The following is a 72,089-nucleotide window of genomic DNA, read 5'->3' as shown; positions in this document are numbered from 1 at the left end:
ATTCTGAAACCAGTCCCGTCTAGAAGTCATGTGTCTAGTACAACCTGAATCTACATAAATTATGTCCTTTCTTGGGTTTCCAGAAGTATTAAGACTTGTAAATATCGTATCATTGGTATTTACCGCATTGCCTTTCTCCTTCTTATTTCTCAGTGGACAGTCTGGTCTCTTATGTCCAGGTGTCTTGCACTCATAACAAACTATATTCTTCTTCATTGACTTAGGCTTCTTCTTCGCATGAAAAACAGAGTCTAAAATATCTTTGGACATTTCATTAAGCAGTTTTGTTTTCACCAACTCTGTAGTCACGTCTACATTGCAATTTTCTAAAGCCATAATGAGAGGTTCATACCTTGGAGTTAGACCTCCCAAAAGTATTGCAGCAATAGACTTGTCCTCTATGACTACATCAATATCCGCAAGATCCTGTGCGGTTGACATAACTGCGTTAATATATAATTCAATATTTTTGAACTCTGATAGACTCAACCTGTACAGTCTACGCTCCAAAATAATCTTCGTCCTATTCCCTTATCTTCAAAGGCTTTTGCAAACAAGTCCATGCCTCAGATGCAGTTTTCGCACATCTTATATGGGTTATCGCTGCACCTTCTACTGATAAGCATATCTTTGCTAATGCCTTTGCGTCTTTGCGTACCTTTGTAGAGGCAGGGGTTGTGTCTCCATCTCGGTATCCACTAATTGTTTCCCATAAATCCTCATGGATAAGGTAATTTCGCATCTTGAACTTCCAAGTTGGATATCCATCTTTTATCCTCAAACAAGGGAAATGGAAAAGATGTGATCGACGCAGGGGAATTTTCATACTCGAAACATCTCCAGATTCATGTGACATTTTCAGACTATTACTATTTCCTAGTCACACAAAAATATATTCAACTTTATTTTTACTAAATAACGTGAAAAAAAAAGAACTAAGCGTTCGTGCTGATAACGTGTTGTAAATATGGTATATGTTCTTAGTAATTAAATAAAGTTAGTAAAAGATGTTATTGACATGAGTGTTTATTTCGGACTAAAGAGAAGTAACTATGGCAAACAAAATACAATTAGTTCTAAAAATAGAACATATAAAAAATAATAAGTCACGACGAAGGTTACAATCTCCAACAATTGAGTTTGATCGTCGGGTCGAAAAATCATCGAAAATTCATTGTTTCGGCTGATTCGACATATATCCATATTCTCGATAGATACTTTTGAGAAAAGAACCTGTTGTTTTCGTACGGCGGTGATCACTCGCCATCTAATTGGTCTTTTACCCCACTTCTTACCCTCTTAACTTTTAAACAATATTTCCTCGTCTCAGTTTATTTCCAAATTTTCAAGCAAATTTTCTTTGACAGTTATCGACAGCTGGGCCCTTATTCTCTATCTCACATGTTATTTTGACAGTGCGTAACAAGCACGCAACACAACGCGTCATGTTTAGGACTATAGAGATTTGGCTTACAGAATACCATTCCACGCACATTTCTCGAAGATAACATGACACGGCCGCGTTACGCGTTTACACTATCATACAGAATAAGGGCCCTGATGTAGATAGTACTGATTTTATTACCATTTGGAAGCATAGATTAGTGCGCCTTTTGTATTTGGTCGGTTTATATATTTATGTAATTAGTACCATATATTCAGTAGTTGTGAAATAGGCCGTTAAAATTAAATAGCTAAGGCACGGTCAAATACTCTAAGCTGTTGCATCGCAAGTGACTGAAAATGGAAATAATGGAAAAAATATTGACAGCTCGTTGCAATTTTATGACCTGTATCTCAAATAGACGCGTCTACAGAGTTCTGTGAAAATTTTGTACGGTGTGTGAAATATTCACATACCTACTTAATTCCATTTGACGACAAACCAGTCAAAAGTTTAAGATATCAAACACAAAGAACACTTCGACATTGACAGGAACTGGAAACATCTGGAAAGTGTGTCATAAGGCTGCACTCATTCTTCATTCCACTCGAAGTTTGTGGAGAGTCATTGATCAATAATCTTATGAATAAGATAATACGTCATTTGCTTTTCTTACTAATGAAATAAATGTAATGTTTGGATGTTTGTTAGAAGTAAATCCAAAAACTGCTAAACAGGTTTGGATGGAATTTGGCACACGCATAAACAATGACCTGGATTAACATTTAGGCAAATTTTTATGTCACTAATTTTCTTCAGTAGGAAATATTTTTTTTTTTAATCTGTTTCTTTTTTATAGATAGCGCTGGCATCGTACAGATGGATCTTGGCATAGCTATAGCGCTTTAAGGAGAAAGACTTCACGCAGGTGAAGCTGCAAAAAACTCCTGGATTCTATATGGCATGACCCAGTCAAAACAAACGATTCTTAATTCGATTGTAATATATAACTAAGTTTCTAACCATTTTGTTATTGTTGAATCGGGTCATTGACATGTTACACCTCAATTCATTCATGGCTGATCTCAACTGATGTAGTGAGTGAATAAATGAACGAGACGTATTGTCGTATGGTAATATATTTTTTATATTAACATAGCTAGAGTTGTTAATTAACTAGACCATAAATTGAACGTAGTATTTTTTGTTAGAGATTCGGTGGCCAAGCAAAGAAAATATTTTAAAGTAACACATATCACGCCTTATATCCAATTGTGTATGCACACGTACAGCCAGAGCATTCAATTTTGCCATGTATGTTCCGGCCCATGATGCGAGCCTATCGCCGTAGCAAGCATAAATTCCAGACTGGGCGAACACTGAGTGAGCTGAGCAAAACCCAGTATTGATTTGTCCGACGCGGGACCTCACACTGGTGTCGTACTGCATACGCAATTATACATATTGTTTTATTTTATTTTTTATTTTTTGTCCTCCGTCACGTCATTTCCAACAAACGGCCCAAGGGGAGATCAGCGCTGGCTTCACAGTCAGCATATTGCTGAATTGGTACCTTTTTGTGACAAACATAGTTTTAAGCTTTTTTTGTCTGTTTCGCTTGTTTGTTTGTTATGTTTATGTAACTTGTGTTTGTTGCAAAATAAATTTCTTTTCTTTCTTTTCTTTCTTTTCCTTCTTTTCCTTCTTTTCCTTCTTTTCCTTCTTTTCTTTCTTTTCTTTCTTTTCTTTCTTTTCTTTCTTTTCTTTCTTTTCTTTTCTTTCTTTTCTTTCTTTTCTTTCTTTTCTTTCTTTTCTTTCTTTTCTTTCTTTTCTTTCTTTTCTTTCTTTTCTTTCTTTTCTTTCTTTTCTTCCTTTTCTTTCTTTTCTTTCTTTTCTTTCTTTCAATACAAACACGCCACCACACCATAGGCATTTTTAATTAACATTAATAAGAATGATTATTTTAACAAGTTGCGTAATTCGTATGATTTAACTGAATTTGTTTCACCACTGTTTGTAATACCCGGATGTCTTTCCTCCTTTTAAGGGGTTGTATAGTTTAACAAGATTAATTACAACCGCAACTGAAGCTAAACAAAAAGCGTAAAACCAAGAAATCGAACTAACGACCGAAAAGCGTACACAAAACGGTCTTTAATCTCTTGATTTTATTTACTGTCGTGTACTAACGAGACCTCACTAATGGGAAGGGCTGGCAACACTCGTAAATAACTAAATAACACTCAGTGCTGGAATTTAGCGCGTAGGCCATCTTTGCGGCCTATGTGCAATTAAGCGAGCTATTAAGTCGACGGTCCACAAGTTTACTTTTACTGCTGTCCCCCACATAAAATGTTGATGGATTGCTATAGATTTATTTGAGGCTTGAGCGCTTTTATAGTGAGTTACTTTGATATGTTTATATTGAGTTTAAAAGTGTAGTGGAGATGGGTTTGCGTGAATTCTTCCTAATATAATAAATGTGAAAACTTTTAACGGAATGGTTGTTTCTTGAAACGCTTCCCCCGAAAGCTGGATTAGTGTAATCTGTAAAGACATAAAATTTATTTCCTGACTAGATTTACAAATAGCACTTGAAAAAAAAATTGACCTACATTCCAACCACCATTTAAGAAATTAATGCTCAATATTACAAAACCGGAGGTCAAACGCACTAGCCTTTTCGATGACCCCTCTGCTTGAAATAACTCCATCAGTTTTAGGACTCCAAGAGCAAACCGTCATAAATATGACCCTTCTTCGAGTAAGACATTCCACATAGACATATCACCGTTATGTCCAAATATACAAAATATATGGGTTGTGCATTCCGGCATAAATATTTACGATTGTGGGCAGAAGCTGTCCTGCCTCAGACCGCTTTTCATGTAAACTTACTTTCATTTGAAGTCTCGACAACAGCGACACCTATCGGGACGAACATTGACCTATGATTAAAACTGGAACTAATTAAACTCCAAATATTTTCATTTAAATCGCGATGGAGACGACCGTATAGATTTCTATCGCAGGTATTGTAATGCTTTGACGGATCTCGGGCGGGCAGAGGACTGTCCGCTATTAGTCCACGTTGCAAGTTTTTTGTGTACGTTTTTGTGACCCTGGGATACTAGACGCCGATATCCCCGGGCGCCTCTAATATGCCGAAGATGGCCACTATGGAATTAAAGTTAGTATTGTATAAGGTATATATAGTGTTAGAGATATGGCCCGGCAGTCGGCCGATATTTTCTTCTCTTCGAACAGTTCACCGCCGAATCGTAAGGCTGACAAACCCAACAGAACTCCAGTCATCTCTCAAGGCTGGGCGGAGGACTAGACGAACTCCTAGGCGAAATAAAAGGTTTTTTAATAATATATTATTCAATACAATTTAAAACAACGGCCGTCATATATTTAATAATAATAAAAAAGTTCGAATATATAAGCCGCCAGGACAGCTAAAATAAGCCCTGGATGGCACGTTACATGCGCATTTTATATGATTTCCCCAATGGCACGTCAATACTTGTTCACAACCCTAACCTATAAACAATAGCAGCATCACCTACTTTATTAAGTATAGTTAACAACCTACAGAAACTGATCGGAATAACCACAAACTCACAAGAAGAGCTCTAAAGTTTAAAACCTATTAAAAACAAGGTGTACGTGATTTCTCGAAACGTATTTAAGCAACAAAATTGAATTCTCGACAGACGGTACTAAAACTAGAAAGACTCTAAGTGGATTACTATGTGTTAAGATGAGCTAAGCGTCGTTAAAAAGACATAAACTAAGAGTTCAAATAAATTAAGAGTGTTAAGTAAAAATTTCTTGACGCAAAGGAACTGAGAGATGAAAAATGGCGATTTTAAAATTCTGCTTTACTTAGACGCTACGTAGGATATTGGTCAAGAAATATGTTTACTGACGAAGAAAAATATGTAAATATAAGTATTTACACAACTGGGAGGCATGAGAAATAGTAACGGAGGGTAAAACAATTTTGCAACTTTTATCAATTTGTCAAAAGGACTTTTACACGAGTGGAACCACGGACTTCTGAATCTTACCATGAACAAGGATTTGATTTTGATTGTATAAGCAAAATTAATTTGCGTGTTATATGCCAAAGCAAGTAAAATATTAAATATGATCTCCAATTACCTAATTCTAGACTTTTAGATCTTGCTGAATTTTCTTATAATTTCTAAACGCCTTATTACTTCATGTAACAAAACATTACTTATTATCGAACTAATATAACTGACGATGTATCAGACAGATACAATTAATCGTATTGAATTATCGATACAGCGTCCGAGCTTAGCGGATATTGGCTGTATTTTTCATGCGGACTCGCCTACCCGCAATAAATAGGACATTACAATGCAGATGTGATTCGTTGCAGATTCAAATCCAAACACCGGTGCATATTGTCCTTCTGCTGGATGTAATAACATTCATTCTCGTTCAACTTTTTATAGAAAAATAATATAATTTTACTATCAGTTAAGGTCACGGGGCCCTATTCCGTATATAGGGGCGAATCCGTCTTTTTTCCAATTCCGGGCGTTCTATTTGAAGGACAGTTTCGATAGCTATACAGGCAAGCAAATCAAAAATCCCACATATGTATATGGCTATCAAAGTTGCCCTTCGATTTGAACGGTCGTAATAGCAAAATGAAATATATGTCCCCGTAAACGGAATAGGGCCCCTGACCTAATTTTTATTGTGACTTGACTCGGCTGGCGGCTTCTACTATGTCAAATACCTTTACTGGAATACTACCCACTACCTAATAATCTATATATTAATCCAGGACATAGTTTATCCGTGAGCCAAATTTCAACCAAATCTGTTTAGCAGTTTCCGCGTTTACTTCTAACAAATATATTGCCAAACTTACATAAATAATATGTAAGGTAAGATTGAAATGAAACATGTAAAGCATTCTTGAGACTAAATATTTTACCTGAGTCAATGGTTCTTCAGTTTCCAAGAAAGATACAACGGTTGAAGAATTTTTGTATTGATACTTTGTTCATCCGGGCAAAACCCGGTAGAATGGAAAAGGGTTTACTTATAAATGATTCAATTTTTCTAGTCATCCGTTTACTGAGCATTGTATAAGAAGAGAATATCGAAATGTATCAAGCTACATAAAATTCGATAATGGGTGAAAGGCCTTGCTATACGGATGAGATGATGTAAATAACTTCAATGAGAACAATTCTCTTCACCAATATCCATGACAATACATTTGAATATAGAATAAGTTGCAGGCAACGGCTTTCTGGTTTTTTTGACGACATGACGACATTACGAAAAAATAATATGAGAAAAACAAAGTCGAAGATCTATTTAATTATATGTCATAAGAAAAATGGTCAATCCTTTTCGTTTTCTTCTATTTTAGTATTGTCTAATTTTAGTTCAAACAGTTTTTTACTGACGTCTCTAGCCTCTCCATCTCCACTCTCAGAAGTCTTCGTCCGCTTGTCATACAAATTAAATATACTGTGAAGATACTGATCCAACTACCGTTTCCTCATTAAACACATCTTCATTTATTTCGTTTAGTGGTAACGTTGTCAGGCAGTAAAGCAAAAAAATCTATATTAGATTTACAGATCCATCAAAATTTGTGAGAGTCGTTTGGTTTATAAATATACATATTAAGATATCTGAAATCAAAATTCGTATGATTAATGACATAGACCCCCTCAATAACAATAATATATTGAATTAGAAAATGCTTAGGATTGGCAGAAATTAGACATGAAATATTTTTATTATCGCCCCCATATTATAAAAATATACCAACTATTTAGTTATAAGACGAATCAAAGAGTCCATAAGCACGACTATTGTTCTTCAAATGTCTAGACAAAAATACTTCGTTCTCAAGCTATAATAATATGTAACAAGATTTACAAAATTAAAAGCCGATTCTAACTATTGATTGCCAACCAAACAAACATAGAGATATCGGAGATAGTGCGCGAACCGTCAATGCAAGCACATCTATTTGCATACGCTCCGTAATTTTATTGTTGAAATAGTGGATAAAGTTAATAAGAGTACTATATTTTTATTACATTACAACTTATAAACATTGCAGAAGTGAAATATAAAAACAGAGGTGAAAAATAGTGTTTTAAAAAGTGATAATACGAGAATATAACAATTCAAAATAATTAATTTACTGACCTACGACAACTCGTGCTATCTAAGCGTCGGGTGCGTTGCCAAATTCCACGCTCAATCCATGCCGCGTTGCCGCTCTGTACACTACATTTCTTTCGCCTAAGTTCTGCATTAAGCTAACCCCGTGCCACGTTGCCAGATTGAACAGAGCATTTTTTAATACAATTGATTGTGATTTATAGAAAGCGTTTACTTAATATGAGTCCTAAACAAGGTAACTGCTGCGCGACATGTACAAATATAATCACCGACAGAAAATTCGTCTGTTGCACAAAGTTAAATTGTAACAAAAGATATCATCTTCTCTGTGTCAACATCCCAAATGTGAGCAGTGACATAAGGAAAACATGGAAGTGTCCTGATTGTGTATGTCAGTCGAAAAGAAATATTTCTGATATTGAAAACCCCATCAGTAAGTCCGATACTACATCGCACAAAGACATCGATTCGCCTCTATATAAACTGACGGATGAAATACGTTTGTTGCGTCTTGAAATAGCATCCTTGAAAACAGAATTTGATGTAGCCATTACTGCCTTGAGACGCTGTGAAAGCAGGATTGAGGAATTATCATCTACGCTCTCCTCTCAGGAATGCAGACTGACAGCAGCTGAAGAAAAATCTAACAAGATTGTAGACCTAATGAATGAAAATTGTATACTACAGAACCAAATTAACTCTATCACCCAATCAATGATGTCTAATGAAATTGAAATACTCGGTATCACAGAAGCAGCACATGAGAACCCCCAACACTTAATGAAAATTATAGCCGCCAAAGTGGGTTCGCATCTATCGGATTCCGACATTGATTATGTAAACCGCGTAGGTCCACGTCAAAATGCGACAATGAAAACTCCACGACCGCTGGTAGTCCGATTTTCTCGCCGACATGCAAGAGACTTATTCTACAAGTCAGCTAAGTCACGACGGCTAACTACGGATGACCTTAACATAGAAGGCATAACCACCAACATTTATTTCAATGAAAGATTAACTCGAGCCAACAGGATTTTATTTCGCGAATGTAGAACTCGTTGTAAAGAAGCTGGATTCAAATACTGCTGGACAAAGGGCGGATCCATTTTCGTCAAGAAACACGATGGCAAAGGCTCGGATGTTTATCACATCAAATCAAAGGAAGACATCGATAGAGTTCTCCAAAGCCAGCCAAAAACTTCTAAATTATATCCGCATGCCCAGGAGTAAACTGTCAGTATGTTATATACCACAACCTTGTTTTAGATTGTTCTTTTTATATTTTTGTTTTATTTTTGCCTATTTTATAACAAGTTTAATTTTATTTTATATTTTCATAGTTTTACACTATACACTTACACACTGAATACACAAAACATACATACCAATACACACCAAATAAAAACATACACAATGAATAAAAAAGCTACTGAGGTTAACGAAATCCATGAAATCGATCCTTATAATAAAGAGACCGATCAATTTAAAATTTTGCGTTGTGCCTTCTCGGTTTACTTTTGGCAAGCATACTTACTTTTTTCGGAATATATGTACTTTTATACAAATAAAATAATAAATAATGGCTAATTACGATATACTAGGAGAACTCGATTCGTCTGTAATGCCGTGCCATATAGTAAGTAAACCTGAATCTTGTAGCGCAATGTTTTCGCATAAATATAATACTAAGATTTTGACTTTAAATATCAGAAGTTTACAACATAATTTTAATGCGTTTCTAACCACACTTGTGAGACTCCGCATGTCATTTGATATTATTATTTTGACGGAGTGTTGGATAAATGATAGTTCCATTATTCCACAGCTAAAAGGATACAATAACTACAGGACAACAAAATACATAAATAGAGCTGGTGGGGTTGTCGCATATGTTAACAACCAGTGGTCGGCACAGGTCACTGAACCTTTGATCGAAGAAGCAAATTGCCTTCAAATTTCTATACGAAACGATATAACCGTACTAGGAATATATCGCTCCCCATCCTTCGTTGACACCTCGCCCTTTCTAAATTCCCTGTCTTGCACTGTCCAAATGATTAAAGACGCTAAATGTGTAATTGTGGCTGGTGATACGAATATAAACACCTATTTAGAAAATGACTCGGATATAAATACAAGTGCAAACTATCTATGTCTACTGGCTGAACTGAACCTTAAACCAATAGTTAATATGCCCACACGTGGTAACGCATGTCTAGATCATATTCATGTTACGTCAAAGTTCGAAACACAATCAGTTGTGTGTAATACAGATATAACAGATCATGACATTGTTATAGCAGGGGTAGTTACTAAAATAAATAAATATTCCAGTAAACGAAGATTGATATCCAAAATTGATTACGATTCGGTTAATGCTGAATTAAACCAGGTTAACTGGAACGTGGTCATCAATAAAAGTACAATCGACGAAGCTGTTGCTGAGTTTGAATTTATTATTGCTGATATACTGAGTAAAAACACAGTAAAAAAACTAGTAAGTCGCTCAAAATTTACCATCGAACCTTGGATGACTCCTGGTCTAATTAGGTGTTCCAAACACAAAGACCTCTTACATTCTAGGGTTCGCAAGAACCCAAAGGATGAGACCATTAAGCTTATTTACACCCGCTACAGAAATTTCTACGGTAACATTATTCGTAAATTAAAACAAAATTATGATACTAATAAACTAGAAGAGAGTAAACATTGTCCAAAACAGCTCTGGGATACCATTAAAAATATTACACATACAAAGATCACTAAACAAGTACCATTAGAGCTTACACAAACAAAAGATTCTGTAATAAAATCTTTAGATTACTGTAACAATTATTTTTCCAGTGTTGGAAAACAATTAGCAAATAATATACTGTCAACTTCTAACGAAACCCAGGACTCACTTGCCCGCAAAGTAGCAATAGACAATACACCCTTACAATCTTTATTTCTTGATCCCACTGACGAAGAAGAGATTAAATCCTTGATAGTTAGTTTGAAACCATCCAGTGCCCCAGGCCTGGATGGTATGTCAAACCGTTTGTTATACTCCATTCAAAACCACATAATTATGCCCTTAACATTTATTTGTAACCTTAGTTTATCACAGGGTATTTTTCCATCCGCCTGGAAAATGGCAGCAGTTACTCCTATCCATAAATCAGGGGACAAATCTGAACCTAGTAATTATCGTCCAATATCACTTTTAGGGCCTTTTCTAAAAATTTTAGAGAAATTAATGCATAAACGCCTGATAAAATTTCTTGACGAACACAATATACTATCAGAAAGGCAATTTGGTTTTCGTGTAAACAAATCAACGGAAAACGCAGTTGACTTAACGACTAAAATTATTGTAGAACAATTAGACAAAAAACAAGCTTGTATAGGCGTTTTCCTTGACTTAAGCAAAGCTTTTGATACGGTTTGTATTCCTATTTTGTTACGAAAATTGGAACTCCTAGGTATTAGAGGTATTTGCCTGAATTGGTTTCGTAGCTATTTAATTAATCGGAAACAATGTATTAAAATTAATCAAGTAAAAAGCAATCCATGTAGCTTAGAATTCGGCGTTCCACAGGGAAGCATATTAGGTCCTATATTGTTTATTTTATACATAAATGACATTAAAACGAATATAAGTAATTCTGATATCATATGTTACGCAGACGATACGGCAGTTATTTTTCATGCAAATACTTGGTCGGAAGTTTTTGATGTAGCCGAAAGAGGAATGAAAAACATTGCCATTTGGCTACAAAACAATTTATTGACACTCAATTTATCAAAAACAACCTATATATGTTTTCACAAAACTAAAGTTTCGGCCCCACCGTCCAACATGAATATTCGAATTCATACCTGTCCTAATTATTTACACTGCACCTGCAAAACTATCAGCAAATCTCACAGTATTAAGTACCTTGGTGTACTTATTGACGAAAAACTAAATTTTAAAGAGCACCTGATCACGTCAGCAAATAGAGTTCGAAAACTCATATACATTTTTAAAAACTTACGCACTTCAGCTTCCACTGAACTACTTAAAACTGTTTATTATGCAATCTGTCAATCTGTAATATCGTATTGTATTATAGTTTGGGGTGGTACAGCGGCGTCATATATGATGTTACTAGAGAGAGCACAAAGATCGGTGCTCAAAGTGACCTTTGAAAAGCCTATATTGTATCCAACTACTAGTCTTTATAAAGAAACTCAAGTTCTTTCAGTCCGTAGTCTATTTATCCTGAGAGTTATGCTAAATACGCATCGTACCATCTTAGATTCGCCTAAACATAAAAACATGTTACTCGATCGTATATATAAACTACCCACATCAAAAGTAAACACATCTTTTGCAAGAAGATTCAGTGCCTTTCTTCATCCCCATATTTATAATAAAGTAAACGGTAACGCAAATTGTATAATTAAACATTGTTCAGTCAGAGAAATGAAATTTAAGGTCCAGAAGTGGTTATGTTCCCTCGAATATAACGACATTGAAGCACTACTTAAAGTAGCCCAGTAGCTCACTATAACTCATACGCACAACACACATACAATTATACTCATACTAAACAATCATAATACACACGCACACACACGCACACACACACACACACACACACACACACACACACATGACACACAGACACTTCAATACGTGTACCCTCATTCAACTACACGTATTATACACCCACAAACTCAGACCCAAATTTATAAAACCTTGCATTGATGTTTCGCACTTTACTTTATTTTATTATAATGTGTAACGCGGTATGTAAATCGGTCGCCTACGATACAGGCTGTGCCTAGTGTAGGGACCGAGGTATTGTTTTTGTCCTATGATCTCAATTTAATATTATTAGTATGTTACCACCTAAGAGTTATTTGTCTTAGTTCATAAGGAAAATTGTATTTTTGGTAAATTTGATAAATAAAATAAATAAAAATAAATAAATAAATATGTTTCATTGTAACCAATATTTTTAGTTAGGCTGGTATAACTCGAACTGGATGTTTATCTCTTGAAGGTCGACATGTTTTTGGGCTTCTCTTCACTTACCATCAGGTGCGGAGACCACATTACCATATCGTTTTAAAAGAAGTTAACGCAGGAAATAATAAGCTAAGTGTAAACAGGCGTCCGTCAGTTTCTACATGACTACGTCCACTCGTGTAATTAACTTTGATTTTTGTAAAAACTGGCATTTCCCGCAACTTCACCTGTTAGAGTTCAACAACCTTAACATCTTGACTAACAAGGCGTGCAATGGAATTATTTGTAAATATTGTAACAGATGTTTAATTATACAGACATTGCTAAATTCCGTTAACGTGAAAACCATTGTCAAAGTTGTGTTCTGTTCCGAAATAAGTATAACAAATACATATATATATATTGGCTCAGAACATGGTTTATCTGTGGAAAAAAATCACCCAAATCTAATCTAACATGAGGGAAGGTATTCACACAAACTAATAATTCATACAAAAAATGTCAAAATATCCCTGTATAAGCTATAACAAATGTTTTTTGACTTCCTAAATATTTAATGATTTCTTATATTTACGCGAATGTTAGACATTAAATTCATGAAATCTCAGGGGACCCCCCCTTCCCCCCGAAGGCTACAAAGTCATCGAAACGTCGGGAAAAAAATGTAATATAAAAACCGGGATAAAATCCGAAAAATACTTTTATTTTAATTCCTAAATATTTCCGCCGTCCCATTACGTGGGTTCACCAGATCGTTTTGCCTCGAACTTTAAATACACATACAGACAGAGCGTCCTTTTAACCGACTTAGACTTAATAGCCTTTCTAGTCCCATCCGCTACACGCGACGCATTTTTCACGGACTCTCAATAGAATCACCATTCCGTACTAATGAAGGCAATTAATAACAATCAAAGCTTGAATCCTTTACCAACACCTCTAGACGCCTGGTTATTAATATTAATGAAGGAGGCCCTTCGTCTGTTCTCTTCTTATATTTTTATTAATAAAAAATAATCATCGGCCCATCGACAGCTAAAATTAAAAGGTTGTATAATTATAAAATGTAGGTAAATATTGTCTTTGACTTTGCGGATGACCAACACCTCAGTCTTACCCGTGACCACGAAGGCTACAAAGTCTTCGAAACGTCGGGAGAAAACTAAAATATTAAAACCGCGATAAAATCCGAAAAATAGTATAATTTAAAAAAATAATCATTATAAGTAACAAATTTTGTCTTGAGTCTTTTATAATTGCTAACTATAATGTAGTAATTATTGCATGGTTATCGATTTTTAATATACTAATATATAAAGCTAAAGACTTGCTTTGTTTGAACACGCTGATCTCAGGAACTACTGGTTCAATTTGAAAATTCTTTATGTTTTGGATAGCCTGTTTATCGAGGAAGGTCATAGGCTATATAATCATTAATAAATTAAATAGTGAATAGCTGTTACATAATATACCATATCTACGGAAGAAATATTAATTAAGGTAAACATATACCTCATACATATTTTTAAAATTTAATTTTACACTTTTTTTGGATTTTAATGTTTTTGGATCTGCAGATTTTTTTTCTTAACTGTTTAATTTTTCACTTCTTTAACGTATATTAGTTTTTTTGGATCTGTAGCTTTTTTATAGTAATTTGACTTCTATCACCAACTTTCGACTCAGAATCGGACTACTTTCAAAACATAAATTTAATTCCATTGATTCGGTGCAGTGAAGATTTAGCTGTTCCGCTGGCTAGCTACCAAAATTCTATTGTTGCTGGCTGCCAAATGTCGATGTCCAACATCGACGTTTAGCTGCAATACTCCTAAAGAAACAACAAATACATTGCGGAAGTAATGTCATGGCTGAGTGATATATCTATTATTTGTCGAAGCCTCTTTGAAAGCTTTAGTTATGTTGAAAAACGCAAAAAAAAACATTTTCGCGAACTTTGACCTTTAAAAAAACAAACAGTTTGGGAAAAAGGGGATTGTTGGGGACTTTCGATGCTTTATTTATAATAGTGTTCCGAATGTCTGTACAAATTTTCAGTTTTATGCGAATTTTTGCAACCTTGAATGTCTTCTACTACTACCAGACTGCCTCAGTGACGTACGTCCTGGGTTCGAATCCCGGTTCGAGGAAAATGATATTTGGGTTTTTCCCCTCAGTATCGGCCCGGAGTTTGGAATTTTTGCCCTATATGGCGATAGGCTCACCCCCTATTTCATCATGGGACGGAAACCACTTTGCGAAAAGTGGGTGCCCTGGTTGCGCCTCTGCATACCCCTTCGGCGATAAATGCGTGACGAGTGTTTTTTGTTTGTTTTGACTGACTACTTTGACCGGACTAAAAAAATCAAATCTGTGTAATCGAAAATCTTACAAAACATTTCTTATCGTGATATAAATCTTGCGGAAGTATTTCAAACTAACCATATGTCCCCAAGATGTTGAAGCTGTCATATAAATAACACCCTTTACTCTCTAAACCAGAATACCTTTCAACATTCTACGAACACATAATGTACACATGACATTAACGTATGAGTAACAATATATACGAACTATAATTACAAGCAAATATTTGAACCAGGAAGCTTCCAGTTCGTGTAAGATTTTGTTGCGCGTCTTCGTGTTCTAAATGTAGTTACTATCCGCGCAACAATATGTAAACAAAGAGTATCTTTTATAAAAATGATATATCTTATTCAGATCTGATTACATGGAATGCAATAGAAATCATTTTGATGAAGTTTTCGTACCTTGAATTAAAGTTAAATGTCGATTGCCATCCCGACGCAGGATAAATTAAAGATTACTATGATTGTAATAGACTATCGCAATAAAGAATATCCAAGGTTTACAGAACTGTTATCAAGTCCCTTTGTCTAAACAGAGTTGTGAGGATTGGATTCCTTAAAGGAATGACGAGAATTGTCATTCAAATTATCAACTTATTCACAAACAATAAATATGATGCCCAGTGCGCCCAAATGCATCGTATTGGCATTACTCGGCTTTGTTTATCTGACGGACAACTGAAGCAAGGTTGTACCTCATTATTACCGAAGCATAGCGCCCCTTCGCCTACGCACTGCGAAGAAAGTATTGCCGAACACACAAAGATAGACTTATTGTCATAGTATTTCGCCGTACGTAACTAAATATCATTTGTGAATTCGAGCCTGAGCCAAAATCATCAACAAGACATGTGTACTACAAACGCATAGTAGATCCTATGTTGTAAAGATTTAGGACAATAGAATAATGAAAATCACACATAGCTAAGATACATATAAACATAACATCGAAAACAGCAATAATTGAAATGCAAAACCAAGCACAGAGCCCACAAATCCCGAACGCAGAGGATAAAACAGATTTATCTAAAAGTCGAAACTCAAGTTCACTCAATCAACAATCCAGGAAAGCCGCGGAGCATGTCAACGACGCTTAACTTATGTTTATGGAGGCATTAAACGAGCCAACTATATTCACTCGCTCGCTTCGAAGTGGAACTCTTGAAATGTTTGCGTAATTCAGACTATGGTATTAATGTTTAAGTTTATAATCCACGTTCGCCAGTACAATTGACTGATGTAGTCAGCAGGTGATATAATTAGCATTTTCATGAGATAAATACGTCTGGTGGTAAGTAATGAAGACATCTATAATTGTTTTTGTGTTGAAATATTAACTTAAAATGTGGATTTACAGTAATGTTAGTAATATTAGCTTCACTAACACAATTGGCATTACAGACTTTTCAGAAATTTCGTAGCAATGCAGTGTTTTTCTTGTCTTAGTGACAACAGGATAGCAATATCTGCATATAACCTTGTTCTTCGTAACATAACTGATATAATAGCGCCTATTATACATATCTTATATACGGGTCATAACGTGAAGTGATATAGCCTTTCTTGATAAAGGAGTTATCTAACATTAAAATAAATTGTCCCTTGGAACCAGTAGTTCCTTAGATGAGCGCGTTCAAACAAACAAACTCCTTAGCTTTATATAATAGTATAGATTACCTAATCATATTTTTCATGCTATTGACGCCCAATGGTGCATTTGCAAAAATAGTCAATCGAATCCGTCTGCAGTTTATAAACTGTCGAATCAATCGGATTTCCTTGAATTCCTAAAGCCAGCATGCGATATAAGAGAGAGAGAATATCTCGATGAAGCAGATGCGACTCGCGTGTGTAGAATTGCGTTCGCATGCGAATTGCCTTTACATGCTGAACTATAAATCTTTGAAGACAAATATTGAAGTACTGCTGATATGCTACTGGTGTATACGGCTTTACAAAAGTTTGTGAGTCATGGACATAAATTTGGATGACTTCACTTAGTGTGATACAGTGGGGAAATGTCCATATACCTTCCATATTCCTGCCAGCTTCCCTTTCGTAATTTATGTAGAATCTAATTATTATTTGCAGCCTTTATTTATGCAAGCACATATATGTTGTGTCGGATTACCTTTCAGACAACTTAACATTTCGCTACTGGTGTGATTAATCAGGCGGACATTTAATTTTTTTAAATTATTAAACGTAAGAGGCTAAAGTGGTTACATTGTGGTAAAACTAGGCTGAAGAAATATTTGTCTATAACACGAATCCACTGGCTTGTCTGGGGTATCATTGTCTTACTACAAACCAAACTGACAACTTGCAGTTGCGTTTCGTATTATTAGTGAATGAAATTTTCGATGACCCAAAACCATTCATAGCTTTCCTAATCTCTATATTTCCTTTAAGATTAATCGCGCATCTTCTGGTATCTCTTGATATTGGGGACGGTAAAGAATAAGTATCACAGTGATCCATTTATTCAGTGAAGAATCTACACGACAAAAAGGCGGTGTAGGATGATAAACGCGTTAGAGAAAGTCAAAATATGTTACTACATTTAATAAATATACCAAGTATTAAGCTAATGAAATACTACAAAATTGTTCTTTCCACTAAAAGGCCTGTTACAAAACTCGTGTGTAAAGGAAAAAAACGTGAATACCCCACCACAATTTATGTGCTGAAAGTAATTACTTAGAATGTTATTTATCATAATATGCCGCCCCGTGTGTAATACAAAGCGAGGCAACTTTTTTCTCTTTTTTATGCTTCTTTTATATTTTTTTTATCCACTTTTGCGTAATCGGACTTATAGCTCAGTTACACAGAATATATGTAAAAATAAAGGTTTAATGACCGGTCGAATGAGAAGGTCCAAATATGAGAATTTCAGATACATTTCAAAGGTACAACACTACCTTTAAAGGTACTACAAAATTACCGTAATTTCTATTTTACGCCTGTTTGAAACTGGATATAGGCTGATCCCGAAACGCGACACACTTACAAGGGTCACTGTGATAGGTTTTGCAGCTTGTGTACAGTCACAATTCGGGCTTTGTTTTAATCAATAAGTGTTGTATTTATCAAGTTAATTATTATTTTTACCTTCTCTGAACTGTAATGAGTCAGTTTAAAGAACAAACTATAATAATTTACGTAATTACAAAAATCGTTTTAGCAAGTGCGCAAAAAGTACCTTGCGTAGTAGGAGTATGTCTCAAATTATTTCATCGTGAGGACGTAACTGACCGGTCCACATAGCACGAGCACTAACCTGGCCTGATACATCATTCCCGCCATTGTCCACGGCGCGGCGTCACATGCCGATGCTCCGTTCTCCAACGCTCCGATATAAATTTTGAGGTTTGTCAAGGATTATGGAGTTTGAGAATTAGAATATAGAGTGTAAAATTGGTATATTACATACCTACATACAAAGTACACCAAAAAGTCAGCTACAGTAAATCACAAAATAAGATCCATTTAAGTAATTTTCATTCAATTTCATTATTAAAAATGCTTTAGATGTAAAACAGGCTGTTCCGGTTCGGAATAAAATTAAATTATCATAATCCAAGCAATTAACTACGGATGCCCAAGGAAGCGATCTGTACGAAAAGAATTTTTGAGGTCTTTTTAAAATCTCGTGAGTAATTGCTTTAAGGAACGTGAGATTTCGTGCCTGCGATTAATTTATAAGGTGTTCCATTTGTAATAAAAAAATTAAAAAGAAAACCAAAATTACGTGATTCACAACTTTGTATAAAACGAGTATCGTGTTAAATGGGCTTGCAAACTTTTTTTTTGCTATTGTACGTATAGATACTATAATGCAAAACTGAATAGTTTTTACTTGTTTGAACGCGCTAATTTCAGAGAGTACTAAATCGTTTTTGATATTTTTTACTAATAAGAGGCTATGTTGCTCCTCAGTGCTATAGGCTACTATTTATCCAGGAAAATTTTAAGCACAATTAAAAGCTAGTTTTAGCATATACATGGATTATTATCCTTTGCAAAAAAAAACATAATATGAGCGCTGTATTATATATTACCCTACTGCTGGTAACGGGCCTCTTCTATTACTAAGAGGAATTAGGCCTTAGTACACCACGCTGGTCTAGTCCGGGTTAGCAGACTTTACATACCTTTGACATTCATAAGGAGAACTTCCTAAGTATACAGGTTTCTTCGTTATGTTTCCTTCAAGCAAGCAGTAATTTGCAAAGAATACATACATCACTTTAGAGAGTCAGAGGTGCCATTAGGTTTTGAACCTGTGGAAATCCGTCTCAGCTGTCCGTTCCATTTCCAACTAGGCTATCGCCGCTTACAATGCATATTTCAGTTATATGGTCGCTTGCTGCAGAATATGACGTAGTGGAAAGCCATTAATATCACGGTCAATTTACTTCGCAATGTGTTCCTTACTACTATAAAATAAAAAAACTGCAGAACTTTGCCTTCTTTAACAATAAATAAACATAGTTTCAAAAAAAACTTTTAGTAATATCATACAAAACATATTTCTGTACAAATACGAACCATGTGAAAGTCGCGGGGGTCAGAAATAATGAGTAGCGCAAGTTTTTTATTACTGTTTCTAACATTTCTGAAATATTAGAGCGACGCGTATAATTCTGTCACTAATGGCACCATTTGCTTACATATTTAAAATATGTTATATTAAAAATATGTTTGGAATGAACTCGCCAGATTAATTTGGTAATCCTCAGCGTAGTAAATATTTGAATCGTGATTTTGACGACAGATTCCTGTAATAAGTTATAAACACGATTTGTATAAGACCTAAAACAAAATATGTGATTTCATAGTTCTTATAGATCAGGTTAGGCCAACTAAGTATTTAACAAATATTCCTAAAAAAATATTATAACTTTAAAAAAATAACTGGCTATCCAGTCTATTGATAGAAGTTATACATATTACATCACAAGACGTAAACAAAATGAAAACTTTATCAAGCGCTTTACAATTTTAATTGCGTTTAATTCCACAGAAACTACCCCTATTTGTTTCTTAACTGATATTAATGAATTTTATAATAAAGAAATATACTTAAAAAAATAACTGATTTGCTATCCACCCTCTTGGTAGAAGTTATACCTATTACATCACAAGACGTAACAAAATGAAAACTTCACCAAGCGCTTTACAGGCCGTTTAATTCCATTGAAACTTACCCGCTTTGTTTCTAAACTGATATTAATTGATGGAAGAAGTCGGAACATCATCGGGAGGTGATTTTACAGAATCAGTCAAGGGCGAAATGTTACGTTGTATTTCTAGCCGATCGGCTATGGTGAGTGCGTTACGTACAGTCAGCCACGAAAGTAGCTAAACAAATTAAAAACTTTAAAACTCGTCTACACATTAACATTAATCGAAATATTCTTTTTTGATTATCTAAACTAAAGGCAACCCTTTAAAGTTTATATTTGTGAAGAAAAAACTATTGTTGATAAGGTCACGAAAGTTTCAAGGCGATTTAATTTTTTTTATTGACTTCACACACTTTCGAAATTTTAATGGAGAACTTTACAGGTATGCAAGTTTCCTCACGATTTCTTCCTTCACTGTTTAAGCAAGCGATCATTCACAAAGAATACACACATTTTTGCAACACGTCCGTGCGCACTCAACGCGTCGGGCCCATGGAAGACCAGCGCCGTGGCGCGTCCGCGGCTTGTGCTGAATGGGACCCGTTTCGCACGCACACCATGACGTTCGGGATGATGCACTAGTTTTTTTTTGCGATTTTATTGCTTGTTATATTTTCATCTATTTATTTGTGTGTTTGTGTGTTTTTTTTTCTGCTTTTTTTTATTTATTTCTTTTTTGTATAACATTTTTTTTTCATCTCGTTTTGTTTTGTAAATTGAATGTGTCATGGTGTTGTGCGAATAAATGTTTTTGTATTTGATTTTGTACATAACTTTAGAAAAGTCAGAGATGCGTGCCCTCGCGTTTTGAACCTCCGTGCATTTGTGTTAGCAGTCCGCTTCACTCCCAAGTAGGCTATCGTAGCAATCATATTACCACGCCACCAAAGGAAAAATAAACCATTTTAATTCAAATTCTACAACCATTCAATTCGCAATACGTTATATAGAGTATATCACTCACTAGCACTGCGTCCGATTCACTAATAGATGCGAGAACTAAATTATAGTTTCCAGTCGGTTGCTAAATTATATTGGTAACTTTCACAACAGCGAGAGAATTTGGAAGGAGTTGTGATTTGCTTTTAGCAAAGTTATGTTTTATCAACTTCAAGTGTGGAATGGATATATGAAAAGACTTTCTTTTTATGAAAACGGTTTAGTCACAAAACTAGGGATATAGGAACAGAACTGAAAACAAAAAAGAATATTTTACTAACGTATTCAAGTTCATGGGGACATCCGACCATAGCCATATGTTCCTAAGGTACAAATTAACCATCGCGGAGAATCGTTAGTACTCATTATAACAGATCTGTTATTCTTGTACAAATTGTCACATCGAAAACTTTCACCTAGTATTTTATACATCTTATTCACAAACTTTATTATTTAGTAAAACGAATAGCCAAATCAGAAAACTTAGTTCAAACATAACTCATAAGAAATCATATAACATTTCCAGGACGTAAATATCATTTCGTAAAAACATTGCTTCGTAATGGTGAGTTCTTATTTGTGTACTGCTATCCAGTAGGTTCTTTGCCTAAAGCCAGCTATATACGAAGTCACGAAAGGACAATTTAAACTTAAAACTTTAAACGTAAATATGAAATTCTATTTCAGACTTAAAAACACAAATTATAAGTACCCAGGACACCAAATTCTGAGAAACATTCTTAGGTCTTTATTTAATTCTAGATCTTAACAAACCATAACACTAATTTATTATACAAAAATGTCCGACTACAATAAAGAACAGGATCTCGCGAAGTTTGTTCCTAAAGGACGGGCATTACAAAACGGAAAAACTTGAGTCAACAATGAAACTCTAGAAAAAACTTTAACAAGAAAGATTAGCGGCGTCTTGAGTTAAACACGAAAAATAAAATATTCAACAATCTTTAACTATCTGAAAAAAAATGTTCTGAGATTATAATATAGAGCGGACATTCAAAAGATTGTCATACAAAATTTTGCACATATGTGATTACTCAATTTATCATAAAAAAGCAAAACATCAATGTAAAACACTCCATATTTTTTCCATATCATGATTTGCACGTTTTTAATGGGAATATTAGCATGTTTTCTGTAAATACACTATTTTTGTATTTATTATCTAAGGACACTGACATCTTGTCATACGGACGTTTGAAATAAGACAGCGGCTTATTACCAATTAGTAATAAATTTTGGAGCAAAAATTTGGGCGGTTTATAACTAATTATATAGTTGAATGTCCTTAATACCAGAATATTCTTCTTCCCTTGTGTTTATCTCAAGTGGACTTGATATAAATGATCAACTCTCTCACACACACACACACCATCACGCATTTATCCCCGAAGGGGTATGCAGAGGTGCAACCAGGGCACCCACTTTTCGGCAAGTGTGTTCCGTCCCAGGATGTGATAGGGGGCGAACCTATCGCCATATCGGACACAAATTCCAGCCTCCGGGCTGATATTGAGCAGACAAACCCAAATATCACTTTGCCCGACCCGGGATTCGAACCCAGGACCTCAGAGCGCTGCCGTACCGCGCATGCAGTACAACTACGCCACCGAGGCAGTCAACTCTATAAACCCTCATATTATCTTCAAATGTGATTTCTTAAATCTAAAAAAGATGTACTCTGGTAATCTAATTTTAGACTCCGAAATTGATAACCTTTCATTTCAGAAACTAATGATGCCATTAACGTAATAGCATATTACGTAATTTGCCTATGAGCTGAAAGATTTTATTCCCAAGGCTGTCTGGGTCAAAAAAAGTCTAAGACATTATTATGCTTTATTACATATTTTTTTACGCTTAAATGCCTGTAGTGGATAATTTAATGTTCATATTAATATTATTATTGTTTTTTGAGTCCATTTTACTTTTTTAATAAATATAATTATTGCTTTTAACTATTGATACCATAATTATTAGATATCTTGAAAGCAATTAAATTTATTTTATAATATAATTAATAAACACGAGCCAATACATGGAAGTTTCTTTATTGCCGATAAGAGTCAAAGTTTTTTGTTAAAATTATGACGTTTGTGTTGTGGCATATCTTATGGTTTTTACTTAAGAGGAGTTTATGATGTGATATATCTTATGGCTTTTAATTTAGCGAAGTTTGTGTTGTGGCATATCGTATAGCTTTTTCTTTAGCTGTTACACTTACAGTTCACAAAAGAAAAATTTTCTTTTTAATTATATTTATTATAGTAGCTTAAAACGGCCGCAGCATTAGGTTCTAAGCCTGTATTACAATGACCAATAATAATTAACAGAATATTCATTATTACCCTGTAAACATGTTTCTCTAAAAAATTAATGAGGGAGTTTTACTGTAGTTCAGGTACAGTCAGCCACAGAAGTAAATTAACAGATATAAAACTTCACATTGCCCAAACATTCTGTTTAATTGTTTTTTTTCCTTGTTCACAAAAATCCCTTTTTTATTCTTGTGAAGAGAAAAAATTATCGATATGAACACGAAAGTGAAGGCGACTGGAAGTTTTGAATTTGTTCAGTTAGTAATAAGACCGTACTGTACTACCATTATTAAAGAAAACCATCTTTGGGTAGTCTCGCAGCGCTTCGTATGGGGAATGAAATTTCCAAGCGTAGTCTTAAATACAGGTTTCATACTTAAACCATTCAGGCGGAATTCAATTAACGGTATAATACCTAAAACTATACACGTAAATATACAGTTTTAGGTACACGGCCATAGCGGCTTCGTATTCAGAATAAATAAAATTATTGAATATTAGGTAAAACCGCGGTACACGAATTTTGTCTATGAATAAGTTGTTTCGACAGAGGTTATACCATGAAACTTTAAATGGGGTCTCACATATTGTATTTCTTCCGTAACCTCTTAGCTCTTTTACCGAGTTGGATATATGATAAAAAAAATCTAGATATGATAAAATAACTCTTATAAAAAACAACGTACTGTACGAAAGGCTGTAGGAAGCCTATGGCCTGTCAGTATATTTTTTCTATAGGTACAAGTATAGCAGTGACTCCATACTCCATTGCCCCTACTGGTACGTGAAGTGGTGCAAATAAAGTGACAACTGACGAGAGATGACTTCCACGCCGGTCGACATAACTATGTCAGCCGGTTTTAATCTTTATATACATAGGGTGATCTCGAAACGCTAACATGTTCAGGCAGGCATGGCAGGTTTTACATCTTATGTACGGTGGTCGCTATCCGTACGTGTACAAATATCCTACCACCAACATATCAGTCGGGTATAAGAGTAGCTTAACAAATGCAAAATTTTAAGACGCTTTTATATTTTCATTTTCTAATTAATAATCGTTTTTTCTTTAATTAAATAAATGTCAAAGGGTCGATTTTATTTTAGATGAAGAAAAAGGCTATTGTAATGGAAGTTAATATGAAGAAGCATTTTAAAGTTTTGAAATTGTTCAGCAACTTTTGTGGCTGACTATACACCAAGAATTTATTCATGATCATAGACGATTAAAGTCACCAGCCAATAAACAAAATACAGTACAACGTTACGGTAATACGGTTTAGTTTTGCGAAACGCCTAATCGATGTCAAAAAAATTCAAAAACTCCGTCTAGTAATTTATTCAAAATTAAACTAAACGTATTCTGTTGGTTTAACGTTTCGTCGTTTATATTTGAATATTAATAAATGTTAATATACCAATCGATGTTCGAATCTCTGAATTCAGTGGGAATTATCGATGTTGTTTTAAATAATGTTGTATTCATATGCCTTATGGTATATTTTGCAATATATTTATAATTTCATAATAACCATTATAAGAAGAAATACTTACACCTTTCTTTCCGATAATTCCATATTTATATTATAAAGTATCTTTTGCTCGTGACTCCTCTCCGGAAGTTCTTCCGGGATAAGTCCCGCTTTATCTGATTCTGGGATAAAAAGTATGTCTATAGTACGCAGGATTAATGTGGCTTCCTATTAGGGAAAGAATTTTTAAAATTGATTTAGTATTTTCAGTGATTAGCGTGGTCAAACAAACAAATTCTTCAGCTCTATAGTTAGGCATTAAACCTTCCTCAAGAATTGCACTATCTGTTAGTAAAAACCGTACAAAAATCCATTCAGTAGATTTTGAGTAAATCGATCACATACATACAGCTTTTAGGGACTTTGTTTTATAATATGTATAGATAGATGTACAGGATCATCTTAATATCGTGTTACTAAATGAAACCACATAATTATCTACTTGGAAACACTTTACAATAAGTTACTTGAGCCGTAGAGGTAAAATAAAAAAGTATAAGTTTCGAACAAAATAAATATTTTTAAAATTAATTTTAATTTTACACGCCTTTAAGCCACCACTAATACTCTAAGAGAATTAGTTACAGCGGCAACATTATACTTTCAGTCAGAAATACACTCACGCACACGCCATACTCGCATTAGACTACAAAATGATCGAAAAATCAGAAAAGTAAAACCAGGATTTTTCATTAAAATATTAGTTATTAATGGAAGATTTTTGGCACAATGTCAGCAAAGATGAAGACTAGTATGTGGTTTCATTTAGTAACGCAATATCAAAATGACCCTGTATAACGTAAGAAAACAATTCAAATTGTTGTAAGTTATTAGTATATAAGTATGTTCTGAGTTATTTATAAAAATAAGTAAAAAAGATGTATTGTTGACACTCGTGTGTTATTTCAGAGTAAGTAACTAAGCAAACAACAAAACAACAACATTCAAATATTTTTAAAAATAGAACACATAAAAAATAATACCACAACAAAGGTTACATTCTACAACACAAATGTATCAATTAAATAGAATTTACTTAAAAGTTCGCCACACCCAACCCACCACATAAACGATACAAAATATTTGTTGATAACCCAGGCCGTGTCCACATATATCCAGTTTATGAAGACGTAAAGTATCGTACGAACGCGCCTTTACCGCTACTCTTGAAAAATGTAGCCGTCATACATCACTAGTAATAAAGAGCTAGTATACGCGATTTATCGGCACGTTTATTGAATGTCGGATATATTTACTGTTTATGCGAATACTCACATTTTATTTCGGTTTCCTGCTTTTTTAATATCGGTGCTTCTGTTAGTGATTTTAATCAACCTTTAAAATGTCAACGTCGGCTTCGTTTTTGTGTACATTCATTTTTTATTTTATGTTTTAATTCAATTTCAACATTTTAGGTAGCGATTCAAACAAAATGATCATTAAAAATAATAATTTTAAATGTCACCAAACATGCAATATAAACAGTCGTATGGTTATATATACACAAACATAACATCACGCCTTTTTCCGTTTTCTTGGGTTGGCAGAGGTATAACCCCCACACTTCGCCAGCTATGTGAGGTTATGGAGAGCGATCCTATTGTCATTTACGGGACACACTGAGTAAAAAATTGCAGTACCACTAGACCCGACCCAGAATCCGCATCTTTGTTTTTATATGGCTCCCCTGCACCTGATAGTAAGTGGATTGGGATCCAATAGAATGTCGACTGACGACAGATGATTACCCCTCGACAGTCGACACAATTATGTCGGCCTCTTGCAACCGGATACGCACAGTGTGATCACGGAACGCGACAGATTTACGTAGGACACTATGGCGAATTTTAACACCTTGTGTACGGTAGTCGCTATCCTGACGGATATAAAATATATCCTACCACTAACAAAACCTATCTTCACACTGCAATCGTCCCAGAACACAACTACACCAGCGAGACATGTTCAAACATAGTTATTTGAACAGAGCTATGAACAAAGCTCCAATCAAACAGATATATTCTATTGCACAAATAGTGAACAATCAGAACAATTCATTGGTATCATGAGCGAATTTGCGATGACGACACAGCGCAGAACATGCCACCGTGCGCACGAAAATTCCATTTAGAGTAGGGTTACCATCTTTCCGGTAGTTCTGATCAAAATATCTCGGAATTATAGTTGGTGGTGATGATGGATTAATTTTACAATGCCAGAATTCAAAACACTATGAGCTCATTCTGCGCAGATCGGACCGTCAACAGCAAAAAATAAAATAAATATAATTGTAAAATGTAGCTAGATATTGCAACATTGACTTTGGATGACCAATACCTTACCCTGTACCATGACGACGAAGGCTGCAAAGTCTTTGAAACGTCGCGTCGGGAGAAAAATGTAATATAAAAATCGCGATAAAATCCGCAAAATAGTTTTATTTCAATATTTACTCATGCAAAAAAAAAAGGCTTGCACATTTTATGCATAGGCCATGCCCTGCCATCGACATAAAATATCCCGGTTTGAGTTCAGGACGTGGCAACCCTAATTTAGAGCATTTTCACGGATCATTAGCCAGGAAAGGCAACCGCACCTATAACTAAAGATTTAAATCCGCTAGAGCGTAAACATAGTAACTTATATTAAACTGGGAAGCGAATTTTTACATTTTGTTATATTTGTTATTCATTTTCAAACGTTTTTTTCGATCTATCTAAAAAATTGACCAATCACCATAAAGTTTTGTTTTGACTTGCTTACAAATGAGTTAGATTGGTTCATTCTCATCAGATTGAAGATTGAGGTTGAGATCTTACATTGAAAACGGCTATAAATCTATACACGAATTACTTTCCCCTTAATTACATTTGACGTTACAAATTCAATACTATACACGGACAATGATGTTTAGTTTCAAGTGCTTTCTTAACGCCTATATTTTGAGCTTCGCCATTTTGACGTTCGCTAATCAGAACTCCAAAAAATCCCAGTACCCTCTGGAACTACTATAACTTTTACACTTAAAACCTGACTTAGGTCCAAAATATATTTATTTTATAAATCAATACTCTCATTTGAGTAAATGACGACGGCTATATTAAATAATATGGTACTTAAAGCTATTAATTTCACATTATCATACTTCATTTCATATTAACATCTTTACGAGTTTTACAATTATATTTTAATGTATCTTTCATAAAACAACTCAAAATATATAAATTTAAATGTCATTCTGTAGCTGTCGAGTGTCAAAACTGTGGACACATTGGCATGATACCAAAGCGGAAGGCGCTCCAGAATCACTCTAATAGCAAATGCATATAGACCGCGGCTACAAATTTCATCAGGACGGCACAATTTATAAATAAAACATATGTTTTACCTTAGAGTTGTTCCCATTACCTTTGAAGTAAGGTAGAAAATGTCATTTCAATCTGCATTACAGTACAGTGGATGTTAAGATATAAATAACTTCGTAAAGTGGAGGAAATGAAGTCACTTTGTCTAATCTACTTATATTGTGTTTAATTTGCTGCGCTTAGGTCATTTTTAGATTAAATTATATACTTGTTGAGTTTTCCTAACTTGGGCTTACATTATAGCTATGTAATATATTTAAATTATTGTAAACGTAGTATTGAGTCTGCTGAAAAACGTAATAAATAAAATAAAATAATCTATACTAATATATAACGCTGCAGACTTTGTTTCAATGCGCTAATATTAATAACTACTAAATCGATTTAGATTTTTTTTCACTTATAGTAATCACTAATGGTAAGTTACATTACTCCTGAGTGCTATAGGCTACTCATTACACCAGGAAAATATTTATCCCGAAAGAACTTTTCGCGCGAGCGGAGTCGCGAGCAAATGCTAATATTAAAATAAAGGTAAAAATCTATAGGTAACAAACCTAAAAAAGGTGAGAAACTGTGTAAACAATTTTCAAAGTATAATCATTTATGGTCTCCGGTTGTTTATGATATGGTTAACGGTTTTGGCGAGCGATAAAGATCGGCGCAAAATACCACAGAACCATTAAAAATTATATCGGCAAAGGAAATGAACGATTTTTAAAATCAGAACAGCCGCGTTTTATAACGCGGCTGTTCGGAAACTTTATAGTTTCCTTATAAAAATAAATGTACTTTTAGGTTTATATTTAATTCGATAGTATTATTTATTTGAATTCTTTTGTGTGATTTGTTTTGTTTATAAAGGCCGTCACTTTGTAAATGTTACATGACTTCCATTAAGCTATTTGCGTAATTTGAACATATTACTCAAACAAACGTGTAGGCGTATTTATGCTTTACAATTTAGATAATATGTTTCCAGAATTCAGTATAATATCAAACGTAATTGAAATGTCCAACTAATGACAACACTTGACGATACCTTTCCAGTCATAGACTAAATTAAAACGTTCGAAATTCAAACTGTAACTTTTTTAATTTCCGCCATGACAGTGAGATGTAAATCGATTGGCAGACATGACCAAATTTTTTTCTCGTCACGGTGGAATAATTATGGAATAAAAATAAAATCTTCATCGAAAAATTCTATTGTCAGAATGAGACAGGCTGATAAATTATTCAGTAGGTCCTGTTATTCTTTGAATGTAAAAATACCACAAAAGAAATCCAATTGGTTTTTATTTCAAATGTTTATAATGGATTTCCGCTTATATTGAAACAATTTTCTGATAGGTTACACGACATTGTAAATTAAAAATCATAATAAAATTTAATTACTTCTGGGCTTAATACTTATCCATCTCTTTGTAGACATAAATCACAAAACAATAATAATTCGGACAAATTAAAAGAAAATGCAAATATGCTGAGATTTTTTTTAATCAAAAACAGAAATACATACAATAGAGAGCAGAAATAAAAAAGTTTTATCGCTAAGATTTGTATATAGATTAACGTTGGTCAACTCAATAAACTTTTATTTTCAGTCTTAATTATATTTAAATGAATATACTGTAAATATATTATTCAGCGGCGATAGCCTAGTTAGGTGTGGAACGGACTGCCGAGACGAATGACCGCAGGTTCAAATGCCAAGGGCACACACCTCAGAGTTTTCTAAAAATTATCTGTGTATTCTTAGTAAATTATCGCTTGCTTTAACAGTGATGGAAAACATCGTGAGGAAACCTGCACACCTGAGAAGTTCTCTATAGGAATTTTGAGGGCGAGTGAAGTTTACCAATCCACACTAGGTCAGCGTGGTGGACTAAGGCCTAAACCCTCTCAGTAGTAGAGGAGGCCCATGCCCAGCAGTGGGATAGTATGTTATACAGGGCTGATATTATTATTAAATATCTTATCTATAAACAAACATCACAGCGAAATACATAAAATATATCAGCGCAAAGAAAAAGGCGTTAGAAATATTTAGTAAGAATTTATGTAACAGAACGAATGATTTTGACGAATTATATTCTAAAATTATCTTTGACATCGCGAGGCCGACATTAGGGACAAGGACTGACACATCTGTCTTCGAATCCAAAATAACCATTATGTACCAAGGTCAATATGCCCTCTGAAATTTTAAATCACAGTTCCACCAACATTGGATTATATCCAAATCATACAATATTTTTGTTTTTCTCGCTAACCGATCAATTAGTGACAAAAATTTACATATTTTTGATTTTTTCGTTGTTTGTGAAATTTAAGATACAAGACTTTTTATATCATTTGACATTGCAATAAATTAAACCACATACTTGTCTTTCCGTCCGGTAACATTGTGCCAAAAATAAATAACGAGTATTTATTTCACAAATGTCAATATTTCGATTTTTCTAAGATTTTGTAGTACGAATATGGCCTTTAGTACGAATATGGCGTGCGCGTGAATGTATTTTTGTGTGCGTGATGTTGCAGCTTGGACGAATTCTCTTAGCGTACTTTATATTCTGATTCGGTAAGACTCCGTTTCCAGAACTTGATATTCAAGAAATTTATAGAATTTTGCCTTGGTAGTATGAAGTATTTAAAATTTTTGTAAACTAAAACTAATTGTCATCAACAAGAGATGACATAATCACGATATAATTAGATACCGCCGACATATCAATTGACTCATAACTAATATTTTAATAATTATATATGGAAAAAATATATGACTAAATATACGTAAATAACATTATGTGCTTTACATTATCATGTATTCTTAAAATCATAATCGTCTCATTACAAATACAACCACTAGAAAATTACTTCTTATGTCTGAAATAGAAGCATATTTCAAATTTTCTGCAATAAAGCTACGCACAAACGGTTGAGAGGTACTTAACGCAAATCATGTAAGGGAATTGGATCGAGGAATTGAGCAGGCGTACAAAAGATCCACGAGTGTCGAGCTAGCCTTTTCGTACCAAATGCGCATCGTACAATACGGCAGCTGATGTTCAATGAACAGACAACCATACTTGCCTATACATACTTATATAGATCGTGTGAAAATGTTATATAAATTTACTCGCATTGACATCGATACGTAGAAGACAAATAATACCTATATACACCTCAAGCAGCGGAGGGGGCTTGTTGCATTTCTTGTGCGCTCGGTCGAGCGAGTATTAAATAGCGGACCTCGACCCCCGCCCTAAAATCCCTATTACTAAAACACTATAACCCTCTTTTGTCTCAAACGGAAAAATATACCATCGTGGACATGTCAATTTAAATCATTTTATCTAAGTGATTGAATTTAGATTCGCAAAACAATAGCTTTGTAATGCTGCAATATACTATTTCGCCTTTAGAAATTGTAGTCTTAAATATAATAAGTTTTTAACCGAATGTATCATCATACATGATGGAAAGCCACATTGAACTGTTCTGACATTGCTTTCCCATACGATTATTCCTGTATGGTGGTAGGATATATTTTATAAACGCCCGGATAGCCACCGGTGCACAAGGTGTTAAAACCCGCCATAGTGGCCCACGTAAGTGTGTCGCTTTCCGGGATCACCAGTGTATATCTGACTCCAAAAATCCGGCATAATTGTGTCGACCGCCGAGGGGTAATCATCAATCGTCAGTCGACATACTATCTGACCCCAATCCACTTACCATCAGGTGCAGTGCGGTCAGATTGGCGTGCTCGTATATAACAAAAAAGTCAAAGCAAGTCTTAATTAAACGACCTTCGAAAGCCTCGACAGCTCTGGTTGGCATTTAAACTGCACGATGCTATCAGTATATTTAGCCCAGTCTCTTCGGCCGTACTCGAATAAATTCTAAAATAACGGCGTTGAACTTTAATACAAACCATTCATTCTGAATGGATCCGAAATTAATATATTAACCGAAACACTTGGCAACAGAAGCACATAATTTACATTCTGATTGTAATGTGCCTTAACTCCGCAACAATTTAATTTTTTGATGTCAATGAACTCTCGCATATTTAACACATTTATTTATTCCGCTCAACTTCCTTAATTTTTTCTTTCATAGATCCTTGTCCTGACAATAACAAACACAACAAAAAAAATACTGAAATCGGTCCAGCCGTTCACGCGTGATGGCGTGACCAAGGGAAATAGGGATTCATTTTTATAGATTACCTTTTGCTCGCAGCTTTGGCTGAGTGAATAATTTTTCCGTGATAAAAGTCCATATAATTTGCCGGGATCATCGGTCGGAATAAAGTGACCCATGTCCAGGATCTCAAATCATCTTCACATAAAATTTCATCGAAATTCGTTCGATAGTTTTTGTGTTTATTGCTTTCAGACAGACGGACGGAGCAACGGTTTTTTATGATATGTAAGGAAGGTACAATAAATAAAACAGCCGTATGATATAGTTTGAAGGGAATTCAATATTTAGTTATTATAGCAATTTTTTATTTTAAGTATATTGTTAGCGCTATTATGACTAAAGTAGTTAATTACTTCTCAATCAATTTTAAACCGAAAAAGTATTAGAGCAAATACTATTTTCTATTGATATTTCTTTTGATTTAAGTAATTAATAACAAACAGCTCCTACAGCAAAATGCCTATTCTACCACAACTCGGCCAACGAACTTTACTTAACCCACATTCCAGTGCAATATCACAAGAAAACCCTCCAAGACTTATTGTTTACATTCCAGACTTCATTAGACTTATAACTTCTTATCTTCTAAGGCGAACGGCCGACGAAAATCCATAAAGTTTACGATGCTTGGAGTGGGTCCAGTAGATACACTATCGGATGCCAAGCGAACATGTTTCGTTCTTCATAAAAATGTCGGAACGATATAAAAAAAAGTCGTAAAGGATCGTGTTTTCATACATTTATGGTGTAGTCAGCAATTTATGTTAATCTATGATTTACGAGGTCTTGATTATGTTCTTGATGTTTAATGGGACAGGTCAACAATTTTGCTAAAGTAAATCATTAACTATAAGGAGTTCACAGCTGACCATAACCTGCCCTAAAGATTTTCAGATCGATTTGTTAAAAGCGGCTTTATCTTTATCAAAATGCCAAGTAGTTATGGAATTAGAAGTTATATTAAATCTTGATTTTCGAAACAAACTAATCTATACAATAATCTTTATCAAAATTCCTAATAATAATCTAAAAAAAGTTACGTTAAATCTTGATTTTCGAAACAAAATCTATACAATCGTAACTCAAAAAGTTTGATAAAAAATGAATACGATATAACATTTTTGTTAAACAACTACTAGTCTTAACAAACAAGATATCCAAAACAAAACTAAAAATTATACACTTCCATCATCCGGAGTCACAAAATAAAGAAACAGGAAAGGCGAATCGTGATATAAAAACAACCATTAATGGCTAATGTTGTTGATAACAACCCTTCTGATCTTTTGGGCTTTAGTGAAAATCAACCAGTTTAATATATAATATTAACCCTGTATTTATATACTGTCCCACTACTGAGCACGGGCTTCCGCTACTACTAGGAGGGATTAGGTCTTAGTCCACCACGCTGGCCTAGTGCGGATTGATAGACTTCACACATCCTGAAATTTCCTATAGACTATTTCTCAGGTGTACAGGTTTCCTCACGATGTTTTCCTTCACCGTTAAAGCGAACGATAATTCACGAAGAATACACACATATATTTATAAAAGTTAGAAGTGTGTGCCCTTCAATTTTGAACCTGCGGACATTCGTCTCAGCAATCTGTTCCACACCTAACTAGGCTATCGCCACCATGTTGAGTTACTCATTTATTTATTATAGCACAAACACGGAATAATATATATGCTAATTACATAACATATATGATACAGATAGATTCAAGTGGTATCCTGTGCGATGTATCTGACATTGTACATAAAATTTTAATTAAAGGCTCAATGTGAAATGAATTACAGAGTGATAATCAAGCGCAATAAGTTCCATTAAAATTCAAACTAACTTGTTTTACATACGTAATACAAATTTTATTACGACTAGCTGTTGTTCGCGGCTCAGCCCACGTGAAAATGTTTTTCCGGGATAAAAAGTAGCCTATAGCACCCAGTATGTAGCTTCTTATTAGTAAAAGAATTTTCAAAATCAGTTTAAGAATTCCAAAGATTAGTTCCCACAAACGTACAAGCAAACCAATTTACAAACTTTTCCCCTTTTTAATATTAGTATAGGTAAGTATTGGTAAGTCACGTCGAGCCTCGAAGTTGCAAAGATATAATTTTCATTTTGAAACAATGAGAATTATCATGGAATACTACCAAAGCCTGTATGAGTGAAACTATAATATTAATTTATTAATTCAGACCTAATTACTTTTAAAAAACTGGGATTTTATCAAAAAGAATCTCAGAATGTAAGATTACATCTCCAAATCTAAGATGCAGTCTGCACCATCTATCTCCCTCTCCTTCAAAGATTAATAATGCTTTTACAATTCCCCTATTTTAAATGGACTAATAATTTACCACAAAGTCACTCACAGCTTCGCTTTAACCAAAATAAAAGATGATTCCATACTGCTTTCTTTAACTTCCTGTTGTTCAGAAAGAAGTACTCTGATCAACGGCACACCTTTTCGCATCACGTTCCGGGGATACATCATAACACGCAAACCTCCCATATTTTCAGGTTAGGGAAACATAAAAAATAAATAATCAACGTATTTTATACCGGCATAAGGGTTAGTACCGAAAGCTTTCAATTTTATTCGACCGCCGGACATGGTAATAAAAATATGACCATTCCGAACCAGTTTAACACTTAAACTTTACGCCTGCGATCCTCGTAGTTTTCTTACCAATAATACAATTCTTCTTATTGTGATTTATGATTTTAATAAGTTTAATCTGTACTTTAGTCTTTTATTATGGCATGGTGGACGTCAATTTAAATCTAAGGCAGTTTTAATTAACCTAGTTTTAAAAAGAGATATATTGGCCATAAGATCTTCACAATTAAGTTGGTCCGTTAGCACCTCATTACAATCAGAGCTTTAAAAAATATGTATTTAAGAGGATCTAATATGGAGTTGTTATAATGCAAATTAAATATTAGAAAAGCATAAAAAACCAATTACTTACTTAAAAGAAGAATTGTTTATTATGATTACGCGAATGTTCAACATTGAAATAGAACTAATTTAGGTAATTTTTCGCAGTTTTTTATATTGTAATTTTCTCCCGACATTTCGAAGACTTTGTAGCCTTCACACTCACGGGGGACTGAGGTGTTGGTCATCCGAAAAGTCAAAGTACTTATATCTACCTATATATATAATTATCCCATATTTTGTTGTTTTAGCTCTTGACGGTCCGATCTACGCAGAATGAAAATTATAAAAACTACAAATACCATAAGTCTACATTGTACACAACTATCTAACACAATCGTTAATTTAAACCCAAACACAATTACGTTAGAGTTTAATACTCGGTATTATTGTTACCATCAATGTTTATGTCCTCATTTATTAGTCATATTATGGCTTATGGCATTGTTGATGTTTCATGCTATGGATATAATTGGACATACAATTCGACCGTCAAGGTCAAGATATTTTTTGCGAATAATGTGATGTAATGCAGGATTGCGATTCATGGAAGGTTTTTGGAGAGGCATTTGACCAACATTGGGACATTATTGGCCACCACAATATCATATAGGGTAAAATACCGAGCGATTTAAAACCTGACAAAAATTACCTCGTGTTGTGATACAATATGGAACTTATTTCTTGTGCTGGCAACGTTTATTTTAAATCGTAAAGCGGCCCAAAGCAGGTTTTTTATTTCCCTGGTCAACTCGTAAGTAGTTCCTACGTTTTTGCGAAGTATCATTCTATATCTGTACTCATTTTTACAATTTTTAGTAGGAAGTTTGTTGATTTTCGGATGAGGCACGGATGTCAGATTAGGATGCTTTAACGGTATATATTAAGCTGAAATTAATTTAACATAAACATAAGACTGCCATAGAAAACGAACACTATAAATCTATATATATATAAATGAATATATATATATATATATAAATGAATCCCTTTCTCTTGGTCACGCCATCACGCGTGAACGACTGGACCGACTGCACTTTTTTTTTTTAGTTTTGTTTGTTATTGTCATGAGAAGGTTCTTATGAAATAAAAAAAAATAAAAAAAATGCACGAAAAATTAGAAAATGTAAGAAAACTTAACGAATATATTAATTTTATATAACTGTCAATTGTTTGAAATAACTGTCAGCGATTGACGAATGCGCGCTGCAAATTCATAGTTAAGACGGGACAACACTCTGTCGGGTTAACTAGTAATATAAATAAATTCTTACGATTAACTCTCATACACATAGAAAGTATGTATCTTCAGCAACTGACAACAGTTGTACGATCGTTATATAATAACAGCGAACACGAGTGCTCTAGTACTGTGATTACCAATCCGACGACACGACATCTCGTTACAACTTGATTGACGAACATCAACACGCGAACTTTGATTGAGTTGATACGCTTGTTACTACCACCGCTGGTTTTCGAGCTCACTTACCTGAAACAAATAAAATAGGTGTAAATTAGATCAAACATTCAAAAATATGTAATGTATTCAAATTGCAAGTATCTAATGAAATCCTTCATATCAGTCTTCGAAACGTCGGGAGAAAATTAAAATATCAAAACCACGATAAAATCCGGAAAATAGTTTATTTTTAATGTCTAACATTCGCGTAAACATAAGAAATCATTATTATTAATATAAATTGAGACGAAATTTCGCACATCAATAAAGTAGATTGTCTTCAACATATACTAAAAGATTTATTCCTGTTTTATTACAAATAATTATCGCTATTGGCTATTTGAATACATAGATACAGTTCAAAATTCATGACGAAAAATGGGTTCTTTCTAAATAAGATAAGATAAGATTTAACAATAGAATTGTTAAAAATTTAATTTATTGTTATATAATTGGGTTCCTATCATTGTTATGTTTTTCTAGACATACTAATTAAACACTCAATTTTAAAAACATATTACGATACATTTTTATAGAATTTCGATACATAGTCAAAATGTAAGTCTGTAATATTTATATACAGATGGCTGCAAAATCCTCGCAACGTTGTGAAAAATAATAATATAGAAAACCGCGATAAAACCCGTAAAATAGTTTTATTTCCATGTCTATTCGCGTAAACATTAGAAATTATTCTATAATATTTTCACAACCCATACTAATTAATATATTTCTAGTGTTTACAATAAACAGGTCAAAATATGCGTGATTTCGTATTACTGCAAGTAAATTGAATACTACTTGAATGTGTGTGACATCAATGACCAATACACTTTTGATAATGGTGTATTCACAACCACCTATTGTTTGCCTAGGCTCAATAAATTAATGGTATTAATATCTCAATTCATATACTTAAAAAGAAGCTTGCTTAGTATTAAACATTAGCGACCCGCCCTGAAACCCGTATGAGAAAAATCACAGTCACTCAGCGAGCTATAGAGAGGACTATGTTTGGTGTTTCTCTATGTGATCGAATCAAAAATGAGGAGATCCGTAGAAGAACAAAAGTCACCGACATAGTCCATCGGATTAGCAAGCTGAAGTGGCAGTGGGCACATAGCTCGCAGAACTGATGGCCGATAGGACAAGAAGGTTCTGGATTGAAGAAGGCTACGAACTGGCAAGCGCAGAGTCGGGCGTCCACCCACGTGGTGGACAGATAACCTCATAAAAGTCGCAGGAGGTCGCTGGATACGGGCCGCTGTCAATAGGTCGATCTGGTCTTCTTTGGGCTGAGGCCTATGTTCAGCAGTGAACATCCTGCGGCTGATAATGATGATGATGTACCGACCCTGACCGACCGACCGACCGACCACCGACCTTCACACGGATAGTATTAATTATGTATAGCTAGATGACGCTATACATAATCACTATGAAAATCCACAGAATAACGCGCTGGGCTCATGTAAGGATTACCCAAAACTCATGCTTAATTTCAACCACATATTTATTCTTCTGCAAGCGGAAGACTTAAAGCTACTTAGTGCTAGTGGTATGATATATTTTGTATCCGCTTGAATATCGACCAGTGTACACAAGTTGTTAAAACCCGCCATAGTGCCCCCGTATGTGTGTCATTCCGGGGTCAGCCTGTGTATATTCTGTTCCAACAGGCCGGCATAATTGTGGCGACTGCCGAAGGGTAATCATCTCTCGTCAGTCGACTTTCTATTGAACCCCACTCCACTTACTATCAGTGGGGTCAGTTTGCCTTGCCTGTATAAAAAAAAGGTAAAATTTGTAACAAGACTCCAAAATTTCATTTTCTTTACGATACTTCAAGGAAGAAAGAAGCAAACGTCGATTCTGCTCGTTGTAACACAAATGACGATCTAGAGAAAATCAGAAGTAAAACAATACGCCAAACACAAGGCGAGAAAGTCGCAAACGCTGTAGTCCTAAAGTATCTTGGAATCTTCACAGGCAATGTCGACGTAATCACTTCAACATTGCCTATGAATTCACTTCAACATTCAAACACTTGATGTAATCACCTAATATGATGAAATTCGGAAACCTACTTCTCATAAAAACTCGGAAAGGCTAGCTGACTTATGAAGATCGCAGAAAGGGACACGAAGACAAAAAACATCCGAAACCGACGGCAATGTTCTCGTAATGGCAAAGATACCGGAGAGGAAAAAGTAAAAAACTACGCTAAATAAACGAAGCGTACAACCATCTACTTTTTATAGTAACGATATTGGTTGTAAATAGAAGTAGGTATATATGTGCATGCATTATTCCTTCCAGAAAATTCTCGTGCTGTTTGCCTATGTGTATTTTTGTTCTGTGAAAATATTCGTTGCAAAAGCAAAAGATATATAGCAAAATACGATATTTCTTCTTGTTCGATCACTTAATTACCGTAAATTTGTTAAAGAAAATTCATAATTCCAGATGGGTTATTAAAATTTGTAATGGCGCAGAATAGATAGTCTATAAATTAATGCTATCCGCATATATGCAAATAATTGAATTGATATATTGAAGCTATAGCATGTACTATGATCACTCTTTGAAGATATACGAGTGGTATTGGTATTTACATGGTCCGGAGATGGAGACTGCCTCAGGTACGGCAGCGCTTTGAGGTTCGAATCCCGGGTCGGGCTAAGTGATATTTGGGTTTTTCTGGTCAGGATCAGCCCGAAGTCTGAAATTTGTGACCGATATGAAGATAGTCTCGTCCCCTAAAACATCATGGGATGGAACATACTTGGCGAAAAGTGGGTGCCCTGGTTGCGCCTCTGCAATACTCCTTCAGGGATAAATGCATGATGTGTGTTTGATCAGACAATAAATCTGAACCCGAATATCAAATTAGTCTACAGATCTGCCCAAGCCAAGTCCAACATCAAATTATTTTGGTTTCAACTTTATAGGACAGTTTAGTGCGAAACAATTGAAACATAATATTCCGATAAAACCTCGTTTTTTTATTACCGTGGTATAATTATTTGGCTCTGCTCCAAAACGATAGTTGTCCATTTGCATAAATAATAATAACTTTTTTGTGCATTACAATGAACAACAATGATTTAATTACAATAAATACGCATTAAATTTGTCTTTTATGTAATTCGTAATAAACAAATAAACCCTTGTTCTTCAAATTTGATTTAACATTTCATATTTAAATCCACAAAATATGTTTCCCATTCATATCTATTTTGAAATTCGACAACTGTGACAAGTTGAAATGCAGCACCAAATTGTAAATATGATCAACATCTGTTTAAAATTTCAAATTATTGAGCCATTCTAATTTTGTGCTGCATTCTAGCAAATAAATGGCCATAGCTCGTTATTACTTTGGTAAATACGGGGTTGGTAGCGGGGAATTTACTAATAATGTTACTAGCATAAAATTTGTTGATAATGATCACTATTATGTGAAATTTTTATGGTCAGTGCGCTCGCCACCGTTTAGATAAAATCAATAGGTGATTTATCTAACAATGGCTTACCATTTTGGCAGCGACCCATATTTTATATCAGGTTGACTTGGATCCTGTTGTTATTTTACCTTTCAATACATTATACATTAAGTAGACGCGAAATCAGCTCGAATGTTATAATAATAATATCAGCCCTATATTATATACTGTCCCACTGTTGAGCAAGGGCCTCCTCTACTACTGAGAAAGATTAGGCCTTAGTCCACCACGCTGGCCTAGTGCGGATTGGTAGACTTCACACACCCTCGAAATTCCTATAGATAACTTCTCAGGTATGCACCGTTAAAGCAAGGGATAATTCACAAAGCATACACACATATTTTTTTAAAAATAATCAGAGGTGTGTGCCCTTGGGATTTAAACCTGCGGACATTCATCTTGGCAGTCCGTTCTACAACCAACTAGGCTATCGCCGCTTCAATCCAATATTATATATTATTTTAATATAATTTTTGACTAAACGAATGGAAATACTACATGAATTTTTGTAACATAAAATTCTACGCACAATTCAACTTATTGAGCTGGTAATAAAAAATAAATGGGTACCTTATAAAATAAGATTTGTACCCGGCTCAACAATTGTCGGTTGTAAATCTTTATCCACTTAGGTTTGGTCCTGAGACGATGACCTGGAAAGGCTGTATCCTAGAAAAACTAGACATCGAGTTAGGTCGTAATTCAGCCGCTCGCCGATCAAAAAACTGCGGATGGTCGATAAAAATCTGAACTTGACAGCTGAGCTATTAATGGCAAAACGTATTAGGTTCAAGACCTTTGATCTGCTTACGCTTTTATGGTAGAACGAGTTATTTAAATATTTTCTGATAGTAATTGCCATTGCTTCATAAGACCTTAAGAAACCACAACTTAAGAAAATGTATGATTTCTTTCCCTACGGGTTGCTTGGTTATTAATGTTACTTAGTACGCGTCATGATAATGCGCGACGCCTAGAGAAAAATATATTTATCCGTAACTGAAACATACTAATTAAAGAAAATAATCCCAACACAACGCTCCAAGGATACACAAATACAATATACATAAGACTACAAGATGCCTTTTATTTACGTAACCTTAATAAATGAAAGGAAGTGTACTTTCGTCCACTCAAAGTTAATCAATCATCAGTGTTACGACAAAGCGAGGGAGTGGAGCGTGGGAGAAAATTACGGATGCAATTTTCTTATTGGAAAATCTTGGGGTATTTATTTGGCGCAAATTTTGCCTTCGCTGTTACCTTGGATTAAAATTTCAAGTTTTGTTGTTACTGCCGAAACGAATGTCCGTTAGTTTGAAAACTAAGGGCACGCAACTCTGACGTTTCTGTAATTATGCGTGAATTCTTTCTGATATATCGCTTACTTTAACGGCAAAAGAAAACATCGTGAGGAAGCATGTGTACCATTTTAATAATTCTGAGTATATGTGAAGTCTGCCAATTAGCACTAGAGCAGCATAGTAAATATAAGGTGTAATCCATCTGAGTAGTAGAGAAGGCCCGTAGCCAGCAAATGGGTCAGCAGAACTGATATTATTATATGATGTCTCTTTATTTATAAAGATATATTACATTTTTATAATATATCAACAGTCGGCATGCTAATTGACTTAGCGAAATTCATTTGTGTGTATTGAGTTTCATACGTATTTGGATTTAGCTCAATTTTCTCCGGTTTGTGAACATATTTAAAAAAAAAAACATTCCGTTGATAAACATTAATGTATATAAAAATAAAAAAATCACCTTCAATGGCATAAGCGTGTGATATGTCATAAACCAACACGACTAAGTAAATATCTCGGTATTACGAGCGACGATTATCTGATTTCATTCGTAAACTTTTATCAGGAAACCTGCTCATCAAAAGTTTGCTACAGCTTTAAGGATGGCACAAATATCTTCACCGATTAAGAAGGTGACCAAAGTCACATCATACTTCTTAATACATTTATCAAGACTTATTTAATTACATTGTTATAAATTATAATCAGTTGTTATAATATAGTATCTAAGATATTCATATGTTGCGGATAATTTTTCCTTCCTAACATAATATAGCATTTATATAAGTTGCCGTTTTATCACGAAAGTAGCAATTTCTTATATGCTCGAAATATTTCTTAAGATCTGGCATTCTACATTCCGTCCCACCTACCTATCCTACCGAAAGGAGACTTTTGCTATTATACTTAATGCACGGCAGTAGATTTGTGTGTGTTTAAAACTGACACCCATCTTTAATCTTAATTAAAAAACGAAACAAGAGTTCTTTATCTGTCTCATAGATTTTCATAGGTTACAAATGAACAAAGGGGGAAAACAGAGAATTAATATTATAAACAAGTACAATAAGTAACAAGTATAAAAACTAAACAAAAATCTCATATCAAAATAAACAAACGAAAATCCAATTAGTATTATTATTAATAATTCGAATAAAGGTTTTGTATTTACTTGAATAAATTTTATATCAAAAATATTCATCATAATCGTTAGCCTTACATATTACTAAACAAAGTCCCCCACCGCGACCGTCTGTCTGAACGGGATAAACTCGACAACTACCCAACAGATTTCTATAAAACTTGGTATAGAGACAGTTTGAGGCCTTGGGAAGGACATAGGCCACTTTATATCCCGGGAAAATATATAGCGGGACTTTCATTCCGGAAAATTCATTCACGCGAGAGAAGCCGTGAGCAAATCCACAAAAGTAAAACCTCACACTGATCTTAAAAACCAATATACAGTAATAGGTTAATCGTATTTCTATCCGGTATTGATACACTCCCATGTGATTTTCCTTTATTGCTCCCTTGGGATAAATTTAAGGCACATTACGCGGTGTTGAATCACCTCGTGGCGAAAAATCTGGATTCGCATCTTACTCTCTATATTTCACTAATAAGTAATACTATATAAGTTTTTGAAGGTAGTTGGATGTTTGTTAAAACTAAGAGTAAACTCAGATACCGCTGAGTCAGTTTATTAAAATTTGGGTCTCGGATAGATATAATATGTTAGTTGCTGGTGGTAGGATATATTTTATATCCGCCCGGATAGCAACCACGGTACACAAGGTATTAAAACCCGCCATAGTGCTCTATGTAAGTACGTCGCGTCCCTGGATCAGCCTGTGTATATACGGTTACAACAGGCCGGCATAATTGTGTCAACTGTCGAGGGGTAATCTCTCGTCAGTCGACATTCTATTGAACCCCCACTTCACATACAAAAACAAATTCCATATTATCTACTTTTATCCATATAATTAGCTTCATGTGAAATATTAATAATTTTTAGCCGGATTTATTAAATACATGATGCATCAGCTTCGGAACGGACCTTCACGCGAGTAAAACCGCGAGCAACCCAGTTATAAATATTAACTTTCTATCAAACTAAAACAACAATAAAGCACGAAGTATCTCTACGTCTAATCTTAAATACTTGTAATTTTTTTATTATAAACGTTTTACTTTTTATTGAAAATACATAATAAACAAATATCGGTGATCTTTTGTTTAAAAACATCATAAATAATAAACAGCAGTGAACAAAGTAATTACAAGATTGCAAATGAGACCCCACACCCTTGTTTTAAAAGTACTGACCCGCAAGAAGCATAAGCACATATTTCTCTCCGAGCGTGTTCAATTTGTAAGGCATGTAATAAATAACTGTGTTGACTGGTCCGAATCTACCGCAGTGCCGACAAAAAATGACTTTATATTGGCTGCGAGTAAAACAAAGGCTCACGTAACTAATGATTGGAGGCTTCTCCCAACGGCCACAGGAGAAAATAAACCATGAATCTTAGGAACAGTTATTCATTTGCTCCCTCGATAATTGTTGTTTCGCGATGTCTGGTCTCTGCATCACCCGAACGTGTGCCTCAGGCATTACTGTAGTCACTGCGTATGAAGTATGTGTATGACAGTTTTTTTAAGAACTAGGCATTATTTCATTACCTATTATTATATTACCTGTGTACTATTACCATGTATTACTATATATGCTTATCCAGGATTTCTCCTGTCTGTGTGCCAAATTTCATCCAAATCGGTTAAGCGGATTCTGCGTTACATTCTACATCCAAACATTACAAACTTTCTCGTTCAATATTAGTAAGATGGGAAGAGAGCTAAATATTAAGTATAGATAATAATCCTCTGTAAATTTGATTATCAATCGCGTTAAAATACGACCACTATGACGTCACAAATGTTTCCCTGTTAAACATTTACAACTTACTTTTGAAATATTTTCCTCCGCCTAATACAGCAAAAAATGTGGGAGTGAACTCAAAAACAATGGCCACAAAGCAGAGAAAACCTATTGTTTCCTTCAAAAATGTTTAAATTAATGATTGACACAATGAAAAACGTTAATTCGCAACTTCATCCGGCATGATGAAGACAGAGCGGCATTGTACGCGACATCGTGGAACAAATATTTATTTAATTTTATATTTCGACTCTATTTATTACCACATAAAGTTTACTATAGTGTTAAAAAATATTACAAGATATAATTTATAATTACACTTAATTAAAATAAGTTTATTCATAATAGAAAAGCACCGAAAACAAATTATTTGCTAAAACAGAAACGAAATTAATATCCGTGTAGCGAGAAAGTAATATTTTCCCTCCACTTAATAAAACCTAGATCTCGCAATATAAGAAACATTCTACTAATTAGCTCGCTGAGCATTGAAGAGCTGTAACTTTTTGCTTGGATCGTAATCAACGGTCACTTGATTCGCTCAGACATTTCTACGAAAGAGGTCAGACATCCAAAATATCGTATTGTATTGGACTTACTCGGGTTTCCTAATGCCATTTAAGAAATGTATTTCTTTGATCAATGATTTTTCGACGTGGTGTCGATTTTCTAACTGTAAAAATAATAATATAAATGGAACAGATGTGATTTTTTATCAATAATGTTTTGTTAGTTTCAGTAATATGTATTGACAAAATTTGTGTTTTTAAAATCCTAACCGACTACCGCCGTCCGACAGATAAAATGCATACGATAATCGTCACGTTTGACCGTCAAAATAATCACTTACGGTCAATATTACCGTACAATAAATCTTCAAGGACGTATCCCGGAATTCAACAAAATTGCCTTCATTTCGTGCCTGTTTGTCTCGTCTGAGAAATTTGTCGAGAAACCGTAAGCCTTTACTCCTTTGTCCGTTATTAACGGTAGGGACATCACGCTACGTTCCAGATAATAAAAGAACATTGTAAACTCCCTAAGGGATTTCTTAGTAGAAAAATGAGCGATTTGTAACTGCCCCACTGTAATTGTGAAGTTAACTTTCGTCTTGGCGATATGCCAATTGCGAAAACACTCGGATACATTACTAGATGTCTTAGATTGCTATGAAATATTCGCGACATAAATTATACTGAAAATACTACGAATTAAACCACGGTATATATTCTCAGATAACAGGGAAAATAGACGTATGTTCTATTTATAAAGAAACTGTATTTGAGTTGCAAGCGCTAGTAAACTAAATAGATCTTTATTTTGATTGAATTTAATAAAGTAAATCCTTTGAAAAAAGTAAACATGAGTTGCTGTTCATATTTCGTAAACCGAAGATAAATAAAGTTAATGCAATCACTATGGAGAGTAATTTTCGGTAAATAAGCGTGGTGTTGCTGGATCGTATTTTGCATCGTTAAATTTTAATTATTTCCACGTAATCCTTCAATATCAGTTCTGTCCAATATGACTCTTGTTGTTTTCATTACACCATGATATTCTTTATTATAATACTGACTTTTGCTCGCGACTTCACCCGCGTGGAGGAGTTTTCCAGGATAAAAATCCCGCTATATATTTTTCGGGGTAGAAAGTAGTCTATAACCTTCCCGGGGTCAACTATCTCTACGAAACTTCATAAAAATCCGTCCAATAGATTTTGAGAAAATCGATAACATACAGATAGACAGAAATGGCTCATTATTTTGATCATAGTGGCTTCCACATAAAAGGTATATATGCTGTAATATATAATCTGTTAAGACGAATAATCCTAAGGTAGGTACATCATCTTTGTCAAATTCCAACGGTTTAGGCAGCGTACAACAATACAGCAATTTGTTTTACGACTTACTTGATATGTATCGTTATATAATGACCAAATTACACAAAATCATTATAAATTGTAACCTATGTGTTATTCTGATGTATAACCAATATTCAAGTAAAGTTTCATCCAAATCAGTTCAGTAGTTTTATCGTGAAAGAGGAACCAACATACATACATACATACATTTAAACAACCATCCTCACCAACTTTCGCATTTATAATATTAGTAGGATTAGCAGAATATCTTTCCCATTTCTTTGATTTTTAAAGCATTCCGTGAAACCTGGCGTAGGGTAGGCACGATCAGTATATTCTCTAGGTATTCTCCTGTTTATAATTTTCATCATACAATATTCTACAAGCTGTAATCAATTCAAAACAATATATAATTATATACTACAACCTATAATCGGATTATAAACATCCTGACAATGTCAAACAACCGGCAATTGATCAATGTTCGACTAAAACGGGCCTAATGTAAGCCATTAATCTAGATTTAAACCGATGTGTGCCATCTTGTTATTGATAATACTTAGGTTAAATCTTTGGCATATATTTGTTTTTCTTTTCATATTGCTTCCACTGTTTATTAGTAATTTTGCCGATGCCCTGTGCCTAGTAATAGCAATTATTATAAATATATTTTTAGAAATTAATATTAAGTAACTCGAAATCTTTATAAATATTCCATAAAAAATTGGAATATATTTAAATAACTCATAATTTCGTTTGAGAGTGGAACACATTCATCAATTAAGAATCATAACTGTGGCATCAGTGTAGTGAAAATGGAATGAAAAATTATGAATAATTTTTTTACATATGCCAGGCCAGTCGGCATAATTGTATCGACTGGCGGGGGTAATCATCTGTTTAATCGACGCTCTCTCTGGACCCTACTCTATTTCCCATAATACTTCACCTTTGATGCGTGTTAAGCTTAACGCATATAATCTCAAGTCCACTAGTAACTTACTCTTCCACCTACCCAGGATGACCGAAGGCGTGAGCATACCTACATACAAGTCACGCTAAATAGATCCTAAATAAACAGCTCTTTAAACAAATGTATGCTCCAACCAAGCATTGAAACCAGATGCCCCCGTTGTGACGACTGCAATACAATTCTGGACTAACCGGGTCAATTCATGTATAAATACAGTGTGTTATAGAATTTCCAGTATACCGATTATATTACGCGAGGTTCAAACGAAAATGTTGGTTATTTCTGAATAAGATTCTTGTGTATTTATTGTAATTTAAATATAGGTGTTTTTATAGATCTAGACCAGTAATGTCCGGTACAATAGCGCTCTGAGGTCCTGGGTTCGAATCCCGGGTCGGGCAAAGTGATATTTGGATTTTTCTGCTCAGTATCAGCCCGGAGTCTGGAATTTGTGCCCGATATGGCGATAGGCTCGCCCCCTATCACATCATGGGACGGAACATACTTGGCGAAAAGTGGGTGCCCTAGTTGCGCCTCTGCATACCCCTTCGGGGATAAATGCGTGATGTTATGTATGTAGACCAGTAATTGAAGACTAATAAAACAAAAAGTTATAAATCATGTTGCTTCTTAAGGAAGAGCGCTTGTGAGGGGTCAAGAAAAATAAAAGAGAATTAGCATTAAGTCCGCTTTTATGTGTTTTGTATGAACTGCAATAAAATAAATAAATAAAAAATAACAGACTCGCAGGGAAAACACAATGACCGAACATTAACACAAGCGAGACTACATAAAGCTTCGAATTATAGCTCGTCACCATCGGTCAGCACCACGGTGTCTGATGTGATTTAACAGACTTCAAAGGGTTGCATTTGTCAATACGTCGCTGCCTCGAGGCGACAGCGGACAAGACGTCATAGTTTAAAATAGGAGCGACACAAGTAAAACTTTCTGAAAATTGTGTACGTTACCTGAGCACTTTCTTCTGGGTGGGTTACCTACGAATTTGTTGCAATCGGATATTACATGTGAAGTTACCACAAACAGATAAAACGGGTCTGCTGTATGACTCATAAATATTGAGACGGACTCACGCATACGAGAGATCTGCCCAATAATAGCAGACCATTATTAGCGGGTCAAATATCGTACCAACTTTATACAGCAGCCTGTACAATTTTAAATTACAACATATATCGAATTTACAGTCCAGCTTTGTTATCCGCGATAATCAAGGGCTATTAAACCATGGTCCGAATGTCGTAAACTGAAGGTTTAGTGCCAATGAACTTTAAACACTTACGAGTGCATAAACCGAAGGAGATTGAGTCGGGACGTCATTAAGTGACATTTTATGAGTCGTCGAAACTTGACGGGCATTGACCCTATCGTTAAATTAAGCCATTTGGCGGTAAATAGCTTAAAGTAGCGGTAAGCGTAGTGTGAAAATTTTAATTTGAGGAGATAAGAATTTTATCTCTATTGGCTTGGTGACGTTGCATTGCATGCGTTGTCCTACACCACTTTGAGTTCCGGGTACCATTGGGCCCGATGTGGTGATAGATTTGCCCCCTATTACATTATGGGACGGATTACATTGTCGAAAAGTAGATGCCCTGGTACCTGCCTACCGCTTCGGAGATAAAAGCGTAATGTGTAATAAGAATTTTAAAATAAGCATTTTTATTCACGCCTTTAAGACGTTAAGCAATTGTGAAGTACAATTATTTTTTTTTCTTTCAGAAATAAATGCTCGGACTTGTGTTCGACGAAATGTTACGACCCGTGGACGCGAATACATACAACGAGTTAAAAAATATTATAGCGGTTTGCAAAAGAAAACTATATCAAACACTATTGGACTTATCAGTGGGCAATTCTCGCATTCGAATTCCAAAAAAATCTCGTTTTGGACATCTTTTTCAAATAAAATTTAAATTGAGCTATTCTGGACATCGGGCCCAACATTTCTCGTATATTAGCTGTTTAAATTATCTGGTCAGGTGGCGAGCTTCCGAAACGTATACGTCGAAACCAACTAATCATACGAAACCTTAAACTGAGACTTAAAGCATCGGAATGTTTGCCGGCAAACATGTCATTATGCGTGTCACGGAAAAATTACCTTATTATGTAGTATATAAGGTTATATTCCCGTGACACACGTAAATGTCATGTAGCTGTCATGTTTGCCGGCAAACATTCCGATGCTTCATGTATTAATCATAACACGTGCTTTTTATTCAGTATTGTGGAAGAAGTAATACCTCTTCTATAGTTCAATATTTGCATTTTCGATTCCGCTACCATTTGCACAAGAAAATGCTTCTGTTGGGCACTTGGGTAGTATTTTTATAGACACCTATGGATCACTATAGTAAGTCGGTCTTTTTATTCAAACTTGTTGGTTATCTGACTCGATTTGATATAAAAACGTACAGTCTAAATTCCCTTTACATATTGAATTCGATTACTGTAAACCCTGATTGTTTAGCAATATTTTTTTAGTTTATTTTAAAACCTGATGTATGATTATCTCATTATAAAATGTGTTATCATGATATTAAATACCTCTACTACATTTCTTGTAATATTTTAAACTACTAAAGATATTTTTTTTATTTTATTGTGGATATAAATTAAATTTTATCATTAGAATCAAATTATCAAATTAAAAACCACATAACTTACGTTAAACGGAACGCCTCGCACGCTGTATTTGTTTTTATTAGTAACATATTGTTATTTTAGACATTCATTCTAAATTCAAATTTTATTTCAACTGTTGCTAAGAATACAAGATTCTATAAAATTATTTCAACATTTGTAATTTTACAAAAGAGAGAGCTTGAATTGTTAGTTCAAGACCCAGATTATTGTAACTGAGGTTTCCCTCACAGGCTGTGAATTTAATCAGGAATACTTTCTTATAATAATATCAGCCCTGTATATACTGTCCCACTGTTGGGCACGAGCCTCCTCTACTACTGAGAGGGATTAGGCCTTAGTCCACCACGCTGGCCTAGTGCGGGTTGGTAGACTTAACACACCCTCGAAAATTCCTAATAGAGAATTTCTCAGGTATGCAGGTTTCCTCACGATGTTTTCCTTCACCGTCAAAGCAAGCGATAATACACAAAGAACACACATAATTTTTTAGAAGAGTCAGTAGTGTGTGCCCTTGGGATTTGGACCTGCGAACATTCGTCTCAGCAGTCCGTTCCACAACAAACTAGGCGATCGCCTCGTTCATACTTTCGTGCATACTTTCTTATATCCTGTTTTAATTTATAACCCTTATTAAATCCTTTTTTAATGACGTTACAATAGTAATACGAGAACCTGACATAAGTCAGTTTTAATTAAACATCCTCTGTAAATTTTGTACATGAGTAATTTTTCAAACGTAACGATGAAATATCTTGACTCAACATAAAGCCACTTCACATTGTCGACTGTAATTAACTTGTGTATTCCATACAAAAATTACTAACTACACCAATTATTTTTAACTAACAAGCAGAACGTCACAGCTGCCGCTCTTGTATTAAACTTTATAATTAAAATTAACAATGGCATGGAAAATGCGGCGTCGGTTGATATTATTTCAAGCGTTTTCACATACAAGCTCTTATCTCTATCAGCCCTGTATCCATTTCTGTTGCGAAGCAATAATATATAGGCGCTGTTTTACCGGTTTGTAGAAAAAAACAGTATAATTAAAGGCTGCTAGGACAAAGCTGTAACCTCACGGCTCACAGCCATAGTGCGTAATCATTAAACGAACGTAAACATAAGCTAGAAGTGTTTCAATTAAATAAAACTCACGTCAACCATTTAAACTAAACGTCTCATTCATATTAATATCGAGGGTTGAGAAACTAATTGACTCAAACGACATATTATGCGACACAAATTTTCATACATATTTAAAATCATCACTTTTGTCTATGTTTTTTTAACCTAGTTAAAATTATTCAAAAAAATCAAGTAAATAGAGTCAAGTATAATGATAGATTAGAAATAGTTCAGAAAAAAATTATGCGCGCTATTAATTATAAATCCTTTCGATCAAATGTTCCGTATGAGCAGCTATTAATTCAACACAAGATGCTTACTCTAAAATCGAGTTGTTTGCTTATTACTGCAATGATGCTACATGGTATATGCAATAACAGATTTGACTGTATAGATTTAACAAATAAGTTATGTTATATAGTACCTAGGCCTATTATGCGACGGGAGGTGCGCGTGCCAAGGCTGTTCCACATGGACGCATGCAAGACCAATGCCGGGGTTCGTGCGCCTACCCGTCGAATCGTCGAAATTTATAATACGTATTTCCAGTGTTGATATTTTCTCTCTTACAAAGCAAAAATTTAAAAAATCAATTTATAACTTACTTTTTACTAATGTGTTTTAAACTGAATATCGCAGGCTTGAGATTTTCTCATACTTATGACTTATAGACGTTTGTTGCTTCTTTGTAAAGTTTTCTGTTAAACTCTGTTACATGTTTATTAATGCAGCACATGTGTAATTTTACCCTCTACTTATTTAATGTGTAACTGTTTTCTGTTCCTTTTTAATAAAATAAAATAAAAATGTCGCTCGAGTCAATTAGCCTTTCAACCCTTGATTTAATATGGATGATACATTCAGTTTCGTCGATATGGATTTTGGTGTATGTAGCATTAGATCAAGACTGCTCAGCCCCACGTCCGCGGGCCATATTATGGCTCGCTAAGGACTTTAATATGGCCCGTGCAAGCATAAAATACTTGAAAAGTTAAAAAAGTGTTGCGTGCCGTGGAAAGAACGAATCATACAGCAAAATTGCCTTTCCCATTTCTTAATTTAGTATTTTGATTTCATAAGTGTTAAAGTAATTAGAATAAGAACCGCCAATGGAACACGTTTATCTGAATTCTTCGTTTCGCCTAGTTCCAAAGATTGATCAACCCTACATTAAAGCAATGAAATTGTTTATTTCCGAACAATAACAATGAATGAATATATCTCAGCAACATATATAAGCAGTAGGGTACCGTTGGATCTGCAGGGGTGGCACTTTTAGGCGGACGGCAAAATTTCTAAAATGAAAACATTATAAAATTAAAACTTTGTTTTTTCATAATAATATATTTTGTCTTACATGTAGTTGCGGGACGCGTGGTAGTTTTTTTATTCTGTTGAAATGTTTTTTTTTTTTGTTTTTTTGCTCTCGTCCTGGGCTTTCGGTCGCCAAAAACCCCGCATCGCCACTGTATACTGGGAAAAACATAAAATATTTTGCTGGTTAAAGTTATCTGAACATACACACAAATAGAAAAAGTCCTAAAATATGCTGGCTTTAGATAGAAACTTACCCCGTTATTCATAAACGTTATTTATCTAAGGACGGAGCATTGCTACGATAAAAAGTCTGTTTCTCAGCTTTGTTTATCTGACAGCCAACTAGATTAAAGTTGTATTTCAATATAAGCGAATCATAATGGCCCTATGTCTACGCATTACGAAGGCTGCCATGCCGTTGGCACTGAAAAACAAACTTGCTATCACAGCGATGGTCCGTCCCTAAATAAAAAAATCTATGAATAAGGGGATTAGTATTTACTACACAATTACTGCAGTAATGTGACAATACGATGCCAAATATAGTTATTTCACAGCCCTATAATTGAACAGTAGTTAACATCAATTACTTCACCTAACAAGGGTTAATTCTCGGTCAATGTAACAATGTTTTCCTAATAATAATTCTAAGACTACAGACAAATATATTTGTAAATTTATTGAGAACCATTGACATCAATTGGTACTTAAATATGACAAATGTTTATAATCAGATATGTGCCATTAGCTATATCAAATCTCAGAACCTAATATGGTTTCAAATAGCATACTATAAAAATAGGGTTGTCACTTAACATTTAATTTTTCCACAGAGGTTGTGTGACTGAAGGAAGATGGGTGCCTAACAAGGCCCACCGTCTATGTTTTTGTTTTTTTGTGTTGTAGGACAAAACAAACTACTATTTTTTATTTGTTTGTTTGTTATTAAATTTTATATGTAGTGATATGTTGCAATTTTACCAAAGACTCGATTTTAAAATTAAATGGGCCTTTAAAGTTTCCTTAAACCTTCTTGCCTTATTATAAATGGACAAATTTATGGAAAAAAAAAAACACTAAGATATAGAGAAAGGTCACGCGCGTGGAGCCGTAAGCATAAGCTAGCATCTAGTGCAACATTATTATTAATGCATTTGACATATTTATCGCAGCCGTGCATCTTTGTCTAATTTTACGTTTTGGAGCTTTAATAAGTTTCTAAAAATAAATAAATGAATCGAAAAAATTGTCTCCCCTATAACACATACCGGTTATTTTGAATGTCTTCAGTAATTGCACTGAATGAAGACTTTAAAGCCAAAATCCATTAAAAACTGAAATTGAAGTGTAAACGCGATGCGAATTTCACACTCTAAGCGTACCTACTGCATGTACAAAGAATGCAAATGAAAGCCTTTCTCGTTAGCGCAGGTTTGCAACCTCGAGGGCCTGCGGAAATTGAAGGCAATGGGTGAAAATTGGAAAATGACATCATTCTTCTTTTTAACGTGTGAAAATTCAGAACAGTAAATAAAATTTATTTAACAATTTTGAAATGTATTCTTGCGTTTTATTACATTTTGATCGTTATTGTCGAATTTCCCGCTCAATAATTCTATTCGCGTCGTTTGAATGCATTAGAATTGAGTTAAATGTTCTAGGTTTTTTTTTTAAATCGGATTTCTGTACAAGAACACAATCTCCAAGCTAAATATACTTTACCAGACACATACAAATTATTTAAAACACGATCTCTACATTCTTAATACTGACAGCTTATTGACGAAATACACTAGTACAATGAAACAGTTTCTGAACATGTTAAACAACTGTCAGTATATCAGTTTACAACGTCCACGAGGCGCCTTATTTATTTTCAACAAGGATTTATGAACTATAGTGTCATCTGTACTGGTTACAAAGCGCTAGTCTTTGTTCGCGCCATTGATTTTCTGCCAAACCGAAAGCCTTCTACTAGAGATGGCCCTGTTAAGTCTAACGAATGATAAGTTTGAACTAACTTTGCAGGTGCGGTCATGAATAATAGTTAAACTTCTACTCATCTAAGTTTTAATTCTGGGCTTCGTAACCAAACCCGGAATTTTACAACAGGAAACTGATATTTAAGTATAGCATCGCCCGTTATTGATGGTAAACAGAGATGTAACCCGTATTTCGCCAGCTATAGCCCCATTTAATAATGATCGATCTTATTCCCATTTATCTAATACTTTATCATATTCTACATACTAAACAGAAAACTCCATCTTTACCTTACCTCGGCATCAAACCCGAGACCTCCACACGGGAGTCGTTCTACGCTCGCAATACAATCAAAACCCCAAGGCAATATTAGTAAGATGAGTAAAAACACAAAATCCCAAAATATAAACGCGTTCGTCGCATACCACAATTGTGTAAAAAAAACATGAAGGTAATGACGAGGCTGCATTACTCCAACCATAACTACATGATATGTTGATTACAAACAGGATTCGTAATTCCGAACACATCTCGGTTTCAAGGCACATTCTTTTCACAACCCTTAAAGTATTTTAATTAGAGAAGAATTTTCTTTTCTACGTCGGCTCTCGTGGCGGCGCATAATATTATGAAAATTTAAAGAGATTCGCCGCAATGACGGGTACTGGGATATGATAGAAATACGTTTCTATGGTTGTCTTTCAGCCTAGGACCTGGTACATTAATTAAAATGCTTTTGAAAGTAATGACGTAGATAATGACGTGCACTCGTTTTGTTGATATTTATGAGAGTTTCGAGACGGCGTTTTTGATATTATATAAATTGTTACTGTTTAATATAAAAAGTGTTTTGTGCGGACAATAATGAAGCAAATACACAATATACTTAATAATTTTAAGTTATATATATTAAAAGAGAAGTTCATAGATATTAAAAATGGACAACAATTAGAAGCAAATATCCTTTTATCCTTCGTTGAAATGATATCTGTATAGTAGTGTACACTAAATGGGATATTTGATATAATCTAACCACATTTAATTGGTCCCGTGACCCGGAAATATGGTATAAATAGAATGTATCCACACAATAACGCTACCGCAACCGGCAAAAAACAATGAACTGCAAAAACTATTTCCAAGCGTATGGAAAACAAATAAAATATTTTTTGTTCAAATTGTTAGCACAACATGAGCAACGAAAATATCAGACCGAAATCTAAAGAAAAATATTTTTTGTGACTCGAAATACACTCGAGCGATGACAAGATCTAAAACCGGAATAGAAGGTCCTCATCTGCTGCAATCGTACACCGGCTCTCAAAGTAATTGGCACGCTGTCTATTCCTAAAGCGGGGTTTAGATTAGAAATAAAAACTTACTAAATCTACTTCCGCAAGTGATCTTTACCATGTAAACTATCACGTCAAGCTAACTTCTGTAAATTTTTAAGCTGGCAGAATTTGCTGCAAGTTCCTTGTGCATTATAGAACTATTGAAATATGGTCGCTTGCGTCAACGCATCTAGAAATTCTTGCGCAAAATATGATTGTAAGAACTTAACTGTCTTACTATGAGGAAAGCCACAACGACATATTTAATACGCACCAACAACGCGCGTTTTCCGACATCATTATGCGCACAAATCCTCTAACTATTACGTTTAGCTCATTCAAAGAACATACTGTGAAACCTCAGTGTTTTCTATAAAGCAACCATATTTTAGGTCAGATACGACCGTACTTTAGAGTATAGCCGAGAACGTCATCTTCATTAAAAAACATAAGCTCTAAAACCAACAAACATGAGTCACCACCAAGAAATTTTACCATATTTGTCATTCTTATAGAATTAGGGCTTGTTTCACAAGTTTCAAATATATTTTTTTTTGACAATTACCACATTAATCACTAGACACTACTCATTTTATTACCACTTATTTGAGAACATGGACTATAGGGTGATTTTTGTATTTGATTTGTTATACTCTTATGTGACGAGTAAGGTAACGAAACCACTGATGGCCCACTTAATTTTAAAATCTTTATAAAAAAAATTCATGAAGAAATATAAAGTATTGCCACGTAACACTACATATAATAATAAAAGAACTAGCAAAAAACATAGTATGTTCTCGCATTACTTACAAAACAAAAAAAAACTAAAACATGGTGGGCCTTATTAGGAACAGGGCTGTCTTCGGTCACTCTACTTTAGTACTACTCAAAAGTTGTGAAACAGGCCTCCAATCTTGCGTATCAAGGGTCCACGGGTCGGGATTGCCTCGAGAGCAAAACAATAAGGCGGGTCCACTAACCTTTCACGAAAAAGGTTCGGAGGCATTTAGGAAATCAAATCTGACGCGGCGTCGACAGTACCTTAACGTTTCAAAGCAAAATTATATTACCAATTATTTACCAATTTTATTGGAAGGGATCTAATTTGTGACAAAAATATTTCAAGATGTTTATTATAGTAAAAGGAATAAATTATGTTGCTACACGTTTTTTTGGACGTACGAACATACATAAATAAGCAGAGCTGACTATGATGGATCACGTTTTCTTTTCTAGCGAATTAACCTATACTTTTGTGTTCATAGAGTGCAAATTGCAAGTTCCTTATTACGGTGGCATAAAATTCAAAAAGGTTTTGTATCACGATTCGATAAAATCAACTGGCGATACCAAACAAAGAAACAAATTACGACTGCAGCTCTGCGTGATTCATTCTTACAATTATTCGTAATACGTTGTATTTACCTTTTTAATCATAGGCCCAAAACCGACTAAGTGGATCACCCTCAATGCCTATAAATATCATAGTTGGTAAGGATCATGTGTTAGAGACAATAAAGTCAATACGGATGATTGTAAGCTAAAGGTTTCAGCGAACCTTGTAAAATCCTATTCGCCATATCTTGGAATAAACTCCCTACATCGGTGTTCCCCGAGATCATAGTCTTGAACTTGTCCTTTTTTAAACAAGGCTTAAAAAGAGAGCTCACCTCCCGGTAGGCAAAGCCTTGGTTGTGCCTCTGGCATTGCAAAGTTCATGGACGGCAGATGCTGCTTACCATCAAGCGAGCCGCTTGCTCGTTTGCCTACTAAAGCCATAAAAATATATATATATCTTCTTACGTTGTCAATATATATCAGAATTTTTGTGGAAATGTTTGGATGTTAGAAGTAAACAGATTCGAATAGAATTTGGTACACTGATAGAACATATTATTATCCTGGATAGCACATAAGCTACTTTTAGCCCGGTAATATGTAGAAAATACTAATTTTTTTTTTCAAATTATAGTGTCGTCCAGATAACATTCTGTATCGCTATTGTTTTAGTGACTTGTAGCTAGGGTTGCCAGATGGCCGGGATTTCCGGGATTGTCCCGGAATTTTGCGTGTTGTCCCGTGTCCAGTAATTTTATTTTGCCGTCCCGGAATGAAAAAATACTATTTTTTTTACAAAGTTACGATACTACGGCTGCAAAAGTCAAACCAAACAGCGTGCTCGCACGGCGTTAGGTGAGCGAAGAGAGGGGTGAGCGGCTCGCTTCGCGTCGCTCGCCGATTAGCCAGAGGCGAGGGGAGCGCGGAGTGCGGGTGAAGTGAAAAAGATTTTTCAAAAAAAGTATTTTTTTTTTCATCAACCAATAGTTCTAGGTAATTCCTACTTAGTTTAGTCTCGGACCAAAGACCAAAACTCTGATTCCGTTCGTGGCCCCAGAAATGTCCAGGAAATGATCAGCCTGGATCTGGCAACCCTACTTGTAGCGTTAAAGGCTTTTTCACACGAGCAACACCTAGCATAAAAACCGACAAGTAATCGCGCTGATATTATGTGAGATAATAGCCAACCGAAGGGCCATTCATACTTTAAACAAATATATTTATGGCGTCGATCTATTTAGATTTAAATTTAAGCCAAGCCTAGCGATGCTAACATAAAAAAATACAAAACATTTAGCGTTTTAACATTTATTTGTTTAAAAATCAGCACTGAGAACTAAAATAGTATTTAGTATTTAAAACAAAAACTTAACTAATTTACATAAAGACAATTTTGATCAAATTATCTAACAAATAAGCAAGATCATAAAAATATAGCTAATGAAATGCAACGATTGTGAACGTTCGTCCGATCCAAAGCAAAATGCAAGCATTAGTGTATCACCAAGTCCAACGCAGTAGTCCGCTGGCCAGCCGGTTCAGTTTCGCGCCCTTTTTCTTTCTTTTTTTTCGCACGACTGACTACGTCACCTTGCTCATTAAATATTAAATAACTCATTTCAAGAAAAGTACCTACCGTATTCTAAAATATGATATAAAACGAATGCTTATAAAACACGAATATTTAAACTGAAGCCAAACCCTTAGCGTCCTTTTGAAATAAATCTACGGGCGCATAGAACATAAGTATTTCACTAATTAAAATTTACTAAGATGACTTGAAAAAGCGCATACTACGAGAATATCTCTGACATGACATCTCGTGAAAAGCATTTGCTGGCAAACGAAAGGCCACTTGCCAATTTTGATTTATTTATGTAGACGTTATATTTTCTTCATTAGTTTAATTGCATCGTTTTAAGGTTATAAAATTTTTAAATTATATTGTTACGTTCTATTTTTATTCATGTCACACGCCATGTCTACGTGTATCTCATTAGAATGTCTATATTTTAATAATAACCCGTTGTATGAACGACATGGAAAGTAATTTTACGTGGGTAGACATCATATTTACTGATATAAATATTTTATTACAATAGCTACGGCAGACATAATAGCAAGTCTCTTACATCTTATGCAAGTAGATATTTATTAAGCCTGATTCTGACCTTCTAAGCCCGGGGTTTTAGGGGGCGGAGCGTGTTAGACTTCATGCATATAAAATTAATTCTCAAAACCAATATTTTGAGACTGGCCAACTTTAATTCCCATTTTTATAGATTACATAAATATGTAGAAGATGGAATGAAAACAAAGTGGCTTATTATGGCGCTGGAGCGTGCTTTTAGCGAAAAACTGAGATGGTTAACGATCAAAACTGGAGTCAAAATGCTCTGAAGATTCTCACTCAATGCAGTCAATTACCGCGATTGGCTGAACGAACGAGCTTCCGTCGTCAAAGATTAGATAAGCAAAGCATTGGTGTATTCGGAATTCAAATTAATTTGGCGCCATAAATATAATCTTTTCGTGGAATAAACGATGATATGCCGGAATTTATTATTTTTGCATGGCATTATTATCTACCGATAGTAAGTCTGCATTTGCATTAAAAAATATTGTGTTTTAAATAAGCCACTATTGGTTTAATACAAGAATAAATGTATCACAGTCAAAACCTATTTAAAGTACAAAATGTATGAACTTTTGAAGTCTAAGTAGTAAAAAATACGTTATACATTTTTGCAGGATCAAAAAACTAACATGACGTGATCTCTCACTGGACTTTGCAAATAATAACATTCTGACGGTTCCCTAAGGAACAAAAGTGAAGCTTGACTTTAGCTCCTTATAAACACATACCCAGGGACTTCATCTTACTAGTCTTAAGAAATCTACGAACAAAACACTACACGGCACTACGGCTACATTCGCCCCTCCCTGATACCTGATGATGATACAACGAATTGTCTTTGCAATATTCGTCTGTATATCCTGCGATGGGGTAATGGGTCGATGTTAACTCTTCATCATACACCCATGCACAGGGGACATTTACCACGGACATGGCACACAATTCTGTGTGTATGCCTTTTAGTTGTAACTACACATTGTCTATGAGAGCTCGCGAACATTTCCAAGCCTTTTCCCCTACACACATCCTAAAATGGTTACTTATCCCTCCCGCACACTTCTCTTCCCCGATATTCCGTCCCATTTTTCATTCGGGTCACCTCAATCGCGAAGCCTATATTTCCTGATCACCGATTTCCCCCAAGGTTGACTGCAGAGTCCGATACACAAAAAAACTTTCATTACAATTTTTAATTAAAATATAACACATTATCTTATAGCTACAACATAAAATGTAGCCTCTAGGTACAAAGGTAGTCTAATTTTGTATTGTAGCCTGTACACGGTATTCTAAACGTATACACGTCAAACCTTCGTTAAGTTGAACCCACACGTGTATTTTCTTACCTAAATACGTTGTATTTATGTTGTTTACCGTACAGGCATTTAAATAGGGGTGTGAATGATCCCACGGGAATAACATTAGGGAGCATGTTAGACGAAATTATACTCCTGTAAATTGTAGTAAGTAGATACCTATATATTTCGTATAACTGTAAAAGTAGTTATGAAAATAAAATAGTTTAAAGGTTTAGAATTAGCTCTGAGTCCTCTTAAAATAATACAGGAAGCCCTCGTCCTGTAATGGGACGTTGTACAATACATAATTACTATGTTAGTAATACTTGGTATGTTTTTATTCCTAACTCGATGTTCGGAACCATGAACGGAGATTACTATGTAAAAACAATAAAATTAATATTGTTATTTTTATTGTGTTGCTGATAACAAAGAGACACAATTAGTGTTCTACAATATAATATAGTGAAGCGTTATATAAAATAAAAAATAAAAGACAAAAAATAATTAGTTATCGTGTATTATTTTATATACTCTGGTAAATAAGTCATTATAATTTAATGGTTTAAGCTAAGAGAATGAAAAGAGATCTGATGCGGCAAGGATTTACAAAAATGACAATCGTATCTTCAAGCATTATCAAGCTGACTGGAAGGCATGATCACTGGCTAACTAAAACACAACTCAAATGATGTGAGGCAATATTTTTTTTTTTTATTATACCACCACGGTGAAGTGATTCCACTGTACCTGATGGTAAGTGGGGTGGGGTCCAATATAATGTCGACTGATGAGAGATGATTATCCCTCGACAGTCCACATAATTATGTCAGCCTATTGGAACCAGATATACACAGGCTGATTCCGGAACGCGACACACTTACGACACACTTATGGTTGGTTTTAACACCCTGTGTACGGTGGTCGCTATCCAGGCGGATATAAAATATATCCTACCAACAATAAATTGTCATATTAGTTACCTAGTACAAAATAGCATCGAGCAATAATATTTCGTGTTCACTTCACTACTAACTGACAAATTGGTCTAATTTCTAAATTAATCAACTGGAACTTCAGTGCCTAAGTTTGGGACTGATTCAAATTTGAACACGATGCCGAAGTTTTAATTGACGATTATGGGAATACGGAGTCATGGATTTTTCAAAGATAATAATTGACAAGGATTTTTTGAATTTGGAACCAATTTTTTTGATGCAAACAGCGCCAACGTCGAAACACATGTCATGCGACATGTTTAGACGAAGTGGTCGTCTTTCAAACATACAATTTTTCTTATAAGACTATAAATCACAAAATTTTAAACTGAATTCACGCCTACAACTATGAATATTAAAGTCAACCTCAAATCAGTTAATACAATTATTCCGCACAAGACGCCTACAATTGAACAAAGTAAATTCTTGAATTGTGATAATAATCCGGAATATTTCCAAAGCAAATTGAGAGCCATGATTGTTTAAATGTGACACTCCTCAATTTGCAGCATAATATTGGGGTTAATTTCGTTCATTCATTAGTGGAGACGCTTTGCCAACCGCAGGTATTGCCATGACAATACCTACCGGGTAATACAGAGCTGCCTTCATTTTGTTTCAGCAAAATTAGATTCCGCGCCGCATAGCGCGCTCGAATAATTTTGATATTTTGCAATAATATTAACCAGCTACTTTGTGAGCTTGAAGGGCTGAAACGCATTTTCATGCATGGTTTATGAACGCGGCGTATGAGAAATAAATGAGTTTTAAATGTATAATTTATACGCAACTTGCGGTTGTTCATTTTTGCTTTACTCAATTTAAATTATTTATTTGTAATACGGTACACAAACAGCAGTATAATATAACATTCAAAGCAATAATATTATAATAATTTACCACTGACAACATATTTAATTAAAATCTAAAACATAATATTGAGCAGGTTGAAGATAATATGAACTACTTAACGTACGAAATCATTGAATAACGATTATATAATAAATAATTTGGCTATATACCACTATTTTTACAAACAATACCTTTTTTTTTTCATTATAATTTTTTCAACGTATCTGTATGATTGATTTTTATGACATGTTTTTTATTAAAGTTTCCTAACGTGTGTGCCACTATGTTATATTTTCGATCGTATAAAATTATCCTTAGAGGGCAAAGCTTTTAGCTGTCCAAATCAATTACGAACTATTGTAACTTTTTGTCTGTTAAATTACGTGGCACATCTGTCGGCTTACATCAACATTTTTTATAGACGGTCAATAAATATTGTGCAATACACACCAAGAAAACGTGTTTAAACGATCAACATTTTAATAAACGTAGGATTACTTTTTAAATTAATTTAAAGGTGAAACACTTTTTTTACGAAAGAATTTTTATTTTAAATCAAACATATATCAGTAAACAAAAGCAAAATTTCGAACATTACGCTTATATAATCTTACCTAATTATTATCTACATAAAAAAATATTAAAATACAAAACCCGCGATAAAACCCAAAAAAATAGTTTAATTTTATTACGCAAAAAAAAACTTTGCGTTCTATATCTATAATTTTTTCTTTTTATAACTAAGACTAGAACCTTTTTAAACAAGCAAGCATCAACCAACTTTGTTCCCTCAGTGTAGAGGACGAGCAGCCGAAAAGGATTTTATGATTAGACCGAGCCCTCTTATTATCGCCATCTTGCTTAATGTCTTTGTCTTTTACCAGCCGTCAATTGTATAGCAGGCATTTTTTCTTGCTAATGAGGACCTTGGCGTCATGTTTTTAAGAACCAGGAATAGTAAGGACATTTGAGCCGCTATTATTTAATTACATAAAGGACATTTAAATTAAACTATTTTACGGATTTTATCGCGGTTTTAATATTTTACTTTTCTCCCGACGTTTCGAAGACTTTGCAGTCTTCATGGTCACGGGGAGGACCATGAAGTCCCCCCGCGATAAAATCCGTAAAATAGTTTAATTTAAATGTCCAACATACGCGTAAACATAAGAAATCATTATCTATACTTCTAGACTATTATATAAAGCTGAAGAGTTTGTTTGTTTGTTTGTTTGTTTGTTTGTTTGTTTGAACGCGCTAATCTCAGGAACTACCACTCCAAATTGAAAAATTCTTTTTGCGTTGGATAGCCCTTTGTTCGTGGAGTGCTATAGGCTATATATCATCACGCTATACCCAATAGGAGCGGGGCAGTAATGGCTAATCTCAGGAACTACCGGTCCAAACTGAAAAATTCTTTTGTGTTGGATAGCCCTTTATTCGTGGAGTGCTATAGGCTATATATCATCACGCTATGACCAATAGGAGCGGAGCAGTAATGACTAATCTCAGGAACTACCGGTTCGAACTGAAAAATTATTTTTGTGTTGGATAGCTCTTTATTAGTGTAGTGCTATAGGCTATATATCATCACGCTATGACCAATAGGAGCGGAGCAGTAATGGCTAATCTCAGGAACTACCGGTTCAAACTGAAAAAATATTTTTGTGTTGGATAGTTCTTTGTTCGTGGATTACTATGGGGTATATATCATCACGCTATGACCAATAGGAGCGGAGCAGTAATGGCTAATCTCAGGAACTATCAGATCGATCTGAAAAAAATATTTTTGTGTTGGATAGCACTTTGTTCCTGGAGTGCTATAGGCTATATATCATCACGCTATGACTAATAGGAGCGGAGCAGTAATGGCTAATCTCAGGAACTACCGTGTTTGAACTGTAAAAATCTTTTTGTGTTGGATAGCCCTTTGTTCCTGGAGTGCTATAGGCTATATATCATCACGCTATGACCAATCGGAGCGGAGCAGTAATGAAACATGTTGCAAAAACGGGGAAAAATTATTAGTTTTGAGAGCTTCCGTTGCGTGCGCTGCGTAAACGGTTAAAGTTATGCAACAATGATGTATGACGGGATTATTCCTCTTAAAAGTTCTAAAAATATATTATAAAACAAAGTCCCCGCTGCATCTGTCTGCCTGAACGTGTTAAACTCAAAAACTACCCAACGTATTAAGATGAAATTTGGTATGGAGACAGTTTGAGAGGCTCCCGGGAAACTACTACTTTTATAACGGAAAACTTTAGCCTGAAAAACTGTATAACGCGGGCGGAGCCGCGGGCAAAAGCTAGTACGTAATAAAGAGCTTACAATGTTTAACAGGTATGATGGAAATGATAGGAATATATTGTCAAATGTAGTAGTTTAAAATTGTCTTGGTCAAGAATAATATAGGAATTGAATTTAAATCGCCACGTAATATTAAATTGAGATTGTTTTCTATGTGACAACTAGGTTAAAGTACATAGTACTATTCAGTACTTTGAATTTTTATTATTTATTTAATGGTATAAATAAATTTTACGTAACAAATTCATTTTGAATGTGATAAAAATTATAATTTATTATCAACGACGAATTCAAATTATTTGTAATTAGAATTACATGTGAATTAAAATATCTATTATACCCACATTTTTTTAATTAACTTGATATACGGATTAATATGATATGAATACACAAGTAAAGTAAACTTTCCAATTTGTTTGTATGTTTATATGCACATTAAAAATCTTTTGAAGTCGGTGCCTAATTTCTTAAACATTATTGTATTCTTATTGGTTACTTAGTTTAGCTGGCAATTGTAAGAAGACTGATTGAAAATATGTATTATACTGTGGTAATCAATATGTTTATATTCATCCGGGTTGCAACCAACGTACACAAGTTGTAGAACCCTCCACAGGCCACAGAAGGCAGGTTCATGCATATGTGTATCCGGTTTCTTTTTCCAGACCACACTATTCTCTTTCTCTTTCTTTCTTACTCCACTCCATTTATCATCAGAGACTTTCCCATACCACCCTTCAACTCTTGTAAGCCAAAATAAGCAATAGTACGCATATAATGGCACCGAGTGGTGAAACTCAACGAGTTTTAAGATACACTAATCTATCTTTATCCCACCACGAAATTAATCAAACAGAAAAATAGGGAGTTGGAAGTATTAATTGTCCATTTACCATCAGGTGGTGTGAAGTCATTCTGCGGTGTCCGTTTAAAAAACGTTATTGGGCCCTCAACAATTATATTTTGCCCTCATAACGGTCCATCAGAGCTGCGCACAAAGCGTACGGCACGTAAACCTTTCTGTAAACAATGCTAATGATATTTTGGCACTACGTTTGTATACTAAAGCTTTGTAACAAAAAATGTACGAATTGCTTAGTAAATATTGTGCGAAGGCTCATTAAAATGTATATTTTGATGTTAGCAATAATTTTATATGTATTTTTTTTTTATTGGTGTTGGTCAGCAGTGTACTGCTTTCATAAAGTTACACAAATGTATAAATGAACATTTATAAACATGTAGACAAGCAGGGAATCGTAACTAATGAATACTTCTTTATGCCTACTACAAGGTCATTTTTACATTGAGTTAATGAATGAACAGCATCCTCGCCTTTGCCTCTAGTAAAAATGTGCCAAAAATCCTCCATTTATAACGCACATTTTCACCACTTTTAATTCTCTAATTATTTTGTAGCTTAGTGCGAATATGGTGTGCGTGAGTGTATTTCTGACTGAAGTGTGACATTACCGCTGAGACAAATTCTTTCGGATAATAGTCATGACTAAGGGCGCGTAAAAATTAAAATCACTTTTCATTGGTATTTACTTTGTTCGAAACTTAATATTTATTTATTTTTCATCTGGAATACGAGTAACTTATTTGAAAGCGTTATTTCCAAAAATATACATACATGGCAGCGGCGAAGCATCTATACAAACCGATTCCTACCGACTTCACTTTTAGTTTAATTCATGTTCGTCTTAGATTTTTTTTAGTTAAATTGACCGCGATATGTTAACTACGGCAATATTTTTTACCTCGGATCACCTTTTGAAATATTTACCCTTGGCCACCGATTCATGGTTTGATTTAACAACGTAATATCTATCCTGTATAATCTTACTCCCTCAAGACTTATACTTAGGACAATCGATAGACAATCAACACAGGTCCAATTGCATCAGACCATTGGCTCGTCAACAAGATTCTATAGCTCCTACAATATTGACTACCGAGTCTAGAGTCGGCCAATTAGGTTAATATAAGACGCTCAGCCGCAACTATAGCCAATGTTCATATTAAGATCTGGTACTATGTTATTCCCTTGAGAATATAGTCTACTAAAGGTCTAGTTTGTAGATGATAGTTATGTCACAAAAAAATGAGATATGTCTGCCAAATATAAACAAACAAGCGAGTAGAAATACAAATACTTTTTATTTTATAAATAACTAGCTTTTGCTCGCGACTTCGCCCGCGTGAAAGAGTTTTCTGGGATAAAAGTACTGATATATATTCTTCCGGGATACAAAGTTACCTATAACCTTCCCAGGGGGTAAACTATCTCCATCTCAAATTTCATAAAAATCTGATTAGTAAATTTTGAGAAAATCGATAACATACAGACAGACAGAAAAGGGGACATTATTTCGTAATATGTATGTATGGACTAGGTGTCAGTGCGACTTCGCTCGCAATTACCCTTTCCCGTTACAAAAGTCCCTAAAACACTGTAGGTAGAAGCCAGCGCCATCTAGAAAATAACAGCTGATTATTTACTAATCAACACCCACTATTGACTCTTCTTGTACTAGATATTTTTATCATATTCCAAGTTCTAGGACAGAATATTAAATTAAACCCACATCAAACTAACTAACGCATTTAAAATGATTCGAGGCCCTTAACATTCATCTCACGGATATACTTTGCATTAGTTTCGCAGGGTGTCCGGTAGACCAGAATAAATTCATTCACAGAAGGAACAAAGCTATTATTGACTCTACCAGTGATATGTAGTTCCATTTCTTACGTAGACTCTTCACATGTTGAACAGAAAATCTTACAAAAATTTCATTTTGCCATTGCGTTGCTAAATGAAACATACTTCTTGAAATTAACACTGTGTAATTACTCGGACAATAAATGTAAAATAAAAAAGTGTAAGTTTCAAACAAAACAAGTAAGTACCAATAAAAGTAATTTTACTTATTTTAATATAAATTGTTGTAGCGGCTATCACACTTTCAGTCAAAAATACACACACACTCGCCATATTCGCACTAAATTACAAAATGGTCATAAATCAGAAAACTAAAATTGGGTTTTTTGGTGAAAATATTCGTTATTCATTGATATTTTTGGCGGAATGTTAGCTGAGGTAAAGAAAATCATGCCATCATCATATCTTAAAAGTAAATGCAGAGACTGTTTAATGATTTGGATATTTGGTATGTTATAATTAGGTACATTAACAATTATTACTTATTTTTCGTTATGTTCGTCCCATGTAAGTGACTTTATTGTCTTTTTTTAGAATTAAATTCTAATAACCTTAACGATCTTAATAACTTCTGATCGATTACAAAAATGGACCATTTTTTTTTTTTGCAAATGCTTACTATTGCATTCATATGTTTATCCTACCCATTGGATCAAATATTAATACTTGCATCTTTAATTGGAATCGGCCTTTACACTACAAAGATATACCAGTATAGGAAGATGAAGTACCATCTCTAACATGCCCCTCATATGTGAGAAATCCTATGTATGTTGTAAGACATGGTGTCAGCTGCAGGCCTAACAAACCACACGTCGTAATGAACACCGCACGCACGCCTAGTCTTCATACACGTTCAACTAAACTATCGGAAATGAAGAGAAATTTATTATTTTCAAGATAAATAATTAACTTATGGTTATTTTAGATATGAGAAGATTGTTTGGTATTAATTTTTCCTCTACTAATTTTATTGCCTTAACGATGAAGGAAAACATCGTGAGAAAACCTGCATACCTGAGAAATTCTCTATCGGAATTTTAAGGGTGTGTGTGAAGTCTACCAATCCGCACTTGGCCAGTGTGGCATACTAAGGCCTAATCCTCTCCGTAGTATTAGAGGAGGCTCGTGCCCAGCAGTGGGACAGTATATATACTATAATCCTGTATTATAATTCAGGACAGGACTCATATTATATTATATTGTATTATAATTGTATAACTACGTTAACTTATTGGTGCGACAAGTTTTAGCTAAGCGATCATGGAAATAATTTTTTTGTATGATTTTAAACAAGTAAATAAGAATTTTTAAATTGACTCCCTACACGTTAACGCCTTAACTTTCTCGTTTCATTTTTTTTATTGCTTTGAATGTTGAGACGAGCCTGCCGTTTGCCTGCTGGTAAACAGTACGACCGCCCATAAACAGCAGTAACACCGATGGTGTTGACAACACCTTGAATTACAAAGTATTGTTTGATATTCCACTGCACTCGTCATCCTGAGACATGAGATTTTAAGTCTTATTATGTTCAGTAGTTACACTGGCTACAATGCTCTTCAAACCCGAACACAACAGTAACTACACACTCCTGTTTGGCGGTAGAAATAGACCCAGACGGACTCTCACATATGAGAGACTTAACACCAGTAATAGAAATGTAATTCCAGGGTCGGCCATCAATGATACACTATTAATCAAAATATTTCTTTCCTAGGACTGGAATTTGTGGCCATTTAGGCTCTCTGACGTCTCTACAGAACCCTTTGCAGACAATGGCGCGAGCCTATATGTAAATGTTTCGCATAATAATATTGAATCGATCGTTTAGATAACGCGTATTGTACAATGTAAACATTTTAATACTTCTTTGTCTGCCTATAATACCGAGTTATCTATGCATCTATCAGCACCGGATACACAAACAAAACTACGCATAAAATCAGCTAGATATTCTCAATACAGCTCGCCGCTTGATCTAAATCAGAAGCAGGTATATTAATGAAACCACAACATAACTCTAACATAAACCGCCTGTAATCTACTAATAGAATATGCGCGAAATACATTACAGATTTAATGTAAGATAAATCGGAAATATCGTCTAAAATTAACAGTATAATATCTAAATTATGTGCATTATGGGTCCTAATATCTTGCCTTTGATTATCGAACTCAGTGCAGTCACATGCACATAAACGAGCATGTGAGTCACTTGATGTTATGTGATTTCCTCCATAATATAATATCATTTGTATCACATAGCGATAGAGCAGTTAATTTTTATTTTATTACACACAAAACAAGTTATAATCGGACGGACATTATGTAGAAACGATTTTTTTTTAACGTAATAATAATAATATCAGCCCTGTATTTTATACTTGCCCACTGCTGAGCACGGGCCTCCTCTACTACTGAGAGGGAATAGGCCCTAGTCCACCACGCTGGCCTAGTGCGGATTGGTAGACTTCACACGCCTTCGAAATTCTATAGAGAACTTCTAGATGTGCAGGTTTTCAAGATGTTTTCCTTCACCGTTAAAGTGAACGATAAATTCATAAAGAATACACACATGATTTTTTAGAAAAGTCAGAAGTGTGTGCCCTTGGGATTTGAACCTGCGGACATTCGTCTTGGCAGTCCGTTCCACAACCAACTAGGCTATCGCCGCTATTTTAACGTAATAATAATAATCCAAAAGACTTTGTTCCGAATTTATTTAGTATTAACGAGATACCAAAGGAAGAATATCTAAACGTAATTAATAATGCTAGCTTCAAATGGTTATAAAATTATTCAATTACTATGTTTAGCTACTATAGATTACCACTTTGCACGATTCTGGCATACTTCCTTCAGTTTTTCATTTGTCAATCAGCATTCCCGCATCTTTGGGGTACTCTTGACACGCCTTTTATTCAAAATGGCAATCTTACAGTCAAAGGATTGATGCGAATAACACCTCGAACTCAGTTATAGAGGAGAGAGTTCCTCCAGTTCACAAGAACCAGTTATGCGTATTTCCAATTAAAGTTCTAGATATAAAAACGTTGAGTATATAAGCATAACATGTTATATGTTATTATTCTTATTATGCATAATTGTTGTAACATCATTTAATCTATATGATTAATTAGTGTCCAAATGGTTGATTGATTCCTTCCTAACCGAATTTCGGTCACGGCGGCCAATCTCAACGGAGGTCAGCCAAGTACGCAGGAAATATTATAGTGCACAAGTGTGTACGCAATTCACAGGTGCACACTCTGTTCCTTCACTTTCATAGGCCGGTGAGAGGCAATCCGACATGACCGGGAGAGAGATCAGGCGCAGGGACCAACGGCTTTACGTGCTTTGCTATGCACGAGTATCACAACGCCGACTTCTGAACTTGAGCTGCGACTGAGTATTTTTAAGATGGAAAAACCCAGTCTCCGTTAGGCCTAATTTGACCGACCGCGTACCCATTTACCTAGACCAACGGGCGTAGAGTGTAATAACATTCGTACCGTATATTACATTTGGTTTTACGAACATATAAAAACAAAACAAATAATGAAATAAAAACGAAATTAAAAATGACATTAATTCAAGAGAAATAAAAACAACCGAGCATAAACAAGTAACTAACTCCTCAGCAATTTATCTGACAAAGGACACGCATTCATTGCTCGCGGATGCCCCGAACGAAAATACAACTTTATTTATAACACTGGAGTCACGTGCATAATAATGTTTACTACACACACAGACTCCCACGCACACACACACACCTTTTTTATCCACGAAGGGCTATTGAGAGGCGCAATTTTTGCACTCACTTTTCGCCAAGTGTATCCCGTCCCATGATGTGATAGGGAGCAAGCCTATCGCCATATCGGGCACAAATTCCAGACTCCAGGCTGATAATGAGTGAAAAACCCAACGTCACTTTTGCCGACCCGGGGATTGAACTTTTGCAGTCCCTCAGCACTACAGTCGTACCATAATACTACGCCACCGAGACGGTCAATAATCTCTACAGCATTTATATTGAGTATGCATTGCTTTTTGAGTCCATGAAGTTACTTAGAATTAATACTATGTGATTCAGGGTTGGATTCTAGTACTGGTGAAGATTTATTGAACTGTGTCATTTGGATATAGGTTCCACTCAATTTCTTTTTTATGCGTATACAGCAATGACCCCACTGCACCTGATGTTAAGATGTGAGGTCCAATAGAATGTCGAATGACGAGAGATGATTATCCTTCGTCAGTCAACACAATTATGCCGGCCTGTTGGAACCGGATATACACAAGCTGATCCCGGAACGCGACACACTTACGTAGGTCACTTTGGCAGGTTTTAACACCTTGTGTACCATGGTTGCTATACGAGCGGATATAAATTGTATCCTGCCAGCAAAACCCACTTATCATAATATGACTCTTCGGCGCTGTGCTTTTAA

The sequence above is a fragment of the Manduca sexta genome, chromosome 13 (genome assembly GCF_014839805.1).
Source record: "Manduca sexta isolate Smith_Timp_Sample1 chromosome 13, JHU_Msex_v1.0, whole genome shotgun sequence".
Taxonomy (NCBI): domain Eukaryota; kingdom Metazoa; phylum Arthropoda; class Insecta; order Lepidoptera; family Sphingidae; genus Manduca; species Manduca sexta.
This window is presented reverse-complemented; position numbering follows the sequence as displayed.